The sequence below is a fragment of the Thermobia domestica genome, chromosome 9, assembly GCF_964235325.1.
Source record: "Thermobia domestica chromosome 9, izTheDome1.hap1.1, whole genome shotgun sequence".
Lineage (NCBI taxonomy): Eukaryota > Metazoa > Arthropoda > Insecta > Zygentoma > Lepismatidae > Thermobia > Thermobia domestica.
Window position 1 is genome coordinate 235,557,656 of NC_137462.1, and position 72,089 is coordinate 235,629,744.

At 36.8% G+C, this 72,089-nt stretch overlaps 1 protein-coding gene across 2 annotated transcripts; it reads right to left on the bottom strand.

Annotated features, from left to right (window-relative positions):
• Positions 1-16,062: 16,062 nt before the first annotated feature.
• Positions 16,063-50,295, bottom strand: Glo1 (Glyoxalase 1). Of its 2 annotated transcripts, none has more exons than XM_081725900.1 (6): positions 50,142-50,295; positions 43,034-43,110; positions 37,968-38,191; positions 29,360-29,427; positions 26,744-26,833; positions 16,063-16,664 (listed from the first exon to the last, which is right to left on the bottom strand). In XM_081725900.1, the coding sequence occupies exons 2-6, from the start codon at positions 43,103-43,105 to the stop codon at positions 16,576-16,578; spliced, it is 543 nt and encodes a 180-aa protein (XP_081582026.1). In that variant the 5' UTR covers positions 43,106-43,110; positions 50,142-50,295; the 3' UTR covers positions 16,063-16,575. The 2 variants fall into 2 exon arrangements, with proteins under 2 accessions (XP_081582026.1, XP_081582025.1); XM_081725899.1 differs by lacking the exon at positions 50,142-50,295 and adding an exon at positions 49,805-49,961.
• Between the last annotated feature and the right edge of the window lie 21,794 nt (positions 50,296-72,089).

Below are 72,089 nucleotides of genomic sequence, written 5' to 3' on the forward strand. Positions count from 1 at the left end.
CTACCAGCCCATTTAATATATAATAAAAAATAAAAAAGAACGAAGAATTGATTTATAATGGTGTTATATTTTATTGCCGGATTATATTAAGATTGTTGATGCACGACCACTTAGCACACGTTGGTTCATGGATCACTTCACCACTTTTTACATTGATTATAAGGGATTTTGGGAGGGACTTAGTTTGATTTCGTGGAATACAAATCCTTTTGATTTTGTCTTCTTATTCCAACGATGAATTTAAGGCTCCATCCCGATTACATCGACTTGCACCCTCCTGTCTTAGAATCCTTGATAAAGTTACTTGAAATACGAGAAAAACAGGATAACGAATGAATTTGCCTTTCACATAGCTTTTGCTATTTTTCCATGTATATTGGCGTAATTAACAACAAAGATTCATTTTGTTAATTGACCAGGCAAGCGTGCAATACTTTTCACGATGTGTGATCACTTGGTTTTTAACTAAGTCGTGCCATTACCACATCATATCACTAGTTTCACTAGAATATTTTGTCGTAAAACTACATTAACTGTAGAGAGTTTTTGTGTAATTAACTATATAAAACAGTGGGTGATTGCCTATTTAATCATAGATATCTGTAATCTGCAATTACGTGTTTTGTCCTGGTCAGTGTGATGGCGTCGCAATGCAATCTTTCGCGCTTCCGAAACACAGTGTCTGTCTTCCTACGCCTATTAATGGTAGTGAGTAATATTAAAATATTATTAGAAAACGTTCTTTTGTAGATAATATATATACTATTAAATTTTATGCCTATCTGGCATGTGAATAAAGCAATCAAAACACCAAAAACAATAGAAATAAACGTCGATGGCATCGAGTTTTACTGAACTACGTTTTTGAAAACATCATAACCACTTCACATCTCTCTGTTTCTTGAGCACGTAATGCAAGTCACCAAGGCAAAGCGTTGCCAACACGTTTAAAACAGACAGCACCATAATATAAGGTTTGCGTCAACGTATAGTGTATAGAGCCTTATTCCACTTCAGATGAGACTGACTGGGGGATTTAAACAAATGGAATGGGAGTGAGGGAGGACACACGCTCACAATATATGTGAGAACTATGCTTCGTCTTTCTATCATTCGAAATGTTCTTTTACTTACGTAAATGTTGTTTTCCGTATATAAATCGAAAGACAAAAACGAGTACGTGAACACATAGTTTCGAAATATTGTATGTATCATTAAGCATTTCAATCAATGTTGCTGGTTTTTTTTTTTTTTTTTTTTTTTTTTTTTTTTTTTTTTTTACATTTAATACCATTCCAACATGTATTATTATATTTAAAAGAAGAAAAATACATCTGCACATTTTTTCCCGATTGCTGCAGTTGGCTTGGAGGTTCGAACCAGCATCCTTGATTTACTATTTTCCGAAGATACCCGAAGGCAAACTTAGAGAATTTCTGCCTCAGAACATCAATAAAGAATATGCTCATCCTATATGGAACAGTGTGTACACGTTTAGTCTATCTGAAGAACTTGTGAATATGCTTTTTCTAAGTGTCTATGACTGCTTTACTTTACTTTTCACCTTCTGAATTGTGCGATTGTTTTACTGCCTATATTTGACTCACTCCAATGACGTAAATTGAAGTATTTATACAAGAAAAAGTGCCTATACTGCAGCTTGGAGTTTCAAAAATACGGGTTGAAATCATACAGATGTGTATAAGATTTTGTTTTTCAAGTGAAATCTTTGTTAACCAGTACTTCTTTAAGATTGAGCAACACGTCACGCGCTGTCTGATGAAACGTGTGTTAACATCAAAACATCTAATTACGAAACGCTTACATTAACGGAAATAATTTCGGACAAAACTTATAACATTAGCTACATTTACAGACTTGCTTTATGAAGCATTACTACAGCCCGGATTTATATGCAAAATGCATGTTTATAGTAACATGCAGGAACGTATGGAAAATGTTTTCTTCTTTCTAACGGACTTGCAAGGATTCGTTTGAGACGCATGTGATGGAGCATACAAGTGCATATTTTGAGTGAATTTCGATGTGCATGCATATTTCGTCAACTTTGCAGGATACTGCATATTCTCGAATTTTATTGATGCATACTAGCATATTTGAGACTATATCACAAGAAAGTAGGTTATATTTAAAGTGAACTGAGTCATTGTGTAAACTCAGATGTAGAATAAAATGCAGTACAGAATAATAGAAGAAAGTGTTGTTTCATATCCTAAATTAGTCCTCTTGACTGTCTTGCACACGGTCTTCATTGCGTAGCAAAAAGCTCCATCGCGCGTACGTATTTTTCGCGAAGTTGCGAAAAATGTTCCAGTATCTTCTCAACCAGTGGAGCTCGTGGCTAAAAGCTGTGCTATTATTATGCACATAACTTAAAATCACGTGAAGACAGCTGCAGACTCAATAAATCCCGATGATGCAGCTGCTAATTATGTCTCAAAAATGTTTCTCCGCAAGTGGCATTGAGAACAAAATCAAGTACATATACAACCACTTCTCGAAAATACCTGAAATTATCAGACAGTTAGAATCCTGTAAGAAGTCTTTGCATCATTCACTCTCCTTGTTGGGCGAATTATCGCAGACTTTGTCCAATGAAACGAAACACGGTCTTGCAAAAATTGCGTCAGATAAACTTTGCAAAGTATTAGGCAAAAGTCACGGATACAAAACTGTCTATGTCATTGCAAATGTACTTAATGGTGACTACATGGAATTGGAGAAGGACGTAACACAGGAAGACGTTGGTGTTTTTCACATGTTCCAGTGACTTTTGCTGATGTGGAAAGAAACTTTTCGATCTACAAAACGTTTCTTACTTATAGACGCAGAGGGTTGACAAAAGAAAACTTAAGGAAGATGTTAATAGTTCATTGCAACAGAGATATTAAGATAGTTTATTTTTGTAAGAAACTGACATTTTATTTTCTTAGTGCATCTTTCAGTGCATATGTTAAATTTTTAAAATGCATATTTTAGTACGTATTTTTATATACATATTTTTTTTATATTTTTCGTGCATGATTGCATGCACAGTTTTGGGTTTGTTAGTGCATGGAAAAATCCGGGCTCTACTGATCACCAACATAAATAAACTTTGACGATCTTTAAGATTTGACAATTAACATGCAGAATACTTTTAATATTACAGCAGTTATTTTTAATAAAAATAAGATTAAATTATTAAAACTTCTTAATAATATGATTTCTATGCTTGAAATATTTTGATATGAGAAATTATTTCATTAGTTTGAACATTATTTCTCTCGGAATATTGTTTACAATATTATTGAAAAATAGTGTCATATTCTGACATTATTGAATGTGTACATAATTTTGTACTTGACGTTAGTATAGTCTTCCTCGGAACTGTTCTCGTCCGTAACTATTATTATTTCTCGTCTATTTTGCAATATTTGCATCAAAACCGTAGCAATCTCCTCAAACAAACTCTTACAGTCTGCTGTTAGATATGTCTTTGTTCTCCAGTATATAGTCTTCTTATATACGTAATAAGATGATGTGCCGTTTGAAAATTTAAAAAAAGATCACACTGAGTTGGCAGCAATACTTATTTATAGCTTTGATTACAATGCTTTTGGACAGTTTCGGTGATACTATAATGTTACTAAATTTTCTTAGTTTTCTTAATCATATTTTAAGCTATTTGATTTTACCTTAAAACTTTTATCATTCTCCGGGTCTACTTTCCTCAATGTTTATTATGCCATAACTTCATTATTTATTCCTACAGGCTTCTAAAATTAGAGATATGCACGGGCCGGAATTTTTAGCCCGGGCCCGGCCCGTAAATTTATAATGTGAGGTCCGACCCGAGTCCCAAAATATGTTTTGGCATTTAGGCCCGAGCTCGTAAGATAATCAAATTAGCCCAAAATAAGCCCGAATTAAAGAAACTTTACAACTAACGCAAAATTGTATTTTTTTTTTTTACAACAAATAGAGGTTTAATTTTGCAGTTGTGCTTTAAAAGTTCTCCAGAAAGAACGGTGCAATATATATCGTTGTACAGTATATTTACAAAGTTAGGCCCGAAAAGGCCAGAGAAATATGGTTGTATATTTAAAAATTTACAGCCCGAGCCTAGCCCGGCCCCGAAGTGATATATGTTTTGTAAGCCCGAGTCTGGCCCGCGGGCTCGGCCCGAGCTCGTGCAGACTTCTATCTGGAATATGTTACGCCTAGCAAGGTTTTCTCTTCTTTAACTAAAGAAATCCATTTTACAGCTGGGAAAAGTTACTTTTGATTTGAAAATTACATCTTAACACATGTTCAATAGAAGATTGTTAGTTGTATATCCGATGATTTTCGATTCGGTGTTGCCAGCTCGCGTATCATGCTAGAACTATGGGTTTGCTAGATGAAGCACTGTTGTCTCTAACCTTGTAAGTGTCTCAGTGTTGATAGTGAGTGTTATCAAATGGCGCTGAAATTCAACTGGTATTGGGAGGGTTACGTAATAAGGTGAAGCGTTTTGCATTTTTGTTGGAAATTCGATGACGGCTAGTGCGGAAAAGGTGCCATTAGTGGCACCGACCTTACTGATTTTTTTTTTTTATTATTTCTTGAACAACCCCATACCCTGCCCCAACGGACTTTAAGTGTTTAGTTAGGCAACACGCACAACACCAATGACAGAAAAGTTACTTGTGATCATTTTTAGAGTTACCTGATGGCTATAATACAATTATTTAATTAAAAGAAACTTGTAGCAATGCCAGTAAATAATTTTAAAATGTTTATGAGTCAAAGTACAGCCATATTTGCTCAGTTGTTGGAATATATGTCCAGATTTTGTTTGGAATGCTACGTTAATGATGATTATAGGCATAGCTCTTGATATAACACGATTTGTTTTCGCAACTGTTCGCTTGTTGTGTACACCGACAGCAAATGCCATCTAGCGGCAGGCTACACAACTTCGTGGTTGCTTACTTTGGCCACGCTCTTCGAGTGTCGTCCCAACGTCCGGCTCCGTCCAGAAGATTCGCGCACCTCCCGCTCGCCTTGTTGGCTCCAGAACCTACGCTGACGTTTCTAGAATATTCTCGCTCGAAGTTCGGCGGTGGTATAAATATTGCGCACTTCGGACAATCAATCCAAGAGGCCAGTTTATTGCAGCTTAACCTTTAACGGTTTTAGTTCGCTACTGTTTCTGTTAAGACAGAGGGTTTGTGCATTGTACCTGAAGTTATAGTATTGTTAGTGCGATACGATTCAGAGACATTTTGTATACTTTGGTTTCCAAGTTCGGAAGCAATGGAAAGCAAGATGAAGAAAAAGCCTTATAGCAGACCAACGCGGAAAAGTGTGAAACGAGGCTTATTTGGCACTCCAAGTGAAATAAGTGAAGTGCAGTTACCCACGTACGCTGACGTTATACGACATTATCATTGGTTTGGAAGTGGCTTAATTGGTGACGAAAGTGTAACTAAATTATCAGTGACAGACATTTGTAAACTACTTGGACAAAGAGCGTAAAGCAAGCATTCCTGTGGTTTCAGAAAAGTGAGTTTTTGACATGCTGAAAACATTTTATAATAAGTGTCGCACCAAGGAAAAACGTTTCAGTCGACAAGGACAAGAAGCAACACTTCGTGCAGGTTTTGTTGCACACGCGGAAAAGTCTCTTTTTGATATTGCGTCTTGCAAATGTAAAACCGCCGAAGACTGCAACTGTGAGAGGACACGCAAGATTCCACAACGAGAATTCAAGTTTCTTTTGGACCAGAGAACGTCACGGAAAATGAGCATTGGTAACATTGACGTCCGAACAAGCAAATCTCTGTCAAAGATGTTTTCCCGTTAAGAGAGCAGATTTAAGGGTCAGACAACCAAGAAATGTGCTGGAAGTGTTGAAGCAAGTCCATCAACTAGTGGGATTAGGCATAAGCACAGGTCAAAGATACTGGCGTCGTCAGGGGAATCCAGTGAAGCTTTTGAATCGGGAAGACGTCGGGATCTGACTTCGAGACGCGACCAAGAAAGAAACAGCCTAAAGCGCATCTGTCTTCAACATACAGCGGACGCAGCGTTTAGAACTGGAGCTTCAGACAGACAGGATGCTTTGATCGCTTCTGCAGTACTTCAGGACGCGAGGCTCATAACGCCAGAGGACAAAAATCTTGTTGTTAACAGATCTAAGATACGAAGAGGAAAAGATAAACTGGGTGAGAAAATCCAGAAAGAAAAGGCTCACCTAGGCCAGGCGATTACAAGTATTTACTTCGACGGAAAAAATTATGCAACTCTTGTGCAAGAAAAAATTAACGACAAACTACGAAGACGAGAGATTACAGAAAAGCATATCACAGTTCTATCAGAGCCCGGTTCAGAATACTTGGGTCATACCACACCTAAGTCAGGCACTGGCAGGATTTTGCCGATTCCATATTGGAGCTTTTAGAGAAGAACCAGTACGACGTGTCAAGTCTTGAGGCAGTCGGCAGCGATGGTGAAGCCACGAACACAGGATGGGATAACGGCGTGATAAGTCCGATACAAAGATCCCTAGGAAAGGAACTGCAGCAAATAATTTGCCTTCTTCATACCAACAAGTTGCCATTTCCACTTGGTTACCGAGTTGGATAGTGGGACGACCGGACTCAACGCTTTTCCCGGCCCCATCGGAAAGAAAGGATTGTGAACGTTCACCAATCGTCTCCTTTACACCCATTCCCGTTGAATGGGTGTCTGAAACGGAAAAACCAGATAGTTTAAGCAGCGACCAGAATTATCTCTTTGAAATTTGTAAGGCTGTTGCTACAGGAATGTGTACTACCGACCTAGCAAACAGAAAACCAGGACCATTATCACATTCACGATGACTTACATTGGCCTGTAGGATGCTTCGCCACTACATCAGTACTGATAAACCTAGTTCAAGTTTGTGTCTACTTTGCCAGTACATGGTTAAAGTATACGCTCCCGTCTTATTTTCAATATTGCGAAATCTTTCGTGCGAAATGGGCGCCATGCATCTGTTTTGCATGGTTAAGCTATCACGTTTTCTGACAGAAAATCTACAACACATAGTTAATTCTGTTCTACAAACAAACGGATACTACGCTCATCATGAAAACCTGCTGATAGCGATGACAGCAGATGAAATTCCGCATATTCGAACGTTAGGCTGGAGAAGGATTTAAAAAAAGTGCCGCAACCAGAAGACTACGAGATCAAGCCGCCCACGTGACTTCATTGTTCCGAAATTAAACTTTACAGCTGAAAATTACTACATGATTAATTGGCCTAAATGTCTAATAGAGCCGTCAATCACATGAAACCTAATGGATCAGCAGCTTGAAGAAAACATCCAAACTTCAGCTACTCTAACAACCACATTCCGTTGCCATAGTCAAGCTGTAGAACGCACAGTGAAGCTGGTGTCCGAGGCAGCGTCGAAAAATTGCGGCCAGAATGCAAGAGATATCTAAGTCAGAATCAAACTGAAGTCTAAAACAAGAATGCCCCGCTTCGAGACCAAGAAGAACTACGTGACCTAAGGTCAAATGTCAACGAATGCCTACTTCGGAACTCAATATGCAACCATCTCCCCGTGGTAAGTTCTGGGTTATTTTGCGTACAGAGCAAAATAAGCGAAGAGTTGCACAAAGAAAATCGTGTTATATCAAGGGCTATGCCTATAATCATCGTTAACGTGGCATTCCAAACAAAATCTGGACATTAATTCCAACAACTGAGCTAATATGGCTGTACTTTGACTCATAAACATTTTAAAATTATTTACTGGCATTGCTACAAGTTTCTTTTAATAAAATAATTGTATTATAGCCATCAGGTAACTCTAAAAACGACCACAAGTAGCTTTTCTGTCATTGGTGTTGTGCGTGTTGCCTAACTAAACACTTAAAGTCCGTTGGGGCAGGGTATGGGGTTGTCCAAGAAATAAAAAAAAAAATCAGTAAGGTCGGTGCCACTAATGGCACCTTTTCCGCACTAGCCGTCATCGAATTTCCAACAAAAGTGCAAAACGTTCCACCCTATTACGTAATGGCTCTTTTCCATATTGTTTTCGTTTATGAAACAATGTCGGAAGAATGGGTAAACACTCGTTGTGACGACTGCGAAAGCTATTGTGGCCCGTTACACACAACAGACATCCCTTACAGAACATTTACTCATGAAAACCACCAGGAGAAGATCTGCAAGCAAAGTGACACCCGTAGTGCTAAGGGAGATCCGTCGATTGCCGTGCCAAGAAAATTCCCCGACTCACTGTGATATGGGCCACAGATTCCACCTCGCACCGTCAACTGTGAACAAAATAATTCGTATGCGCCTCAGATTGAAGTGTGGAACGCCTGTGTACACCACCTGCTACCGCGTCCGGTTGCCGAACGTAAGACGAACTGCAGGAAACTATAAAAAGTACCGGGCAGATTCCAAATGGAAGAAAATTGTCACAATGGACGAATCATATGTCCATCTCACTGCTCGTGGTCACATTCAGGTGATCGCGTAAAGTGACATTGACGGCAAGTGGCGCAGCAACTTTATCAGTGAAAGCAAAGTTTCTCTCGTGGCTTTAGGGGTGTTGCGGGATTCGGATATGAGGATAAGTTGATGACACGCAAGGTGAACATAAAACGTCAAGGTGAATGCAGGATGTCAGAGAAACATCCCACAATTGTATGGAATGGACTGGAACCAGGTGATGATCCATATGGATCAGTGGCGGCTAATGTTAGTGTTGCAGCGTTACGCAATGACCGAAGTATTTCAAGAAAAAATATTATTATCAATAGTAGTAAAGAACAGAAAAAAATACTTTTTAATATTCGCATATATACACTTTAAATAACATATTTTTTTACTTCTGTAACTGTCCGTTCCGTTAATCCGTTTTAAAAAGCGAAAAATAATCCGTCACAGAGTCTAATTTATATTGTGTTGCAGCGACCATACAACGACCAGATTCCTTCAACGCAGCAACTGAAGCAAATGTTAAGTCTCCTTTTCTGCTTCTGCAACACAGCACGATTTCCAGTGAACGAGAAGATTTTTCACGCTAAATAAGATATCTGAATTTTCTTTCACTAGCAATTAACAAATGGAATTTGTTTTTATGCATTCATATTTTAAATTACGGGACCATACTGAAGCAAATTAATATAATGAAAATTTAAAAAAGTGATTGCAGAATTTCAAAATAAGAAAGAAAATATCTAGTAGAGGAGAAAACAAATGAAAGTAGACCCGCATTTACAATTTAATTCTTAGCTTATATTGCTAATGAAGGCTTCTTCTACAGTAATTTGTAAGTCAAATATTAATAGTCAGTATGTAGAATCGCCCCCCCCCCCTCTGTGGATAGTATTTTAGTATAAACATATTTATTTTGTAAAATAAGTATATTTTATACTCTTGATAATTTCCACATAAAACTGTATGATGGGGAACGCCACATTGAATTTGGGACTAGTTAGCAATGGTCAGGGGCGTAGCCACGAGGGGAGGCCACCGGGTTCGGACCTCCCAAAAATTTCGGAACTTGGTTAACATTTGTAGACTTTCTTAACGAACTATACTTGTTTAACAGAGAAACGATTGATGTAGGCTAAATATTTTATTTTACGCCTCATCATGTACTCTTCTTTTCTTATAAAAATAATCGTTCTATCATTTTTTTTCTAAAAAAAAAAAAAAAAATAGGTGACAGTAAGAATTACTTATCGTCTTTTCGGGTGCAGTATAAGAAAGGTTCCGTATTATGTAGACGTATTGGACCTCCCTCAAATACTTTGAACCCCTCCCAGTTAACATTTCTGGGTGTAGAACTGGCAGTGCTGTTTGTTTTGATGTTCTTTGATTTTCGGCTTCTGTTACATGCTGATCCTTCATCTGGTGGGTTTCGAGGTTTCCTTTCCAGAACATATCACATTGGTAAGCATTGTTTCGCCTCATGTGGAAGTATATTGTGTTCATCGTGCATTGCGTAACAACCAAGAGGGCTGATTTGAATTTTTTTTTTTTTTTTTTTTACGCACATGTGTGTGTGTTGATGTATGAATTCGGAATATGTGACATTCGGAATTCATATACCAGTACCTATTTTGCATCAGCTGTTTTTGTTTTTAATTATTAGGTTTAATTTTATTGTGTGCGCTTTAATTCTGTAAATAACCTACAAATTCTGAATGAATTGTATACCGTGACTTCTGTAAATAACTTACAAAAAAAAAAAAAATTGACCAGCTTTCAACTGAGAAAAAAATTTGCAATTAAGGCTTAGACAAAACAAGCAAAGGGCAATTCAGGAGAGTGTTCGAAAAAAAATCCAATTTAAACTTACTGGATATCTTGTGGCAGTAGTGTTGTTTGCACCAGATACATTTCAATTTATTTTAAATTTTCCTGGATAAACTGTGAATAAAGTGTGTTCAATGTACATTTTTTTAATAACTTATGTCTGTTACGAACTCTCTTCAGTCAACGCTGAAGAGGAATTCGGATCACTGTCAGGGACTGCGTTTGCTAGAATGAATCGTTCGCAATAATCTAGAAAAGATATTTAGTGAATCTACAAAGCTTCTGAAATTAATATTAACTGTACCTATGGCGTCAGCAAAAGACGATTTTATATATATATATATATATATACATGAGAAAGAGTAGACACTTTCAAGGAATTGAATGTCCCAAGAAAGGTTATCACCATTGGTTATGCTTTCCATCGAAAAAGACCTGACAATAAAATAACAGAGTTCAACCAGCATGTATTAGACAGATTTGCTCCAATCAAAGAGAGGAGAATGAACTTACTAATTAATTAAAGTGATTAATTGGGTAAAATGGTCTGCATGTTTTATTTTTTTAAAACCAGAATTTTATTTAATTTAACATGTCACATAGCATTTACATCTAAAGTTATGCTGATTAGTCAATGAGTCAACTTTATATCTTCTGTCTCTTATCGTTCGTACTGCAACACCCGAAACCACAATCCACCGGCCGCCACTGATATGGATAAGTCTTCGAGTCATACTGCCAGAATATCAATACTTTTTTTTATCAGGAAATAACAGAGGAAGTAGGAATTCGTCATTCCATTCGAAGATATTCCTGTGAAAAACCCAGATGCCAATTCAGTGGACTTCTGCGCATTTGGACTGTTGAAACGACGACTTCAATATCGCCGCCCGCGCACTCTGGATGATCTGTGTAAAGCTTAAAGGGAGGAATGGGACATAACTCCCATGCCTGTCTTGCGCCGCGGCTCGCTCCAATGGAACCTGCGATGTCGACGGAGATCGCTGCAATGGAATGTGACAATCCACAGCGCTGGGACTCCAAAAAAACATAATCGGTAGTAGGGGCGCGGAATCTCCTTAGGTGAGTACCCGTCATAAATGGTCAGATATAAAGCGAACAGCCTTCTGTATATCTACAAGAAATATACAGTATGGTTCATTCACCAGCAAATTATTTTATTTTTATAGAAGGGAGGGAGAAATAAATATACCTGAGACGAAATTGCATACTTTGCAATATGCCTTATATTATACGTCCATATATATATATATATATATATATATATATATATATATATATATATATATATATATATATATATATACCGACTGAGGCATTTAAAAGTTGTAACAAAAGTTGTTCATCTCAAACAGGGACATTCAATGATACCACACTCAACCCCTTCCCCATCCCTCGGGGTTGGGAGGGTGTCAACTTTGAAGTCTTAAATAGGAACCCCATTTCTTATTGCATATTCTGATTCTCCGTGAAAAAATACGTAACTTTTGTATTCAACATTTTTTCGTTGCGCGATAGATGGCGCTTTAATCGACAAAATTCAAAATGGATTACAAACACTTGAAAAATGAGGCATTTAAAACTGTTTTTGGGAATATATGGAAAACTATAAATCGGATTTTGAAAAAGTTGTAACAAAAACTCTTCGTCTCAAAGGGGGACATCCAAAGATACCAGACTCGACCTCCTGCTCCCACCCCTCGGGGGAAGGGGGTCAACTTTGAAATCTTAAAGAGGAACCCTCTTTTTTATTGCGTATTCTGATTCTCCATGAAAAACTACGTAACTTTTTATTGAACATTTTTTTTCGTTATGTGATAGGATAATCGCTGTAATCGACAAAATTCAAAATGGCTTCCAAACGGTTGAAAAATGAGACATTTAAAACTGTTTTTGGAAATATCTTGAAAATTACATATTGAATTTTTAAAAACTTGTAACAAAAGTCGTTCTTCTCGAAGGGAGACATACAGTGATACTATACTCGACCCCTGCCCTAGTCTCCGTGGGCAGGACGGGGATTAAGTTTGAAATCTTAAATAGGAACCACATGTTTTATTCTAGATTCGGATTCTCCATGAAAAAAATCGTAAATTTTGTACTGAACATTCTTTCCGTTGCGTGATAGATGGCGCAGTAATCGACAAAGATCAAAATGGGTAAACACTTTAGGGATGGGTACGAATCGAGCTATGAGTTCTGAGCCGAAACACTGTTTTTAAAGTCGATTTTCGAGTCCAGTGGAGTTTGATAAATGGTTCGCTCGTTTTGAAATCATGGACAGATTAGACTGCGAAGCGAAAGTCATGAGAAATGTAAGTAGTAATGTGGAATACTTTTTGTGTTGCTTACGAGAAGGGACACTGGTAATCGAGACAAAGAGTAGGTGCGACAAGACAACAAGGAATTTTTATAACGACCTTAGTTCAGCTCGGCTCAAGTGAGCCGATACCTCGAGCCGGCTCGGTTGGGATGTGCCATTTCCCTCGTTCGGTTCAAGTGAGCCAAAAGCTCGAGCAGGCTTGGCTGGGTGAGCTGTTAGCTCGGCTCATTTTTCGGTTCAGCTCGTTAGTAAATGAGCTGCGAGCTAAGCTGCTCGAGCCGTTGATAAACCTAAACCTGGGCCGAGCAGTTTTGAACATATTTGGCCGGTATTCTATAACTTTTAACATTTTTTGGCTCGTGCCGGAATACTTCCTTCTCTGAAACTCAAACCCAGAACCTTCTGAACGATGTCCTTCCCTCCTAGGCTTCACGACTACCGAGATAGGCAGACAACTAGTTTCTAGTATTGAGATATAAACTGCCAATCTTTTATATTTATACACGGTGCTTTTATAATAATAATAATAAGAAGAAGAAGAAGTAGTAGTAGTGGTATCATTAGTAATAATTCTATTGACTATGTAGGATTCTTGAAGAGAGTGCTTGAAACTACAAACTTGGCTCGATTCGAACCTCGATCCGAATTTGATTCGAGTTGGAGGGAATTTTTTAAGCCGAGTTCTCGAGTCGAGCTCAGAAATGTGTTTCGAGTCTAGTCGAGTTTCAAACGGTAGTTTGATTCATTTTCTCTCTCACGAATTGTAGTAGACACTATTGTAATTTCCATTCTTGGTTCATTCATACAGTAGAATATTCACAGTGTGCAGTATTATGAACAAAGCAAGAACAATTTAAATAAGAACTAATTCTTACTTAGATTTTTCGCTCGGCTGATTTAATTCGATTTACTGAATTTAATAACTGTCTGTACAAGACAACTGTAATCTAATATCTGTAATGAATTGCAAGTTTTCTACATTAGATAATTTACATTTTTTCTCCATTCAATTCTCTTTCGCGATATTGTTCGGTACACCGCCTTCGTTCTTCCTTCTTTAACATACAACAATGAGAAAGAAGGAGCGTGAAGGAAAGTATGAGCATCCTCGCTTTAGTATGAGCATAGAATTGGAAGCAAAGCAGGATTTCTTAATTCCAGTTTTTTTTTTTTTTTTTTTTTTTTTTTTTTTTTTTTTTTTTTTTTTAATAATAACGAAAATCGAAGTCTAAAGCTGTATCGCAATCGCATGTCTTACATTTATCCAAATGAATAAGATTTAAGGCATGAGTATCCTCAAATTTACATATTTGTACTATATGTACAGAGGTTGGTTCATTTATATTGAGGCGAAGTCAATGTGCAACTGTATCGCACATGCACAACCCATCGCCGTGAGATTGCCACGAGGCAAGCAACAGTATATCGTTAGTTACGCAGTAGAGCAGTGTAGTTAAGTGTAGTCTGATGCCACTGAAACTGAACAGATTCTGGGAGAGATTCATTGTAGACCTTCCCGACGCTAAGTTTACGGCGTCGCGCATCGTACAAATGGGACAAGTGTGTAATTTTTGTGTAGGTTGTGCCATTGTGATCCGTATTATACGGAAATATGCGGCACAGAGTCCTGCGCTCACCACACCAACGCAAGCAGCTGGAAGCCAGCCTTCCATGAAGAGGACCCCGCCGCTATTGCGTGTGGTTCGGCGTATGGCAACCTCCCAAAATCATCCTACAATAGCATGCAATAGCCAGCAAATGCCGCACATCATATGTGACAATCAAGCGCGCCATTCACAGGTATTTACGCCTCACGGTCGTTTGCAAAAGCAGTGAGCACGCGCTTAAATCGTGTCATGTAGCTAAGCGAAAAAGGAACCGTAGAAGGTTGTATTTACGTCATCTAGTGGATGATCGGTGAATTTGTTATTACACTTTATGAAGTGTGGATTTACCTCACAGACTGTGGTAAAGTTCGCGTCGTTACATACAGACCTGTTGAACTCAAGAGCCGAAGCTTGTTCTTCTGCCAGTGAGTAGTTTTCCAAAAGGGTTCATGATTGTAGCCAGTTTGTCGTATAGGGTCAAATTGCGCTCCGGAGGAAGAGTGAAAAGTCAAAATCACTGCTGTGTTCTAGTAGACTCGTGTTCCCACTAAAATATACTACCATGAAATTCGAGCATTGAAAGGACAAGACATGAACAAAGTTAAACTGCACCAGAACAACGCATCCAGCCATGTGGCGGAAACATCCCTGGAATTCTATCGCCGTATAGAACAGGAAAATGGAGTTTCAGCAATTTCTTCTCTGACATTCCCGTCAAGAGTCCAGATACCAGTCCTATGAACTATTATGTTTTTGGACTCCTCAAGTGGCACCTGTCCCATTGCCTAGTCCTACAGTCTCCGGCCTCTGGAAAGAGGAGTAGGATGGAATACCCATGTTCCAGATGCAGCGCAGTCTCCTGCAATGGATATTTTTATGTCTGCCGATAGTCAGTAGAGGTGGCCTGCAGTTCGAACACAACCGGTGGTGGAAATACGGCATTTCCTAGGGAAGTGGTACATTCAAATTCGGCTCAATATAAATAAAACAACCGCTGTAACAAGTATTTCAATTCATTTTCTTATATTACTCAACGTAATATAAATATAGATGAGACACTCATTTTCTTCTGACTCCTTCGTGGCTAAGCGGTTAGCGTACTCGCCTGTCGTGGGAGACCCAGGTCCGATCCCGGCGGTAACTCATGTAGTTCGGATTCCACGTTAATCAGTAGGTCACGTCTCATACAGCCACGCTGCTGAAAAGGACGTTAAACTCAAAATCAACTCAACTCATTTTCTTCTGAACTATCCCACTCTCATTTTCTTAACACTGTGAATTTCAGATTCCTTTTCCCTTGTGAGGTGAGAGTGAGCCATCTGATATCTTAATAACAGTTTTAGAATACATGATATGATTTTGAGTTTAGCGTTCGTTTGAGCAGCGAGGCCATATGAGACGCGGACCTACAACTTAACGTGGGATCCGACCACATGAGCTCCCACCGGGAATCTAACCTGGCTCTCTTACGCCAAAGGCACGTACGCTAACCGTTTAGCCACGAGGAAGCTCACCGTTTTCGAATAATATATATACAGCCGCGGATCCAGGATATGATAAAGGGAGGGGCTAACCCATAGTTTGTCGCTTTATCCGGTATAAGGTAAGTAGGATTGAGGCCCATTTTATCCAGTGTATACCTGAGCGCCAAGGGGGTGGGGGCTTATACCCATATAGCCCTCCCCTTGGATCTGCGCCTATATATATAAAAACCGTACCACACAAATTTTCCATTATTTTAATACAATTAGATTGAAGGTCTTGTAACTATATATTTAAAAACAAGATAAAGAAAACTAGACCATGAATAACATTTTATTTTCAAGGAAATAAAGTATACACTAGAAAGAAAGGGAAAATAGTTCACTTTATATTACATGGTGAAAGACAAATAATAAACTAACATGCAGTAACTAGACTATAGTCTTAAAATAAAGATTAATATATACAAAGCAAAATACAAAACTGTATTTCCTTTATTCTCTTTAATGATTTGTCTTAATTCATCGTTTTCTATGTATCACTTCGTTCTATAGAATTTCATCATATTTTTCAGCTACTCTGTACACTCAAGTTCATACACTTATTATTACCACAACAATTCATGTCTAACTCTACTCCTCTCAATAATTCCCATTATGACTATCCAGGTAACTTTGTCCGGTTCTATAACTTTTTTTTTATTATTTGAATACACTTTAAGTTGTCCAGCTTGTTATAAATGGCACAGTTACTGAATATATTTTATAAACCATACATATGTAGTATCAAAAATAAATTTCTGGATTCAAACAGTAACGAAATGGTTCATTAAACAAAATTACTCATATTTTTGTTATTGAGGATTTCTATCCAGTAACCATCAGGGTCTTTTATGAAAGCGATTCCCTTCATTTTACCTGAAAGTAAATATACATTATTAATTTCTTATCCTTTCTATCTACAAATGTAACAATATGTAACACTACAAATGTAACAATATGTAATAAGTATTAGATTGGTGTGAATGAAATATCCGCTTCAAGTGCATCATTTTTATTAAAGAGAAGTGGGGAGGGAGGAGGATGGAAACAACGACTGAAAATACACTCTTTCGCCATCACTCATTTACCAATACATTCCGTCGCGAAAGAAGTCGAAAGTCTGATGTGACGAAGTTCTCAACCGCACTATGCATCGCTCGACCACCAGAGAAAGTCCTTCCTCCGAAGAAGTGCTCGAGATGTCGGAAAAGATACTAGTCGATGGGAGAAACGTCAGAAGAATACAACAGATGAGGAAGGGTTTCATCCTTCAACTGACGAAGAGTTTCCCATGTCCTTTGAGTGACATGTATCATGGGGACACCATGTCTTTTTTTTTAACATTTCTAGATGCTCGCTTGCAAAGTTGTGGTGCATTTCATGGAGTTCATCGCTATAATGATCCACAGCGAAGGTTTCGACTCGATGAAGAAAGACCTGATGTATCAATCACAGTATAGATCTCGAGGTTTCGGAAACTGTCCTAGACTTGAATCAAGTTTCAACCTCAACCCTAACCGTTTACAATTATCATAGCTGATTCAATATTCATTAAAAGTGGCAATCCAATGCATGAAACTTTTCCGGTTATCCCTTACACTCGTAGAAAACCACACACCGCCAGATGGTGATCCTTGCTGGCCGCTGTCAACACATCTGACAGTTATAAGTCCAACATTTCCACCTTAGCGACAGCACGAAGTTGCCCAACGACAATGGTATCGTATATGTGTGATTCGACTGCAATCGTACAAATACAATTCCGAGGGTCCGTTTCCACGGTGTTTCTGAGCAACTCATTCGAACATAATACTAACTGGTGTCCACGAGGTTCATTTAGCAATGCTGTGTCACCTGAACGCAGTATATCAAACTAATGGCGATTGATGTGTTCATTCTTCATTCCTTGCCTAAATGCAGTGTTAGTGCTTTCTGAAGCTTGTTCTACAGAATGTTCCAGTTGAAAGAAAAATCACTCGTACTTGTGTGTTCTCCATGGTGCACTTTCACACGATCCTGTTCCAACAACGCCCTGCCTCTTGACTGTTTACTCTTAACTCGTTTCGTGAACATCTACAAAGATTATTATCCTAGATGCGTGACCTTAGTCCATTTGTGTGCTCTGTTGCTCACGTGAGTTTCCCACCAGGCGTCAAAGCGGATATTTCATTTGCACCAAGTACATATTACGTTGTTTCAAAAGTCCTTTCAATGAATTTGAAATTATAATACTCAATGAAATTTTGACCTGACTTAGAACCAATGGCAATATAAATAATTTTAGTACCAAATTGTGGACTACAACAACAAATGCAAAGCCCACCATCCAAACGTTTGCAGAAAAACCGTCATTTTGAATTTAGACAGAAAATTTCTGTCGTATAAGCTTTTTTTGCAAATTTTGCAAGAATTTGTTTGCAGCTCCTAATTGTCGTATCATAATGTGTCAAATGAAAGCTCAAAGACCATTTTATAACACACCCATTTAATATGTCAAATGCAGGAGAAAAGAACGACGAAAACTTTTTTTTTTTTCTTTAATTAGCTCTGGTAACAGTTTTATTACAGCTACAACAATTTCAAACTGACTAAAGATAATTTGCCCTATACTTTTCCCAAAGATAAGGAGAATTAATTTGCATTGTATGTGCATTGTGAATTTTGATAGTATTCGTCCGTAATTTTTCAACTACCAGCAGCATTATTGGATTTAGTACCAAATTACACAGAATAATGTGTAAAGTAATGTATCAAAAATCCGTTTTCAAACGAGATGTAACATATTATGATATGACAATTAGAAAATGGAAACAAACTTTTAAAAAACATTCCACGGGTGATAGCAGCGTTCCGCCTAAAATTTAAGATGGAAGGTTTTTCCAATTTCAATGGTAGGTTCCGGATATGTTACTCTCTACAATGTACTGCATAATTTGGAACTAAAATAACATAGGCTCCAATTAGTTCCTGATCAAGTCATATATTTACTCTACTATTATATAGTTTTCATCATAACGTGAAGGTGTTCCACCTATTGACATCGATCGTCGAATGGTGCAAGTGTATGGTGCAGCATGTGTTGAAGTGAGTATAATGAGGCATTGGGACTGAAAGATTAAAAACGCAGATCCAGGCACCCATTATTGAACGATGAACCCCATACAGGAGGACCAGTGAGTGTGACAGATGATAATCACAAACAACGTGCTGATGAATTGATTCGTCAGAATCAAAGGATCACACAGCAGGAGCTGTCCAATACCCTTGGCATCTCACGTGAAAGGTTGGCACACAGTATTCAATGTTTAGGGTACCGCCAAGTGTGTGCCCGTTGGATGCTTTGTCTGTTAACAGAAAAGATTACACATTTATCAACAACTTCTTCAGCGGTACGGCACTTCTGCAGAGAATTCTCACAGGTGATGAGTCAAGCTTTTAAACTATGCTATATCACTAGCTGAAAGGAACATTTCTGGGGTATTTTTCATTAGGAAAAAAATCCCAAACTCATCTCCGAAAAAGGAAATTTAGAAAGAAACTGGAGCAACATTATTACTAATATCATAAAGAAATATTTGTTAATTCTTGGAAGAATATCCTTTGCTTTCTTAACTCCAAGGATTCTTTTGAGTATAGATCGTATTGTGAATATATGTAACACGTGATGATTACAATATTAACAATTTATATTATATTATGAATTCAATATCTTTATTACTCCGAATCTTTATTACACGAGGTTTTGATCATTCACGAAGAAATTACAAAAGCACTAATACGCACAAGATTACATTTTTTTACAACGTTACATAAAAACAATTTTGTAGGGAACGTATAGAAGTGTGATGCTTCCAATATATTTGTTAATTTTTTTTTCAAAAATGTTACTTCGTATTATTGATACATCAAATTATATAAACTGGTGTAATGATCACAAAGGATCATTACGAGAAAACATGGGAGAATAAAAAAACTTCCATTTCAAAAAATTCATTAAATACGACTTCATTCTCCTGAAAGCAAACCAAATACCGTTTGGAAAGTATCTTTAACTACAGAGAAGACATGGAAGAGAACCAAAAGTAAACTCTCAACGTTTAATTTAGTTATAGAAAGCGGCCCGTGACCTAGAAATTGAGAACAGAAAACAGTATTTAAAACTTCGGATTTCGAGGTCACGGGAAGAATTTCTGAAAGCGGGAGAAGATTCTATTCGTTCACTGGCAGCTATCTTGTTAACGAAATCTGATGATTGACTCTCCTTGGGACAGAACGTCATCCTGCTGGACTTAACTTCTGACGACTCCTAAGTGATAAGGGTCTGACTTTTAACTCGAGAGGGCCAGCGTTAGTCCTTCACCTAGGGCGGAGCACTCGAGCATTGAAAATCAACAAGAACGACATTGGTTACTAATACACAGAAAAATGAGACTTCAGTGATGCGTAGTAACCACAACGTGGATAGACAAGTTCATCAGAGGTCCTGGGTTCGAGACGACAGACATCCACTAGAGATAACAGTCACGGCCACCCTCCTAAGAAATCCTGCGATGCAGTTTAGTCACCGCAAAGGTGCACGCTTTAATGCAGTCACTTACTCACACAAAGAGGTTTGTTGTGGGCAAAGACCAAACCTCAACGCAATTCAACAGCGTAGTCATTACTTCGAAGAGGAACGAGTAGTATTGTGAGTAATATCAATGAGTTTTATTAAGTGCGCGTTTGATATATTTTTCGTGTGCTAGTAAAATGGAAGAGAAGCTTATCTCAGCAGAGGCCGAGAATATGTAAGTAGCCCAGGAATGTAAATTAATGTTCTAAAGAGCACAGATTCACACATAGGGCAGTTCTGCCGAAGGCTTATCGTATGCCCGGCGTAAACATACGTAAACCTACATAAACACATTAAACTTAAAAGAGAATCTTTGATAAATAATTCAATTAACCTGATCAATAATTCTGTAGAATTAACCTTTATTACATACATTCAGAGTTTATCTAGATTCGTTGATATTAACCTTCAATTAGTATTTTAAGTGTTTAGACCTTGGTCTAGCATATTTACTGTACAAGAGATATAATTTAAATTGATCTGTAGATTCCTTGCAAATAAACCATCGTCGTCAGTTTTATAATTATTGTTTATCATTTCCTAATAGTAATGCCCAATAAGTTTATGAAAGGTTAAAGAACGAGTAGTATCGTATTTAACGAAAGTTCACACAGTAATAGTAAAATAATTTCCTTACTTGTAGTGGAATTGCAGAGGTCAAGCATCCGGCCTTTTTAAGAAGAAACAGATTGAATTGTATAGTTACATCCTTTAAGGGCAATCGAACTCATTGGACGGATACTACCACTGAACTACAACATTCAATATTCAACATATTTTAGTAAAACTCCCCTCTCAAACAACAATTCAATTAAAGAATGTTTTACTGGAAAATTTCCACTAATGTCGAAACACAAAGCATGTGAGGATCTAACTGTACGATATGATTTAAGCCCCTGTGATCTCTGAAAATGGACATCCGCTAAAAATATCCGAAATATCGAAAATTACTGTACTCTACTAGAAATACAAATGGTTAGTACTATTTTTATCTAGGATTGCTTTGTTTTCATAGCTCAACATTTGTTCAAACTTAAAAGATGTCTGTTTATTAACACGTGACCCATCTTCAAATATTCTTAGCCAGTTACTTTTCTCTATCCCTTTTCGTTTTATCAAAAGGAACTCAAGCACGAGAAATGAAGTACTGATTCATTCTTTAACTCTCTATCTAGTTCGAAAGCATTAAAAAAAAAAAGTCGAGTTTTTATAATATTACTTATTCTTTTATGTGAAATTGACGAATTCTTTGAACTGTGAAAAACAGTAAGGGACAAATTTTTTGAAACAAACAGTAGTTGCAGTTAGCATTGCTATACCAATTGGAGTAAATCTATCACTTACTTAAACGATGGTTTTAACATAAATAACGAAATTAAAGCTAATGAATAATTATGCCTGGTGTGTTGGTCTAATATTTGAAACTTACTAGGGATGACTACAAAGTTGAACTCGAATCTGGGGATATCCTATGTATTTCCTGAAAGGGTTTGTCGAGCAAGTTCCAAAACAGGTTTCAATTCCTTGCCCGGAAGTGACCTCACCCCTTCAGGCTTGGAAATATATACAACAACTTGACCTATATGTCAAAGTACTCCACATGACTAGTAGATTAAGAATATAATACGTGCTACCAATATGCAATTGGATTATTAAGAGCGATCGGTGAAAGATTTATAGAAAAAGGGAAAGAGGTGTATGTTATATTTATTGATCTAGAAAATGCTTTTGACCGCGTGAATTGGGAATTGTTGTTGGGAGTTCTAACAAAGATAGGGTTGGAATGGAAAGATAGAAGACTCATAAGAAACGTATACATGAACCAACAAGTAAGTGTTAGGATAGGGGAAGAACTGACGGAAGAGAGTGCAATTGGAAGGGGAGTTCGGCAAGGATGCTGCCTCTCGCCAACACTATTTAATGTCTATCTAGAAGAGAGCGAAAAAGAGCCTATATGATGATGGCATTTCGGTAGGAGGTAGAATGATTAGATGCATAAGATTTGCAGACGATATGGCGCTTGTTGCAGAATCTGAAAAGAAAATCAATAAAATGTTAGAAAAAATGAGGATGGGCTTTGAAGAATATGGGATGAAAATAAATGTTAGAAAGACAAAAGCCATGGTGATTGGAACGAAGGGGTCTGTGTCAAATGTAAAAGTAAGAGGGGAGAAAATAGAACAAGTGAATAGTTTTCGATATCTGGGTAGTATTCTTAGTAATAACATGAAGTGCGAACGTGAAATAAAAGCAAGGATAGGAATGGCGAAAGAAGCCTTTAGGAGGAAGAAAAGTCTGTTTTGTGGGACCTTGAATAAAGAGTTGAGAAAAAGACTCATAAAATGATTCGTGTGGAGTGTTGTACTGTATGGGGCGGAAATGTGGACATTACGTAAAGGTGATGAAAATCGACTGGAAGCCTTCGAAATGTGGGTGTGGAGAAGAATGGAAAGAATTAGAAAACGAATGAGAGAGTGTTAGAATTGGTGGGTGAGAAAAGAACACTTTTAGATATTATTAGGAAAAGGAAGAGAAACTGGTTGGGACATTGCCTAAGAAGAGATTGTTTCATGAGGGACGTCCTAGAGGGTATGGTGGCGGGAAAGAGAGGGAGGGGGCGAAGGAGACTACAATTAATGGATGATATAAAAACAAAGACCATACGCGAAGACGAAGAAGTTAGCGGAGGACCGTGGAGCATGGAAGCTTCTCAGCTGCGGCAAGTGACTTGCCAATAAAGACAGAATACCTATGATGATGATGATGATGATGACCCAATTATTCCTATAACAAGGTAATAAACCCAATAAATGATTATTCTACTATAAATATCCTATATTAGTGAACCTCACTACCACGCCGTAGAGTGATGGTGAGACAGTGTGAGTTACGAGGCCCTCACACCTTAGAAACAAAGGCCAAGTCCTGACAGTACCATCTTGCCAGGACCGTGACGTGTGAGTTACATGAGTCTCGCATATAGCCAAATACTACAGCCAAGCTCCGGCAAACAACATCCAGCCGAAACCTCCTTCCCTCTTATTACCCGGGCCTTGTCGTGGCTAAAGAGTTTAGACCCTGAAGGGTAAGCAATCGGATTTATACAGAAAATATAGAAATTGAAATAGGTACACCGAATGTGTCACATCTAGCCATAACAATGAGTCACATTACTTGTGATACCAAGTGACTAACCGTTGACTAGATACTGTGGATATGCTTTTCTCAACTTTATAGGTCCACTAATATAGGATATTTATAGTCACTTCCAGGCAATGAATTTAAAGTTGTTTAGGAACTTACTCGACAAACCTTTCAGGAAATATATAAGTTATTCCCAGATTGAGGGTTCATTTTGGAGTCATCCCTGGTTAGTAACAACGAAAGAATCAGAAATTTCGAATCCTTTGTTATTTTGACTTTTTTAAAAATATTAAAACATTTTGAATTGTTTATAACGATCCGAACAAGGTACTCCTTATTTTTGTCCACATATCTAAATGGAGAAAAGGACGAAAAAAACGTCAAAAACACAGACTTTGATGTTACACACATTGGAAGAAATCCATAGTACACGGCAGAGAACTCAACACACTACAAAAGTACAGTTATCTTTTTTATAGTACTGCTTATCACTGCGAAAATATCTTTCTTTTTTATCGATAATGACGTCATAAAACTAAGACTCGTAAACAGCAATTTCAATAAAATACTACCTGGAAATGTTTTATTCTTAATACTTTTAAAAATATAAAATAAACAGTTGTTGGGTAAGAAATTATACGAACTGACGCTTGCCATTAGTGAAAAAGTTATTGTTATTTTACTGACTGCAGATACTGTTAATGTTCATATTAATCTAACAATTTTATTATTATTATTTATTTTAATGGTATGATACTTAATGAAGTTTAGAACCGATGTTAGAAGTAGAGGGACTCGACGTGGAGATAACTGTTACGATATCCGAAAGTAGGTCTTTCTAGGAAACAGAAGTTGGAAAAAAATCTGTGAGTGAGTTCGGGCGTACTGTGTTTTCAACAGACGGTTCTGTACTTTTTTTTTCTTGTAAGTTATGTGAAATTGTGGTCTCCGCTGAAAAGAGTTATTTTGTAACACACCATATAAGCACTGCAAAACAATTCTGCAAGGACACGCAAATCAGCTGGTGAAAAGGTTCAAAATCATCTTGGAAGAGTCACGAATCCCGCTTCGTGTAATAACAGCTTTGCAAATGATCTGTGTGAAGCTCTAATTAACGCGGACATTCCTTTATGGAAGTTAGAAAATGTTTCCTTTAGAAACTTTCTCGAGAAATACACAAAACAAAAAGTTCCAAATGAATCATCTTTGAGAAAGATTTACGTTGATAGCACGTACAGAAGAACTATTGACGTTATCCGTAAAAGTCTTGCTGACAAAAATATATGGATTTCAATTAATGAAACTTGCGATATTCTAGGATGTTCCATTGCCAACGTTGTAATTGGAACTTTGGGAGGGGAAGAACGCACACAAACATTTTTGATTGCATCAGAAGTTCTGGAAAAAGTAAATTGCACGATAATTGCACAGGTTTTTACAAAATCGCTGAATATTCTGTGGCCACAATGTGTAAAATACGATAAGTTCACTCTTTTTGTCACAGACGGAGCTGCATACATGAAGAATACAGCAAAAGCCCTTAAGGTTCTATTCCCACGTATGCTGCATGTCACCTGTCTGGCACACGCGCTACATAGAATTGCAGAGGAAGTTCGTTCTCATTTACCTGACGTTGACCTTCTTGTGTCAAATATGAAAAAGGTATTTCTGAGAGCTCCCTCGCGAACAAGTGCGTTTCGCGAATTAGCCCCTGAACTTTCGCTTCCACTACAGCCTGTCTTAACGAGATGGGGTACATGGATTACAGCTGTTCTCTATTATGCTAACAACTTTGAACCCATCAAAAGAATCATTGACACTTTTGATGAGGATGATGCGCCTTCAATTAAGGTTGCTCAAAGTCTGCTTAAGAAGAATTTCTTGAAAAAGGACTTAATCTTCATTGCAACACATTTTGCAAAGTTACCAGATGCTATTGCCAAGACTCTCGCTAGTTCTCTGAAAATCTTCAATGATACTCTCAACGATCTGAGTGTTGTACCTGGTGACAAGGGTGAGTACATTCGGCGTAAGTGTGATCGTGTTGTAAGTGCTAATCCAGATTTGGGAAAATTGAAGGACATCGCTAGTGTTATGGAAGGTGATGCTGATACAACTGTTGACAGTGACATGGATGCTTCCCAAATTACATGTTTCAAGTATGCTCCAGTGACATCTGTAGATGTGGGAAGATCAAATAATAATAATAATAATTTTCACATCTAAAGCGAATCCTTTCTGACAGGAGACAAAGTCTTTCCTTTGAAAATCTTAAAAAAGATGGTAATAATTTTAGAGAACAAAAATATGAAAAACCTTTCGTAAGTGAAAATAAACTGCTAGTGTAGTGTAAAGTGACTTCACTTTAGTATTTCTTGTGCTTTGAATGTTTGTGCTAATGTAACCGCGTGTGAATAAAATGTGTGTGTGTTTTTAAGTTATTGTTTCATTGTTACTTCTGAAGAATGGCGAATGAATTGTTAGATGGCGTCCCTTCTCGGGTTGCGCAAGTTTCCAGAATTTTAGGTGGTAAGTGCAAAGTGCAAACTGAAACATTTTATTTCGATTAGTAAACGAATTATAGCCTATTATAGCTTTTACATATTTTAGTATCTATTTTTTTGCTCTAAGTTCGTGATTGCTTGTTTATTTTATTTTGCCATTTTTGGATGTTTATTTTGCAATTTTCCCAGCCATTTTCGGGCTTCTATTTTGCCATTAATTCCGGGCTTTAGTTATGAGATTAAAAGCAGCATATTAAGAATCTTGTCTATTATGATTTGTGAAAACTAGTACGGTTGTTGCACCCACAAGTAACTCTACCATCATACATGATGTTATAGTTACTTGGAGTGTAACGGTTTCGTGAATGGCAACGGAAGTTGTGCATTTTTACTTTAGAATTTTGAAAAGTGGTTGATTAATTAATATGTCCTCTTAATTTTAATATATATAATATATAAAATGCTCCGTTATATTACTTTCTTTATTTGATTAAACTGGTCTACACACATTCGAATGAAAAATTATTAGTGAATGAACTTTTATATATAACACAAAGAAAACGTGCTCACCTCAAGTTGTGTAACTTAGGTCATTCAGTGCTAAATAAATATACTCTGCTGTTAGTTTATATAGTTATCACATTCAAACTGAAAACATATTATCAATTATTTTGGTAAAGTTACTACATGCTTACCATCATTTGGCTTCTTTACAAATTCAACTCCTAACTTTTCGAATCTCTCACAAGCTTTGTCAACATCAGGCACCATAATTCCTATATGGCCTGAAAAATAACACAGACAATCAATCAGCTCAGCAATACCATACGCACACAAATAAACATCTTCCATTTAATATGCATCACAAAAGGTCAACGATAAAATAAGCAATTACAACATTTAATGGTATGCGTCCTGCATGTCACAGAATATACCAAATACAGATCAGTATGTTTCGGGTAAAAGCTTCTCTTTTCCCAGAGTCACTGGTTCCTGAAAGATGGGAACTGGTAAGACCATAAAGGTAACATGTTCCCAGACCTGAATCGCAGTCAGAAATTCTTCCATCGCACGTTTAATAACATAGTTTGTAAATAATCTAATTGCTGAAAAACAGTTACTTCATAAACGGGAGAAATTCATAACTGTAATTTAATTACTACATAAAGAATCGGTTAATTTTTGTCCCTTCTTTTCCTTCACATATCCAGATGTGTGGGATACAGAAAAAGAACCCAGGCATCAATTCCGATAATTTTCATTGAACTTCATAACACTATGGTAGACTTCTGGTCATTCGAACATAGACAATGAAAAAAAAAAAAAAAAAAAAAAAAACTAAGTTCGAGAAAATATACCCTAGATTCTTACGTCCCTCATATCTGTGCTTAGAGGTAAATCTATTTTCCCTCCATTTTGCTACAGAGTAATATGACAAGTTGGACCTATATATGAAGGGTAAAGGGGAAAAAACAAGGAACGTCACAAAACTAAATTTTCGAGAAAACGGCTTATTAATATTGATAACCGTGTACAAAATGAATAGGGTTGAATTAAAAGAACGATCGCTTAATAAAGTTAAAAGTTATTGTTCATACGTTATTGTACGCAGTGAAATAGTACCAAAAGTCACCAACAGACAGGCCAAAGCACTCGTTAAAGCACACACATGGACATTCCTTGTTTTTCCCCTTACCCTTCATATACATTATCTGGACGTTGCAATCAAGTACATATCTAATTCCCATGTACGAAAAGGTCATAAAATATGACAACAAAAGAAATGAAATCAAAATCTGGCTTACTGGGTAATACAGAATTCACGCTTTTACGGGATGTAGATTTCAACAACCCGTATATTCGTACAATTGTGGACGACTGAAGCTTATTCGTGTTTTATTCATTAATTGATATACTGTGTTTGGTACTAACATTATGAATGAGCATCAACTTTCATTATAGCCCAGTTTGTTTCCGACAGAAAGCGTATGAACAATAGAAGTTAATAAATGTTTCCTCAAATTATGGATGCTTTATAATATCAAACAATACTTTCGATAAAATGGACACTTCAAATACTTAGGATCAACAATAACAGACAAAAACCATATTCACGAAGAAATTAAATGTCGACTGAAAGCAAGGAATTCATGTTATTCAGTTCTAAATCTTTTGTCATCGCGAATTCTGTCGAACAATTTGAAGCTTAAAATATATAAAACGATAGTCATGCCTGTTGTGTTGTATGCTTGCGAAACATGGTCGCTTACTCTGAGGAAAGAACATAGACTGAAAGTGTTTGAGAACAAGATCCTAAGACGAATATTCGGATCCAAGAGAAACAGGAATGGTGAATAGCGGAAACTTCATAACGAGGAACTACATAATTTATATCGTTTACCAAACATTATTAGGGTCATCAAATCTATAAGGCTTAGATGGGCAGGTCATGTAGCCAGAATGGAAAAAAGAAGGAACGCTTTCAAAGTTTTAACTGGAAATCCAATCGAAAAACTACCATTAAGAAGACCTAGGCGCTGATGGGAGGACAATGTTAAGATGGATCTCGCAGAAATAGGAATACAAAGTAGAAACTGAATCCATTTCGCTAAGGATAGAAGTCAACGGAGTGCTTTTGTAAATGCGGCATTGAACCTTCGGGTTTCATAAGCCTTAGAGTTAATTAGTTCTTTCAGTTCCTCAAATTATGCCTATCTTCTTTATCAAATTGTCATTACTGGAAACTTAATACAAGCTAGCAACGCCGCTGATTGTCAATTTCATTTAAAAGTTTGATTAATAGTTTCAAGAATGATGCACACCCTGTGTTTTATACATGGTTTACATTGAGTTTGCACCGACAAGATATTAACATAATACGATTAAGTAACGTAAACTTGAACATTTTACAGTTTTAAAATAATACGAGTAAATACTGAAACTATAAGGCATTCTTAAGTCTGTGTACATAATCTGTAAACTATTAGTGTCAATCAAAATTCTGTTTTTAACATTTTACATTATTAGAAATGAAGAAATGCCTTGTAGACAGTGGCGTATTTAAGGGGGGGGCATATGAGGCTCGACCCTCCTTCCCCCCGAAATAATTTCATTATTAGTTTCTCGTATTATATGTACAACACAACTGCTTATTACTGGTTCTCAAATCCCCTCCGAAACAAGATTCTAAATACGCCACTGCTTATAGGTAAACTATACATAAAATACAACAGAATAAAAAAAAGTTTGGAATAATTGTGAATGCAAAATAGTGACCTAATATTAATGATAATGTTAATAAACAAACTCACCAAATCCTCTAGGATCTGAATTTCCATTATGGTATTTTTGATCAGGGTCGTCTTCAGTTCCCCAGTTACTACAAAACATATTTAAATTATGGTAAGTATACAATATTAATAAGCATAAAACCAATGATACGTTCATTTACATAAAATCAAGAAATGGTGTAAGTTACTGAACTATAACATTATGTTAAAAAAAACATTGTAATAGGTAATGTCAACGTCATAATTCGAAATACACTAATCAAATATTTGTATCTATGTTAATATTTCAGAAGTCTTAGGATTATTGAGGAGATTTAGAGCATTTCGTGAAAACAGAACAATTTTATGTGCCAAGAAAAACTCTGTTTACTGAATATTTATTGATTGAAGATACAGAGTACATATTCATAAACCCTGTGATAGAAAGGTTTTGTGTCCCATAAAAGCTCTCTAGTTATCAAAACATTTTCAGTGTTTCAGATAGTTTAAAGTTGCATGCGCACGAAACTCTGTGATCCTTCGTACTAGATTTAACTCCGCAAGAAGGTTTTGACCATCTTGACATCAACTGGTTGTTTCCGTTCTAGGAAGATATAAACAACATATGAAACACGGACTCCGTAATGACCACAGAAAAGAAGAGTGTGGCTGAACATTCTAACACATCTCGTACAGTTTTCTGCGTGTGGTTAAAATAATATGAAGCCTCTTGCTACAAGGTTGGAATATGAAATGCATTCCGTAAATGAACTCTTTCTATCATGGACCGACGGTCAACCAGCAATGCAACTACTCCTACAATCCCTACAGAACTGCCCAGATGTATTCAACTGGTTCTTTAGAAATCATATTGTCAACTACCTTGATATGGACATTAGACTTGAGAACGGTTGTCTCTGGGCTGACGTACATATCAAACATATTTACTAAATACCTGTACTTCAAAATTACCTATCCTATTCATCCGAAATACTTCCTACATGATGTCCTAACAACTGGGAAACATGTATGTCCCCAATATCGTACCTTAAGGGCCTTTCACTCTCCTACCAAAGATAACCTCCCAACCATATTCGCAACAAAAATAATGCCAAGACGAAAGGAAGGAAGGAAGGAAGGAAAAAGAAGAACAAGGCCCACTGTCAGAGTCTAAAAGCCTGTTGCGTATAGTTATTCATTCTATATTATATTTTTCTTTCTTTCTGTTCTCTGTACATTCTACTTTTGAAAACAAACATCTGTTATTAATGGATGGTTTACAGAAATATTCATGATATATGAAGAAAAGTACAGAGGACGCAATCTATTGACGAGTTATTGACAAACAGTGGGGGTGTCATTACATAAAGCAGTTATTTCTGTTTCGGCAATTTTCCAGAATTTGGGAAGTTCTCCATTAAGGAAGATGCAGACATTTTCACACACTTGCTCGAAACGCAAGGAAGGCAGAAAACCAATCTTGCATCCCTTTACCCAGTTCTTCCAATTCATTAATTCCTATTTCATCTGAGTAGCAATCTCATCCTAGACATCGTAAGAAAATAGCAGAATACATCGTAGGGATGTATACTCTCGAGTTTACATTAACAGCTTCAGCAGATCTGTTGAAATACAGGAATAAAGTTTTTGTAACATCCAAGTTCAAGATACATAGATCACCTTACAGAGTGATGTGAAATATACAGAGTGTGAAAATTTGCAAGTTTTACAAAAATAAGGACAAGTAAGATAGACGACCAAATTAATAGGTTTCACTGCACTACGATATAATTTTTAGGAAATCTTTATATTACAAATGTGATAGAAATAACCTATTATAACTGATGGACGATACTAAAGAAAGTATTTCTTATGTTAAAAAAGAAGTTTTGAGAGACCCAAAGTGCATTGAAGCTTATCCATTTGCAACACGAGACTTGTCGGCGGAATACTTATGATATAGGAGATTTAAAAAACTATTTAATACCAAGTAACTATAAGAAACTGAAAACTAAAATCGAAATCTTCTGTCGCTCTATGGTTGAAACCATTGTGCATCCAAAAGTGGATCTACCTTTGTACTTCAATTTCACCTACTTAATGAATTATATCGATTTTCTCCGTGATCTTGATCGTTAGCAGTTCTGACTGTGTGGTAATAAACCATTTACTCCCTCACCTGTTTCGTAACCCAATGTATTATAAAGTACGTTGCGACAACAGATTATTCAAAAAACACCAGGTAACATCAGTAATTTGTACTCTACAACTGTCACCTTGTCACTTGTTTCTTTACTATCAGTCCACTAACAGTTTAAAATTACGTGGCGGTCCTTTAGTAACGAGTTTCCAAGTTCATTAATAAGAATGTATGAAACTGTTATTATGACTCAAGCTATTTAAAGTTAATTGTTCACTATAAATTTCCTCCTTTATAAGATGAAAATATTAATTATACTCGTAACAAACTGTTTATATGTTATTTACAAATTCTTCTTTTCAAAACAACTCAAAGATGCTACTTTCTTTACTATTTCCATCCAGCTATAAGCTACGATTAAATAAATGACTAATCAGCTTAAGTGTAAAAGAATTATGAGCAGATCCAAGTTGAAATTATTTAATGAAAAATCACACTAGAAAAATTTCTCTAATTATATTCCTTTGATGGTTCATTTCTAATTAAGAGCTTATTCAAAATTAACCACTAAAGGACGAAATTTACAGTGAAAAATTAACTTTAAATAAGTTGAATCATAACAACAATTCCAAAGATTCTTATTGTGAACTTTCACAACCTATTACTAAAGGACCACAGGTTATTTTAAACTTGGTAGTGAACTGATATTAAAAACCCAGGTGACAGTAATGAAGTGTAAATTAGTGACGAAATCAATGTTTCTTCAGAAAGCTCTTGGGTCTCACTTTTATTTTACATAACAATAAACTTAGTTACGTAACAGGTAGGGGAGCAAAAAGGTTTTCGATGACACAGAATAGCTGGCGATCAAGATCTTCCAGAGAATCTAAACTATTCAATAGACAAATCAAATCCTGAGGTACGAAGGTAGATCCACTTTTTATATCTAGGATATATCCTATAGGCTCAATCAGTATGTAGTAGAAATCTATTTTATGTACTATAGAAATTCGCAATGCTAGTGTTGTTAATAGTATAGTATGCGACAACCTAATCATTTCTTTCCTCGAAGGTCAAGATCTAACGGTTTACTTGTCTCTACCATAAATCCTTCTTTGTAATTCGATTCGGGCGTTGCTGCTCCAATTCGGGTAGAACTGTATTCATCTCTCAGTATGGCTAACCCCATTACTGTTCTCATAGTAGCATCGTACAGCGATTGTCCCGGCTGGCATCCGCAGCTTTTACACTAACATAGGCTAGTATCAGAGTGATTGAAGAACGTACATTTCGGCTGCCAGGTTTTGCAACCAGCTCACGTCATGTAACAATATATGAAAACTATTTTATTTTACAGTGGAGTCTCGTTAATTCGAACTTGGATAATTCGAAATATTGGATAATTCGAACAAAAGTCCATTCCCCTTGAAAACTGTATTGAAAACAATAGTAAAAAATCGTGGATAAATCGAACTTTTGAACCTATGTTTTGGATAATTCGAAGTAAATACAGTTGAAAATTTTTAATGTTGGACAGATGTAAACAGAGAAATACAGTTTTACCGTGTTTTCAGTTATCCAGATGCAGCCATAGGGAAGAGTAATAAAAAAGATAAATAGAAAATCTATGTAATGATAAACATGAAGGAGAGTTGGGGAAGAAGTAAAGATAGAGAACGTGTGCCAATCTCATCTTGTTTCAGAATTGGTTGAAAATGTAAGATAAATTATTGATAAAGTCAACCAAATGTTATTAATACCTATTCCACGCAATACATGAAATCCAAGATTTATTGACCGTACAGAAACAATCAAATTTAAGCAAATGAGGTTTACGACTTCTTAAAAGTGAGAACAGAATATTCAAATTGTTACTGGTGTTTAATTATTTGGGCTATTCAATGTATGTTGTAGTGTTGTACGTAAATATATTTTCCATTGTGCACGTAGTTTGAATTATGTAGAGTCAATATCGTTTGTTAGTTTGCGGTATTCGATCACGCAAATAATAAGCTGCTTTAAAGGTAAAGTCTAAACCATATGAATGTTTTTGATGCACAGTACTTTGGTTTGTTTGTTGTTATAAATGTGAAAATTAATGTTGTTGGATAATTCGAATTTTGGATAATTCGAAGTTTTTTCGTGTCCCCTTGGACTTCGAATTAAGAAGAGTCCACTGTATTTTGTTCAGCTTAAAACACAAATTACTTGGATGTAAATTATGTCGGGAAGTATGTAAATGTTATCGAAAAGAGAAAAACTTCCCTACTCCCAATCCAAGCCTTTGTATTATATTTTCTCCGTAAGTAGTAACGAAAAGGCAATGCTCTAAGTAGAAGAGACGAAGTATGCGGGGTATACTTCCTTGGATTTTCCACTTCGAGCACTACGTAAAGGAACAGCAACACAGTTTAAAAACCGAGATCCTCCTATCTCGAATATTTTCAGTGCGTAGCTGATGATTGTTGTATTGCGCCATTGGTCAAGCACAGCCCGTCTTGGACCGTAGCTCCAAAGAGTCAGTTTAGTACTTCTCTATATTTCCTGAAAGGATCAGCGAATTTAAGAAAGGCTATCAACCACGTGCTTATATATTAAAGAAATCTGACGGAACAGTTCTCACTGATACGGATAGCCTCTTAAATAGATGGAAAGATTTCTTTGACGATTTGCTGAACACGCAGCCAAAAACTAATGTGCGTGGAGAAAAGGAGATACACACCGCAGAACCGTATATTCCAGAACCCAATCGAATAGAAGTGGAAGCCGCTATAAAGAAATTAAAGAAACACAAATCTCCGGGTGTAGATAAAATTCCGGCTGAGTTAATTTTAGCTGGAGGCGAAAAATTGTGGAACAAGATACACAAACTCATTCTCCTTATCTGGAACAAGGAAGAATTGCCACAAGAGTGGAAAGAGTCAATCATTGTTCCAATTCACAAGAAAGGCGACAAAACTGACTGTAATAATTATCGAGGCATTTCTCTTCTGTCAACATCCTATAAAATCCTTTCAAATATTCTGTTAGCAAGATTGACCCCATACGCAGATCAAATTATTGGAGATTATCAGTGCGGATTTAGACGAAATCGATCAACTATCGACCAAATATTTACCATTCGCCAAATACTCGAAAAGAAGTGGGAATACAATACCCCGGTACATCAACTATTTATTGATTTTAGAAAGGCTTACGACTCGGTTAGGAGAGAAACATTATACAACGTTCTTACAGAGCTTGGAATACCGAGAAAGCTAATTAGATTAATTAAGATATGTTTAAGTGAATCCCAAAGTAAAGTCCGGGTAGGAAAATTTTTGTCCACGAGCTTCCACGTCGAAAATGGCCTGAAACAAGGAGATGCGTTGTCGCCATTATTATTTAACTTTGTGCTGGAATACGCCATAAGGAAAATCAAAGATAGCAACCAGGGCCTAGAGTTGAACGGCATTCACCAGGTTATGGCATATGCTGATGATGTAAATTTAATAGGGGATGATAGGAGAACAGTAGAAATAAATGCAGAGATATTATTAAACGCTTGCAGGGACATGGGTTTAGAAGTAAATGCAGAGAAAACTAAATACATGGAAGTGCGTCGGGACCGTAATACGGCAAATTGTGGAGGCGTTAAAATATTAAATAATACTTTTGATAAAGTGGATACTTTCAAATATTTAGGATCAATATTAACAGACGAAAATTATATTCACGAAGAAATTAAATGTCGACTAAAAGCAGGGAATTCGTGTTACTATTCGGTTCAAAATCTCTTGTCGTCGCGAATTCTGTCGAGGAATTTGAAGCTTAAAATATATAAAACGATAATCATGCCTGTTGTTCTGTATGGTTGCGAAACATGGTCGCTTACTCTGAGGGAAGAACATAGACTGAAAGTATTTGAGAACAGGATCCTGAGAAGAATATTCAGACCCAAGAGGAACGAGAATGGGGAATGGCGGAAGCTTCATAACGAGGAACTACATAGTTTATACGGTTTACCCAACATTGTTAGGGTCGTCAAGTCTAGGAGGCTTAGGTGGGCAGGTCATGTAGCTAGAATGGAAGAAAGTAGAAACGCTGTCAAAGTCTTGACTGGTAGACCCATAGGAAAACGACCATTAGGAAGACCTAGGCGCAGATGGGAGGATAATATTAAGATGGATCTCGCAGAGATTGGAATACAAGGTGGAAACTGGATGCAGTTAGCTAAGGATAGAGGTCAGTGGAGAGCTTTTGTGAACGCGGCACTGAACCTCCGGGTTCCATAGGCCATAGAGTTAGTTAGTTAGTTAGTTCTATATTTCCTGAATAATTTCCTCACTATTCCAATATGCATTTATTATTTTAATACCAACACCCTAAGCACACTGGAATATCACTCCCCGTAAGATCTGCGAAGTTAAGCAGTGCCGCGTCTGGTCAGAGGAAAGAAAGGTGTGATCATTCGCACTCATCAGACGGTGTTGGCGTTGCGGCGTCCACTCAGCGTCGTGAGGACAATTGGGAAGTTACTTGAAAGAAAAAGTAAGGAACTGCAAGCTAGGAAGTCAGCATTAATGGCAAGACTAGCAGATCTGCTGACAACACATAATCTGACAGGAATGAGTGCCGCAAGTCCAGGCCTTCTGAGCTCTGCTGCGCCAGAAATTGTTATTATTATTATTATTGATAATAATAATAATAATAATAATAATAATAATAATAATAATAATAATAATAATAGCGGCAGCAGGTTTGATAAAGATTCTGCCTGTTTGTCTGCTCTGCTCGTAAATACATTATTCCTCACTTTATGATATAGTTAGGCAGGTCAATAATTGGTCAGTTTCTTTCTAATGTGATTCATCACTTGTATAAAATTTGGACAAACTGCAAATTAGGATATTACACACAGGAAATTAATAATGATAGCTTTATTACTCGGATATTAACCTGCATACATTAATAAATATGAGGATCTTTGTAGTTAGAGTGTTTTTAACTATTTCTTTTTTTAAAAAAAAAAAGTTTTAAATTGTCATTATAGACAAAAGGCTGTCGAATAATAATAATGCTATTCATAAAAGAGTAACATTGGTGCATCACACTAACTCCTAATAGTAAATCATGTTCATGCTCATTGCAATAATATAATGCAATAATTTAGATTTGAGTATTTTAATTTGTGTAACCGCAAGTTCGTAGAAAAAAAAAAAGTGAACGCAAACAATTACAGCTCTTAATTATGATTTTAACTTACAATTAGTACTTGAACTTTTCGGATAAATAGGTACCTGCTCGATACCCGTTGCATTTGGTTTACTTGACCTTAGACCTTATAAACCCGTTTTGCCGGTTCGGACCGTTTGACCCGATAGACTCATTACGAGTTCGTACATGATAATCTTAACAATTTAAGTTACCCAATAAAGTGAAATAACACACCATTTACAATAATGACAGACTACGCTTGTTTTCATAAAAACTGGGTTATCAGGTCAACCCGATTCATACGGGTAAAATTGAATATCGGTCCAGGATCGATTCTATTTTCCGAACATTACCGGAAGTGCACAGTAGCGCGAAACGGCTCGGACGTAAAAAAAACTACCATATTACTATTATTATATTGATAGGAGAGAAAATTGAATGTGTTTTATTTATCTGCTTATTAGTTTGCAACACTGAATACAGAGAATAGTTCGTCTTTATTGTTTACCCTGGCGACAGGGAGAGCGGTTGAGTTTTTATAATACCAGCAACATCCAAGTGAATGACAAACCGCATGTGGCCGCTAATAACCTTTTGACAGTTTTACTGCTGATAAGAAAACTTGGTTTAGCTTTGGAAACAACTATAACGGAACAGACAGATGTACATGGGTTTTATAGGGATTATTTCCAAAATTGATTTCCTTTATATATATATTACAAAAACTGCAGAACAGAGATTCCGATTAAAACAATTCTGGCTCGGGGAATAATACAGATTTCTCGGGAGATCCCGTTTATTGGGCCAGTTACTGAAACTGACATAGAGAAGGGAGCGATAGAAAAACAAAAATATGTTTTGTATCCAAACCGATCTCTCATTCCTTAGATGGTTTCCTCAACACTCACACTTGTTCAACATCATTTGTAGCTTGTAATGATCTCAAGCTAAAAATGTTTGGAAACGATAATGATGAAGCAGTTTCAAAACACAAGCCGATATTAAAATGTATTTCGGATTTGTAACCACAACCTATATGCTGAGACGTATTTCAGTTCTCTCTCCGAAGCACGCCCAATTAAAACATTCCTAGTAATTTCAGTTCCGTTACCATTAACGACGACCTAACAGAAAGACATCACCAACCTCACATTACAAAATTTTCATAGAAAAATAAATGCATTTTTGCTTCGTTTAAATAAAATACATGCACAGCGAAAATAATAGTTATTACTATCTATAGAGTGGAAATTTTAACTTAAGCTATATGCAAGTAAATCGAGGTAATTACTAGGACAATCTTTGTCAACTTACTGCGTTAATTCTAAAGTTGCTTTTCTAGAAAATGTCCACTGCGTTCTATCCTTTAGATCTGTTGGTATATCAGTCTTTTTTTCGTATCCCATAAAGTACAAAGAGAATTTCATTTCCGGAAAATCCAGTTTCTGCAATAGATTCATTCCTAGAACTCTCGTGTAGAAATCAAGGGACTTTTTGGGATCTTTTATTCGAAACATTGTCTGCTGAAAGATATAATCCTGAAAGGGACAATCAACAGAACATTAAAATTGTAACATACCATCCAAACATGTTTATTTATTGTTTACGATTGAAGTGTGTTTTCACAGAACAAAGATTACATTTCTTATTTAAAAGCACGATATATTTTCATTATATAAGCACAATAAAGTTTATTAGTTAGATACATTCTGGGCACTGAGTTATAACATAGCTATGTATAGCAAATGGCAAAATGTCCAAAAATATAGTACAATTGCGATGTCATAAGAACTAAGTTTCATGAATACGCACTCAACTACATGTAATTTCCCTATTTCCCTTATTCTCTGTCAAGAATTTGGCTTTCTGATACAATAAAAAGTCATAGCACGTTAACATCGGAATATCAATTGAAGTGTACAAATGGCTGGCTGAGTAATGAAGCCATAACTACTCAGTCCTTGTGAATGTGGTACACCTAATTCTAATTCTAAATTCATTTCTCAACAATTGTCAGTTTTTCATGTACTTTTTTGAACTACAAAGAAAAAAAACCTAGCTACCCTTCCTGTGTCGACTTAATATTATTATTTTTCTAGTTATATATCTAAGGTAGTTTATAAAAACGAAGTATTTAGAACATATCAACTACTAATCTGAAATCAACTAGCAACATTTATCAAAATACGTTACACAGAGAATCGATAACTATAAACAATATATGGTCATTAACTTTGGAAGTATTCTCTACCAACCAACTTTTGTAGAAGAAATCTAATTAAATATGATATTAAATAGAACATACATATGATACATATGATATGATACATAAATATGATATTAAATAGAACATAATTATTCGCTACACATAGATAACTAAAGACCAATAACAAATGTTTCCATGCAGGAAGTGCCTAAAGGTAAGGAAAAAGGAAAGAAAAGAACTGCACAAATACATATCTGAAAACTAAAATTTATATTTCTACAATTTATTATTATCTGCTAAGCATAGGCGCCGACTTTGGGGGGGCAGGGCACTTTTGCCCCCCCAATATTTATAGGTGGGGTCCTCGCCCCTCCAATATAATCCTATCGAGGAAGAATTAGCAAAGACCAGCAAAAATTTCTATCGTAAACTTCGTCGTGGCTTTAATTCAATATTAGGAACAGCCTTCTTATTCGATAGAAAATGCCGTTTTCAAAGCATTGAGGCTTCAACGAACACTCGGGCAGCACTGATATGAAAAATCAAGATCAATGTGGTGCGCAAAGATGCAGTGAAGCTCTCAAATTTTGAACTTTAATTTGTTTTAATGAACGAATTTGACTTGGGTTGTGAATTTCGCAGCGGAGTAGTGGACCGAGATATGGGAGAGGAAAGTGGGTTTTCATCAAGCAGTTGATAGAAAACAGCTGAAAATGATGATCGGTTGCCCTCCCAATATTTTCTTCAAGTCGGCGCCTATGCTGCTAAGTAATATTTTAACTATTTAACAAATGTAAAGAACCATTTAACGAATAAGGGACATCTTTGCACGTATTAAAGAGAAACACCAAAAAAAAAAAAAAAAGTGTTTCCAAACCTATATAAAGTAATATTTTTCAAATGATACTACGTCGGATAATTACATACTTTAAATCAAAATGTCAAACGAAAACTAAACAAAAAAAAAAAAAAATACAAAGTTAATTATTCAGTGTTGCAAACTACGGATGTTATAGTATCACAAACACCCAAAGTTTGAACACCTCTAACACATATACAACACAATGCAGATGGATAGGATAATACACATCCAAAGTACATCAGAGATATATCATGGTCGTTGTATAACTTGTTTCGAATGAATAGGAACCAAGTTACCAGTGTTTGAAAATTTGAATTTTTCTTATATGTTTATTTCGATAAAATGCTTAGATAGGCATCATATCTAGTTACTTGTGTGGTTTGCAATCGACGTACAAATTATTCTGCCGTTTACTGTACTTCAATATCTCAAACCGTTCCGGAGATACGGTAAACATTGGTGCAAAGTTCGCAACACTACTGAAAATTGCGTATTTCTGGAAATATTTAAAATTATTGTTTCTCTTCTCTTTTATAGCATTACAGCAATAGCTTTAAGTAGCTGTTATTACGACAAGATGTCGCAATTACATGATTTAAGCAGTGTTACAAAATAAACATGGTATTTTATGTTTTCACTTGACATGTTGATTTAAAATATGTAATAATCTGACGTAGTGCCATTTGAAAAATATAACTTTATATTGGGTTGGCAACACTATTCGATGGGTGTTTCTGTTTAACAGGCTGACTGCCATGTGCATCACCGATGATTTACAGCGACTTTACTTCCCTGAGCCATGTGCATCATATACGATTCATAGTCTTTGCATCTTTGAATTTGAAGCCTTGTGACTCACCGGTGAGGCACAAGCACATAGGTTTAAATGGTGAAATATATTTTACGGTCTCAGGAAGATGTTCGTGATCCTTGGTTTCCGGCTTCAGGAAACTTTTTCCCCATAAATTATTTGATTATTCTGATGCATATTTTCTTCCAATAACAAATGGCCCGACGGTGTACTTTAACCGATTTCGCTGTGGCAGTTAGCGTATTAATACATGCAAAGATGTCTCCCTCCCAATAGTTTCTTGGTGTAGAATTTCGCTTCTCTGCCTTTTTACGATTTCTGAAATATCTACCATTATATATATATAGTAGTATATATATAGGGCATTTGGGGACAAACTTCGGGTGATTCAACAAGTGAAAAACAAGACAAAACATCCCTATCAATCCGTATCAGGCAATGGGTAATTCAGGAGTTACAGGCCTCCAAAATTATGGGATAATTATCGTTAGAGCTGGTGACCACCACTGCCACCACATCAAAGAAATCTCTGCATTAAAGAAACCAACTTTTCGTCTAATTGTTAGGCACAACCATTGACGGTTAAAGAAGAAAATAACATGAAACAATGCGCTATTTCCAAGTCAAAAGAAGAAGGAACTAAAAGATAATTATCCCAAGTGATAATTTTTTTCAGTATGATTGTTTCCGCAGTACAGGAAACAAATACTAGAGTATCCAACAGAGTCACTTTACAGCAATCCAACGAAAGTAGTGTGTGATGAAGCCTAAGTGTTAGTTGGCGAAATTGTAACACGTATGTAGTTTTTTTTTTTTTATTATTATTTATTTATGTGAATATATTGTTTTTCTCAGCAAATAGTTTGTTTGTGTCAACGAAAGTAGTTTATCCTGGTAATGTTTTACAGCCAATTATTAATTCTTGATTAATAATTACTACAAGTTTGTGTGAAAGATGAAGTATTATGTTATTTATACTGGTATAACAATCCTAAAAACCCAAATTATTCATCAAGTCAGATTACAAAATGATTAAACTTCTAGTACGTTTAGAATTAAAATACATTTTGTTTTATAGAATTGTGTGTTAATATTTACCGGATAACATTTGGTAATCCGTTAATAAAATGTGGAAGGAAACGAGAAAACTAACGGACAATATGTTGTCCACAACAAACTCATCTGGCCGGGGATCGAACTAAAAATCCTACGTTTTAGAGGTAAGCAATTGACCACAGAGCTATCGTGCTTCCCGAAATTTGATTCAAAAGCTGTCAGTGTTAATGATTTGATTGAGTTGGTGTTAATGTTTGCAAATTGTAGAATCCTGATTTGTGCAAGATTACCGTTTGTTTTACTCAAATGTTTACGAAGATAATACCGTATTTACTCGCGTAATTTTCGCACTTTTTTAGAGGAAAAAATATGTTTTGAAACAAGGATGCGTAAATTATGCGGGGGGGAAAAATTAGCCACATCAGTGAACATCATCTAATTTTTTTCCTCAGTCAAAATAACACGAAAATACCGGTACACATTTTCTTTGTAGCAAGAATTGACAACAAAGAACTAATTCTAAATTTGTAGAAAAATAACATTAAAAAACTGATTAAGAAGTCGTGTGCTTTCTTACCTTACAAATCACTGTCAAATCCTCGCGTGCGCAAATTACGCGAGGAAAATAAAATATATAGAAAATGCTCTTCAAAATTGGGATGCGAAAATTATATGAGGGCGAAAATTACGCGCATATTTACGGTATATTGCTGTCTGTAGTTTCTTTGGCATTCCAAGTTTCAGTGCTTTTCCAGAACGGAGAGAATCATGAACCAACAACAATGTGTTGAAATTTGTAAACTAACGCTACAGGTATAATAATAATAATAATAATAAAAGGAAGAGGATATGACACATTAACAACACTCGCACGAAGGTGTAAGTACAATTTTAATGCAGCGAAAGGGTGCTATGATAAGATACGGAGAAATACACAGCCACCATCTTCATCTCCAATACTTGTGACTTGTCCCGTTCCTAATATTACGCACGACAAATTCAAAAAGATTTACATTTATTAAAGGTATATCTTTATTAAGGACATACGAAGTACGTAATCTTCACATTAATGAAAATATGTAAATGTTAATTCTGACACTGTTACAATTTTTGCGAATAAACAGATAGGTCAATAAAATGACTAAATAATAATAATTGGACAAATGGCAGACAGTAACTGTTCTTGTAACAAGAACGTTAAGTTAAGGAGATGTAACACACACAAGAAAAAATGAAATAAGAATAAACAGTTCAATTATACACAAGCACACAATAAAGTAGGCCGGATAAGCTAAGAGAGTTATTTAGGGGGTAGGTATGAGAGCAACTAAATCATTCAACAAAATTTTTAAGATAGTTTATTATTATCTAATTTCTACTGGAATACAAGATTTATATAATGGTTACGAGAGATTTTATACATGAATAACGAAATTATCACTTACGCCCGTTTCAGGATCCACTTCTGCACAATGCTTTTCTGCCTCAATATCAGTTAATCCAGCCGTGTCACCCATTGTGCCTACAGAAAAGTAAAAGATGTCAATAATTTAAAATATTAGTAAGATGCTCCATAGTGGAAAAAAGTCGTTCTTTATTGATTTTCAGCAAACTTTTATTATAAATACACAATGCATTTACTTAACAATTAACAGTATACATTGTACTTACTAACATTTAACAGATTCTTTAAGTTAAAAACATGACATGTGAGGCATTATTGTGTGCAGTTTTGGTTCCCAACTTATTGCACATAAAACCTGATATTTGAACTCAATCAAAAATAAGTTTCAATCGCAATTTTGATGCACAGTAACTAAGGAATCAGAAGACCTTCACATCATAATGTTTCATATATGCCCCAAAAAGGCGTAAAAAAAAATGGCCAAGTTTTCAGCACATAAGGTTTGCTAATGACACAGCACTGATAGCGGAGAACGAAAAGAACTTGCAGGAAGCACTTTCAAACTTGAACGATAGACTAAAAAAACAGGCAAAATGAAGATAAATAAGAAGAAAATCAAAGTGATAAAATGCAGAAGAGCAGGACAGGAAGAGGCAAACGTATGGCTAGAGGGAGAGAAAATCGAAGACGTTCCCCTATTTAGGAAGTCTAATATTCTTAGATGGAAGAAGTGAAAAAGACGTAAGATCAAGAATAGCGCAGGCTAAACAAGCATTCAATAAGAAAAGAAGACTACTAACATCAAGAAATATGTCGTTGGAGTTCAAAAACTATTTATTAAGACTCCGGTAAGCAGCGTGGCACTTCACGGATCAGAGAGGTGGATATTGAGAAAAACTGAAATATGCAAGCTGGAAGCATTTAAAATGTGGTGTTGGTGCAGAATGCTGCGCATATCATGGTACGAAAGGGAAAGAAATGAAGACATACTAAAGTAAGCTAATAAAGAACAACAGCTCATTAAGATAATAGGAAAAAGAAGAAACAGCATGCTTGGCTATCTTATTCGCCACTCTGATTGGATCACTGTGTTGATAGAGGGAAAGGCAGAAGGAAAACCAAGAAGGGGAACACCAAGGATAGAATATCTAGATGGAGTTACGAAGAAGAGACCTTATCAAAGTATAAAATAGCTCTTCCAAGGGAGAGAAAAGTTTTAAAATTTCCATGTTGCTCACAACCTATGGTTGAGGTAAGAAAGATGATGTACAATAACTTTGTCAAAATCTACCACCACATCAAATTTGGTGAAGATCAGATAAGTTTCATCTTTCGCGTTTAAATTTATCCCCGAGAACAGGGAGTAAATAAAAACCGAAAGTTTGATGGCCAATAACAGGGGAACAAAGAACTTCACCTAATCACATCTCAAATGGCAGTAGATCTTGATGAGTCAGTATGTAGATAAAATATTATGTTTTCCAGTTTTTTTGGCCATTAAGTTTGGAGTTTGGGCTTAGTGGAAAAATTAACTTTAAATCCCAATTTCCATTACCCACATCTCAGGGATCAAAGGTATGTACATCATAATGTTTACAATGCCATAAAGAAAAATATAGATTCACCACAATCTGCTGAGGGTGGTAAGCCGAAAAAAACGAGGAGAAAAATAACGAAATAAAAATAAAGGCAGAGGCACGATGCGACTGCCATAAGAAATCAACTAAGATTGAGAGATGTAGAGACTATTAAAAACAAAAAAGAAAACAACATAATGTTTACTAAGATCGTTAAAGTCTACCATAATTTCAAATATTCTCAAAATTGAATATGTTTCATCGCCCGAGTAAGATACATGAGGCGTTCAGAAGCCAAACCTATTAATTAAATTTTTTTGTTGTTTTTTGTATCTACACATTTTTGACTTGGAAAAGATACATTCTTTTCAGAGGCAAACTCGATTAACTAAATAGTTTCACAATTTGCCACTAGAATGCGTAAACGATCTGATCACTCTCTTTTAAATCCATTGTATCTATGTTACTAAAATGATGACTACTGAAAAATCTCGTTTGATGGAGTTAATCGGTTTGGCATCTGAACGGCTCATATATACCCTTGTGAAGTAAGTGATATTTTTTTAAAAAAAGAAAATCAAATGAAGAATGTAAACATAGAACAGCAAGTAAGGCAGAAAATGGACAGAACATAACGAAATAAAAACAAGAAATAGGTCATATATTATATATATGGAAACGGAAATAAGTTAAAAATTGAATTTCAGATTTATATCTGTCCCTAACATAACCTATTCTAATAGTTTGATTTACTCATGATGCAAAAGTTCGTTTCTTATTAGTCTAAAAAGTCTTATTATTACACGGTATTTTGACTTCAGTATTTTTCAGTACGTATTTTTATCTTCGAAACCTAAGAACGCTCACACAACAGATCATTGTTATATGTATGCTACGATTTCACGCAACTCATTTTGCCAATATTGGCTAAACGTATAACATCCGTTTTTAACACCGATGCCATACAAGACGGGACCTACTGTTTAACGTGGGATTCCAATCACGACTCGGGTTTGTATGCAAGACAAGTAACCCCACCGTGAACCACACGTATTAGCCACTCATTGTGGTAGTGGTAATCATCATACTGCAAGATCATAATAAAGAATATCAACGTACGTGAAATACATCACATCCCTTCAAAACCAGCACATACGTGGAAAACTCTCCTTCACTCACAACAAGCTAGTTGGGAAATAAGAAAATGGGATAATGACATATATGATTAAATAATAAAATTGTTATTCACTTCGAATTTGTAGATTCACTTTTATGCAGCGAATTTAGTCTTCCCACCAGGGATAAAAATTATGGGACGGAATTCCCTTATATCTGTACGCTTTCCAGAACATTTCTTGAAATTTTCCCTACTGTCCAAGTAGTCACAAAGACTTTCCCATGTTGATGGAACCATGACTACAATGATACATATTTTTCCCTAATCAACTAGTACAATGAAATGAAATCTTTTAGTTTTACGTCCCACAATTATGCCGGCTAGGATAAAGGAGATCGTGATGATGAGAAATAAATGAAATGGTGAAATGAAGAGTGTGAGGAAACGGGAGAACCTCGAGAAAACCCACGCACACGGTGTTTGTCCATCACAAAGCTCATTTGGCGCAAGCTGGGATCGAACCAACTACCCCATGCTCCACAGATGACGGCTTCAACTAGTACAATGAATAATATAGAAAGAAATACAACTTCTTTTTTCATGAAACGACTTCTTCTGATTAATTAACATTCACCTGGCAAGCTGCACAAAGCAAGAAATTAAACATTTTCCCTGAAATGTTTCTCTTGTTGCATGAAGGTTTTGTCATATATGAAAGGAAAAAGTCACAATGAGACACTCACTGAAAAAGAATGGAGGTACGTAAAAGAAAATTGCAGTATATTAACGACATATTTTCTAAACAAGTGAGATTCATTTCACAGTGTGAATCTACGATTGACTTCCAAACTATGGGAATTCAATACTCAAACCTGTTTGAAGTAGTACATCTATAATTACTGGTCGCAACAGACTAATAAGATCAAAGAACCTGTTCCTCAGCGGTAAATCTGTATCAAAAAGCAATTACTCAATACGGATTTTTCTATGGCGTCAAAAGACAAAACCGGAAATCATTAATTTGAACCAATTCCGGATCGAATGGACGGTTAAGGGAGGAGATAGAACCTATTCCTGGAAAGCTCAATCGATTGCAAGAAACTGCATCTTCATACCTCTTACTATTTTTGCTCTACGGAAAGCAGTGTTGAAACTGAAAATAGCAGTAAATTTCAATCATTTCCGGATTTGATAGCGTGTTGCTGTTTGTGATGGTATGTACTATTGACACCTGAATCGATTGCAGGGAACTGCTTGTCGCTATCTATTACCACTATTGTTCTATGGCGATAAATGTTGAAACCTAAAACGGTTAATTGGAACCACTTCCGGATTAAATACAAAGGTAAGGCAAGAGACATAATCTATTCTTTGAAAGCTGAATCGATTGCAAAAAAAAACTACATCTCGATTATCTCTTACCGTTCTTGTTCTACGGAAACTGGAAATAATAGTATATTTCAACTACTTCCGGTTTTGGTAATGTTGAAGATTGTGATAGTATGTTTGCTGACACCCTGAATCGATTGCAAAAAAAAAAAAAAAATTGTCACTGTATATTACCATTTTTATTCTATAGCAACAAATATTGAAACCGGAAATGAATAATTTGAACCACTTTCGGTCTGAACAGTGTATTAACGGAGGAAATGAAATCTACTATTGGAACGCTGAATCAATTACAAAAAACCGTGTCTCGATATCTCTTAGCATTCTTGCTGACACCTATCGACCGATGGACGGACGAACAAAGTCGTTCTATGAGAATTCCAACACTTATGCGTAGCATAGTTGGGAAGTTTTCAAAAAATTAACAGTATAATGTAACTCTGGCAAGTTTTTACTTTGACTCAAACAGTGACTGCAACCGATCTATCTGACCCGGTTCCCGGAGCAGCTTAGGAATCATTTCCCAAGAACGATTAAATTCATCAGAGCAGTCTAGGAATCAGTTCCTCGAAACAGACATGTTACGAAGAACTCACTTCCAGACTACTCATGAGAATAGAAATATCTTTGGCAACTGCTTCCCAAACTGCTCCGGAAACCAGTTCAAATAAATCAGTTAAAAAAAAAAAAATCGCAAGTTCTCCAAAATGTGCAATAAAAAAAAAAAAAAAAAAAAAAAAAAAACACGGATAAACCTAATATACTTTAAATGCAGTGAAAACTAGTTTCTGATCTAACAAATCCAAACTATCCATAATCACCAACTAGGATATTTAATTCTCAGCTAAAAATTCCTACAAGAAAAAATGTAAAATGTAGACAATTCACATTCGAAAGTATATGGAGCCCCCCAAAAATCCCTGAAAATAGCTGGATGAAATAAACCCTATCAAGACATTTCGTAATTAAAAAAAAAAACGCACAAATGCAAAAGAAATAAAGAATAAAAATAATATCAATTTAACAAAAACACTCAGCGCTACAAGTTTTCTCTAACTCAATTAAAGCACACAATGCTGCAAAGCGATAACAATGTCCGGAATGTATAGTAATATTAAGTTATTTAAAAAAGAGAAATTCAAATTCAGTAAACGCAGTCGCATTTCCTAACTCTACACGCGCCATGAAACGAAAATTGAAGCACACGCTTCCACGGATTTGACCAGCGAATAAACCTGACACATACCGACTACAAATAGATAGGAGGAGATGACATCACAGTAGCAAATTACCATATGGCTGTACAAAATAGACAGATACCTAGTGGAAAAAATATGAACCACCACCAACCCATCTTATAACAGACATTGCACCAAAGGCACAAACAGTCCTAGCAAGTGACTGAACGTATAAGAACCGGTTGCAGTCATTGTTCTAGTCAAAGTAAAATCTTGCCTGTAATCCATTTCACGCTTTATTTCCACGTCAATATTGCGCACATCATGCATTATATTAGTCACCTTAGCTTGAAGCTTGTTCTGAATGAAGGTATTTTCCAAATTCATTCTGCATTCAAAATACTGAAAGAAAAAAATACAACTGCAAGGAACATTAATTACATAAGTAATAAATATTTTATGTTTACAAGTGTCAAAACATTCAAAGTGCTATACTAAATTTAAAATGACTGAGTGTATATGAAAGATGTCTTAACTTCCAGCAGAACAATGCAGAGAAGTGTATTTTATGATTACAAGTATAGTTATTACTGTGAAACCATTACAAGAGCTCTAATCTGTACAAGTGCGTCGTTTTATTTGATATAGTGATTATAAACTGTCCGCGTTTACGTGCACACCTTCCGTCGCTGACGCGCATGCTCCGTGCGGACGCAACACACGCGAGAAACAGTTTAAGGTTTCTGCCCTGACTCGGTTAGATAGCAGCCTTGCTTTTAATGGGCACCTAATACAAGTTGCTTACGCACTATCCTTTTTTATGCACACGTTCTCCGTCACTCACATGCCTGCTACTTACGGACGCACCCCCTGCTCGGCTCCTTTGATGGCCTCCTACTTTGACTTGGTTAGTTTTCTTGCTTTCAATGGCCACGTAGCAATAAGTCAGTTAGTTCGTTTTCCGCTACCTTCGTTTATGCATATATCCCCCGTTGCCACCGCGCGGGTTCCCCAGCTGCTCACCTGTCCTTATCGTTTAGATAGCATTCTCCCTTTTAGTAGCAATCAAACTTTTTTTTTTTTTTTAGGCTTTTTCAGGCATACGCCAAGATGCACAAATATACGGGAAGCTGCCGTAAAATAAATCTGCACGTAAGAAATAATTTTAAGACCATACGAGTGACTCTCCTGAGGAAATAGCTGCACATGGTAGAACACAAAATGGGATAGCACGTAACAATTTCTATAAATAGGTTCCAGAACACTGATCCACATTCATTGAGTTGTAACAAAGTACGAGCCGCGGTGCAATAGTAGAACGTTCACTCTTTTTATGGGATACCTAATTTGATCCCAGCTCGCGCCAAGTAAATTTTCTGACGGGCAAAAACCGTGTGCGTAGGATTTTTCGGGGTTCTCCCACTATCTTCATTTCACCATTTCCTTCGTTTCTTATCATCACTGTATCCTTGAGCCCACATGGCATTATCGTGGGACGTGCACAAATTACATTTCATTTTTGTAATGAAATAATCACCCTGGCTACTTACCTGCCATCACTCGCTGTTGCTCGCTCGGCATTACTATGTGAATCGAGTATCGAGCTTTGATAAAGTAACCAAACCAGATATTAATCCACCTTCATCTAGATGTACGGACCAGCACTCTAGAACCTTCTCATTTCGATGCAATCAGTTGGCACGCATTTTATCTCTACGCGATTACTTGGGCATGAACCAAAATAACATTCATGTCTTTGATAATGACTTAGAATACAAAATAATCTACATATTTTACCGGTGGAATTGAGAAATGCAAACAATATGTCACTATAATACGAAAAAGTTTGATACTGTGTAAAAACAAGCGGTATTATAAAATACTTACTTTATTTGTGTAAGTTCACGAAAGTGCCTACAGATTAACCGCAAAATCAGTAAACCATAAACCATTCACAAAGAATTCTTTTTCTTCTTCTTCCAACCCACTAAAGAAAAAAAGATGCCTCGGTCACAATGCTGGTAAGCTACAAAAAAAGCCTTATGTGAACCTTACAAGAGGATTTTTGAAATCAAAAAAGAATTGTTCAAAACGTAAATGTCACAATCAGGAAAGAGTAAAACTCAAAGAGATCAGAAAATAAAAGAAGGGCAAGGTAGATGTATAGATTTAAAAGGAAATAAAATAAAATCTTTCAACGCAAATGTCGGTTAGGCTACAGGTGACCGTGGTGATGAGAAATTAATTAAACGGTGGAATGAAGAAAGTGGGAGGAAACGGGAAAATCCCGAGAAAAAACATGCACACTGTGTTTGTCTCAGACGGGACTGAAGTAGGAATGTGATTCACGATTTAAAACTCATCATCTTAACTGACGATCCTGCTGTGAGAAGCGACTTGTCCTTACTCCTGATTAAAATTTTCTGCAGTCCTTATTTGTATCTTGACTTGGAAGAACTAGAAGAAGTGCCTATTTTCTCCTGAACTTGCATACAACTACCAATCAGAAAAGACTAGCGCTTGACGACATTTAACTTTATTTCTTGTCATTTCAAAATAATGCTACCTGGACAAGAGAAGCATTCATGGTATACCAAAAATAGGCTATGATTTGTTGTATAACGTGAAGCACGATTTATATTATTTAAGAAAAAAAACTGCAATAGAGGCCTCAGTGAAGCAGGGGCGGATTCAGGGTGGCGATCGGGGTCATCGCCAGCCCAGAAGAGGAAAGTTTCTTATTTTATATATAAATAAATCTCATCGCAGAGGTTGGAGCTCTCAAAAGTAGCTCTAAGTAGCAGTATTACAACCCACCGTCTCCTCAGAAGTCCGTCCTGGTCCGCCCCTGTAAAGAAGGTATGCAGTGAGGACTAACTCAGGAGAGTAATGCTCCCGGAAGTAGGAACGAAAAACACAGTTCTGATTGGTTGGCGTTATCCATTTCATGCCACATTGCATTCAAATAGCAGAAATCAAATGATTGCTGCTATCGGTCTTCGTGGCCGAGTGGACTAGCGCTATATGCTAGTAACGAATATCGCTTTTGTCTTGAGTTTAAACCCGGCTCAAGGAACTTTTTAAACATTTTTATAACACTTTTTAAATTAAAATAAGAAGAAAATAATACTCAAAAAAGCGATTTACTTACTTTTGTGCAGATAAGTAGTAGTAGTAGTAGGAACGGGTTAGAAGCCCCGCAGTGATCGTTTCGTTCCCCTTGTACTCCATTATATAAATTTTGTGACTAACTTAAAACAGCTGGCTAGGATAGCGCGTGAAACAGCTGGCTAGAGTAGTGCGCGAAGAAACGTAGTTCCGGGAGCATTACTCTCCCGAGCGGGTAATATGCAGTGAAGTAAGCAGTGTCCGTCCGAACGCTACAGGTGTGACCAAATGTAATCCCAGGCTAGCATATACAGACCACAAACTCAGCGAAAAACTGGAAAATTGGCAACATTAGCGCCTCTAACACACGACGAGGGAACTAACAAGTCGATTTGACGTCACCTACCTGGAAATTTCGAAAGTAACCACAGACTAGAATATTTTTCTTATTATTTTTATTTCCATTTTGTTATACAATCGTAATAATGGATAGTAGTATTTTGATTATTTTATCGATAAACGGTTTAATTTCACTGGTATGTCTGATAACTGGAGGCAATAATCCAGGGGCGTCATTTAGGGAGGGCAGGAGGCAATTCCCCCCCCCCCCTTCAGCGTTTGAGGAATACATACAGTATACTTTAATCGATTGTATACTAATATACTAGTAGAAAACGTGGAAGTCTTACGTCGGTGGTACTCTTGCCCCCTCCAAGCGAAGTCTGAAATGACGCCCCTGGAATAATCGATTGTATATGTCACATTAACTATACGTGATACAGGATGAAATCAGTTATTTCCTCCATTTAGCATATATAAACGAATCAGTGGTGTTCTATAGTGTAAACACTGCTTTCCTACGTACTACACAACTTGCGGTACAGTCGGTGCCGTCAGATTATTTGAGCACCGACTTCAAGACTGATAGAATGTATTGGCAACATTCATAAGTCCTAAACGGCATAAGATCTAAAAAATATATATAGGCACTGGTCCTAAATTCTAGTGCCGGGAAATGATTTTTAGGTCTTCTGCCGTTTGGCTCTTGTGTTTTTTTCATTCATCTGTTTAGTTCTGAAATTCGCCACCACGACACGCAATTGCGACGATGCAGTAACTAATTGGCAATAATGCTATGAAACTAAAATTATTATTATCATTATCTGTTCTGCAGTTATACATGAATTACATTATATAACATATTTCATTCTAAAAATTAATTATATAATTGATTAAGAAATTCGTTTCTTTCAAATGGAGATACGAGAATTGATTGACAAATCTCTAAAAAAGAATTTAATAAAAATGTTTAAACAGCCTTTTTTACCAAGCTTTCTGAAACCAAGCAAGCATTCACAATTATTAAGAATAGGACAAAAGCCCACTTTAACTTTCCAAAGGTAGGACAAAAGCCCACTAAAGTTTGCTTAATTAGGACAAAAGCCCACTAGATATTTCACAAGTGAATACTAAATACCGATTTTATATATTAAGAACGCAGACAGTTACTATATTTCACAGTGTGTTTTGATAGAGTTGATATTTATAAGCAAGAAAAATCAACAAATAACGCTAAATTACTAATATAATACGCAACACAATACGTTTGAAGAAACCAATACATAGTCATTTAGGGATGTAGCCTTAAAATAGCGATGCGCACGAGTCGAGATTTAAGTCTGTCTCAAGAAAATGTTGCATCGACTCGAAAATATGTTTCTGTCTCGACTCGACTCGAATTCGAGATGAGACGTCTCGAAATTCAAGTCGAGACAAAATATACGAGTTAAAATATACGCACACATCAGCCAAAACATTATGACTACCTACCTAATTGTCATTATGTCCACGTTTGGCACGGATAACAACGCCGACGTGTCTTGGCATATTTTAATTTATTGTATTGTATTTTGCGTTTAATTAAATTGGAATCCAATTCATGACCTTGTTTAAAGTATCACTAAAGTAGAATTTCTGTTTTTATGGAGAATATAAGCATAGCAATTATAAAAGGAGAGTAAGGTGCATATTGTAGTATACCAAAATTTAAAAACCCTGAAATTATTGTAAATATTTGAACTTTTGTAAAAATCTATGTAAATAATTTAAGGCTGGCTTGAATACAAAATATTAACTGTCTGAATTGAAAGAATTAAGTTAGGGTTGTTTTCAGGATCTAGTCCTCTTTATTGAAATAAGCCAAAAACTTAATTTATTATATCAGACATACACGTGGAACTTGCAGACAAGGAACTATGAAATGCATGCGGATTGCATTCCGCAGTTTTATATAAAAGGATCACGAACGTTCACTTGACACAACACTTCAATCCTATACTTCAGTTTCAGACTTGTCATTCGCGTGGAAGTTACATATGCTACAGAGGCGGCGGAGCCTTCGAGGTTTACTTCAGCTATCACAAGAATCACAATGTAAGTGCCTTTTCATATTATCTTATCTGATAATTTCCTTGCTTTCCAGCTTTGGTAAAAATTGAAAAGACTAAAGCAAAAGTAAAACGACGAGAGCAGCGAGAATCGCGCAACTTGCAATCATGGAAGTCTATAATCCCAAAGTTAAGGAATAAACAAAACACTGAATCTTCAGATTCCGGCTCGGTTGATGACACACATGAAAAAAAACACGCGTCAGCAAGTAAAGTATACGTAATCAAAAAAATACAAAAATCAATCAACACTAAACACTTGTCAGCAAATTTCAGACACTAGTAACACAAACAAGTTTGAACAACTACAACAAATAGACAAATTAACGTTGCAAATTGCTAAGGTTAACGAAACACAGCAATCGGGAAATAAAGATTACAATAACAAACACAAGCTACACAGAAGAGCATTTCAGAGTGTCATAGCATTTTAGAAACTCAAAAGACAATGGTCAATATTATCGTAACAAGCATTATTATAATAATCAAAAGAGTAAATGAAGTGACCACAGTCCTAAAAGCTTTCATCACAAGAATTCAACCTCCAGAAATTCTAACTATCATCCACACACATCCTTCCCTCAGAATCAACAAGTATCAAACACTTCAGTAAATCAGCCTCAACAATACCAATCATATCCATCTCAGGAAACAACTCCTGTAGTCACTTTTTCCATTCTGAAGATAATTGTTTGTTAAAGAAACGTCATTTAAACATTTAAACATGTAGGGGGTACGTTCACAGACACCAAAAATATTCCAAAAGGAATAATAGTAAAATCCTTGTAATTTGTTAGAGCAATGTTTAGGCCCAATGTTTGTATTAACTCAAAGTATTTCCATTCTCGCTAGAATTAAGACTTACGTGGAAGTTAAACTAATCAATTCCAGAACTGGAAATGAATATTTACTATAACCTAATAGGCAATTGGAAGACAAATCAGGAATTTTGATTCCTCGAGCAATTTTATCGAAAGAACAACTTTTCATTCCTATTATTAACCCGTTTGTATATAAGCTCACACTAGACAAAAACGAAGTTGCAGGTTTTGCAGATGTCATATCTGAAAAGGAACTTAGTTGCTTTCTTTCCACATCAGTGGAGGTTGAGTCGGAAATTTTGAAAAAAGAACAAAAAGTTATTTGACAGATCAAAAATCGATATAGGGAAAACTGCAACACCGCACTTTTAGACTTCATTTTTTGTTATGCAAATGTCTTCGTTTGGACAGAGAATTCTTTGGGAAAGTAAAAAACTATGAGCACCACATAGAACTAAAAACTCACACACACACTCCGTTTAACAAAAACCAGTATCCAGGCCCGGCGACCTTAAGACCAAAAATAAGAGATCAGATAAATATTTTGTTGGATCAAGGCGTGATCGAAACCGCAGAAAGCCTATATAATTCTCCGGTGTTATTTGTTAAGAAAAGGAACGGGTATCTGGGAATCTGTTTGGATTCTTGAATAAGCATGCAGTGCTACAAAGCATTTCTTTACTTCCCATCTATGACATTTTGTCTACAATTGTAGGAAGAATCTACTACTCTATTGCAGAGGATGCGTTTCACACTATTCCTATTGCAGAGGATTCTAGGGATATGACAGCATTTAATATTCCACAGATCGGGAGCTTTCGTTATTATTCTCTTCCCCAAGGCTATTTAAATATTCCGGCAGTGTACAATAGAATTATGGCAATGAAACTTGCAAATGATTTTCCTATGCATGATATGCATTACATGGATTACATCCTATGTAGCACAAATTCGTAAGAACAAATGCTACAAATTTTAGAGAAAATATTTTATAGATTAACAAAAACCGGACTCAAGCTATCTGTCGAAAAATGCAAATTTCTCTATGAAGAAATTATTGCATTAGGACATAATTTATCTCGATTTGGGTATAAAAAATTGTCAACTCTATAAAGACTTATCAGCGACCCACTAGTTAAAAAATTAAAGAGCTTTTTAGGGTAATGAATGATATAAGGAAATTTATCAAGAACTATGCAGAAATAGCAGAGCGTTTACAGAGGTTGATGTGCAAGAATGTCAAATTCGAGTGGAAAGAAGAACAGGAAGTCAGTTTTCAACAACTCAATGCAGAATTCATGAAAACCCCGATTCTAAAACCTTACGACCCTAAAAAAAAATCCCTAGCCTTGTTCACCGATGCCTCAAGAAAATCGATTTCTGCGATATTGGTGCAGTGTGAGGAGGATAATCAATGGTATCCAGTTAATTATTGCTGAAGGAATTTATTAGATTCGGAGAAAAATTTCGACATCTTTGGAACTGTTAGCTATTCTTAGATCTTTCAAAGCGCTCAAAGTCTTTTAGATTGGCGGAGAGTTTTTTCTTTTCACTGATAATAAAGCGATCTCATATTTAAAGAATAAACCCAATTTACCATCAAAACTATCACGTTGGCAATTACAGATGGCGGAATTTTCGTATATATGAGTTCATGTAAAAAGTAACAAAAATATAGCGGATTGTTTGCCAAGGGAAACCAATAATTATCCTAATTCAAAGGATCTCAAAATTGACGAACTAGATACATTCATTACGTTTACAGGTAAGATAGATGTGGCAACATTGTAAAGAGAAGACAAATTTTCTATATTTACCACCTTGGAGGGACAGCCAGCAGAAGACCCAAAACTGGAACGTCAGTCATTTTGCTTCGAAATTAGAAATGGTAAATTATTTCGAAAGCAAAAATATGCAGGAGGATACAGATACCTTTTGTGCATACCACTCTTTGAGAAATTATGTCTTTGACCAGCTACATAATACTAAATTAGGAGGTGCACACTTTTCATGCTCAAAATGTTACTCAGCCGCAGTTAACAAGATTTATATGCCTAATGTGGAATGCGTGTAGCGGTAGTGGGTTTCTTCGTTCTTGGTAGTTGGTTCACCAACACCATCTCAATATAAAATTATAATACACATAAATCAGATACGTACATTGAGGAGAAGCCATGCACCTTGACTTCCCTCTGGAGCCACCACTACCACAATAACACAACGATATGGCAAAACAGCCATATGCTTATCTCAGGGTTACAACTGAGTGGTATAGAATACTATTACCTCTAGTTAGACTAAAGAATTATCTAGTAAAGGAGGGAGAGGTATGTGTACGAATTCGAAAAAAAAATCACAACCTCTGTAGTATACCCGGCTATGGTGCAACTATTCAAATACTAATGGCAATTTAATACAGCCTCCCTTACCACTCACAACTAGAGGAATTAGTTTGGTTCTTTTGGGCATTACTTTCCCTAGCCCCAACTGGGAAAGTGTCAGCTATTCAGTATTCCTACAGGGAAACCTCACCTCTCCTTCCTGAAAGAAAATGCATGAAAATTTCAGTTTTTTTCTACTCACCGTTCTGGAAGATGAAAGATCCAATGTTTCTACTGAATAAACATTTATTTTCCATGGATAGGATACTGCCAAACCTTGAAATTTTACACTTGATTTGGTGCACCACTTGATCGTTAGTTTCCCATAATGGAGTATCCTTATTGATAATAACACATTCGTTTATATATGCTCACTTGCAGAAATAAAATATGAAAGAAAAACACAAACATTTAAAAAAATGAATTTCGATATGAGGTAACATTTAAACATAGTTCCTAGTTTATAGTTATGTTCGTCGTTAGTTGAAACAACACTGTTAATATTCTCTGACAAACTACGGTACAAAGAGTTTCACTGTCACAGTTCCTTGTGTTAGGAAGAAAACTAAGGTGAACAGTTCGGTGTAAACTTGGTGGAAAGTTCCGCTGAAAGATAATCCTATGTCAATCATGAGCACTGAAAGTTCATGATACCCTCAAACTGTCTCTTAAAGATATCCACTTGGTCACTGGCTCATAATAGACATTGCACAGTCCCACTAGTCTCGTCTCGTCTCGGTTTAATTAGTTAATCATGTAGCACAGTTACATACAGAACACTTAAAATTGCTTGTTTAACCAATACATTGTAGAAAGAAAAGGAAATTTGGACTGAACTACCACTTTCTTTTCTTCTCGTCACTTTCGAGATGAGAAACTCGTTGGCCTGTGTCAGAAAAAAAACTGACCACTGTAGTTGACTCTGTCCTTTACTCTTATGGAATTGTTAGTTTAAAATGACGTATTCACACAACCTAATTACCATTAAATCATTCTTCCATCGAAACCACTGCACTCAAATATAGTTATCTTGGTCGATAATGGTACTTGCGAGCAGATTTCCACGACTGATATTGTGCTGAACGCAGTCGTTTTAAACGTGACTAACTGTAAATGCACCGAAATAATTAAGAAAAGCAATCTCTAACGAGAGTTCAGAAGTGTGCATTCATTTCAATAAATGTCACTTAAAACCTGCCAAGAGAACTGTTGGATAATTTGTCCTTCAACTCACAACACTTCACTCCCCAAAAGGAACTATCTACCACCCATCAGAACCCCCGATTTTTTTTGTCCTCTCTCTTTGCCACTCTTCCCCAGTCCATCTCTTCTCACCCCGATGTTCCGTTGCTTTCAAAAATAGCAAACAGCCCTAGGCTATCACCGGCTTGGGTGGTTGCAATGCACTTTCCAACAAAAAAAATAAAATTAAAATAAACATACAGAAACGCATTCAAATCTATCCTCGCTTTACAAAGTAATCTTGTAATCTTCGATATGATTAGTCTTTTCCATATATATATATATATATATATATATATATATATATATATATATATAATCTCTAGTCTGTAGCAGAATCATCTCACACAGTCACACCAAGAAAACCTCAAGAATCCTCCAAACAAAAACACCACCCACAATCATCCTACTCCGTCCCCTCTTTTTCTCTTTTTCCCCCTTTCTCTTTTGTGTCAGCCCGCTAGTCGGTGCTGCCCTCAAGTCAGGGGTGGTGGTTAGAGGAGCTCTTCCCCTGTACACTGCCAGCCGAAACAGGTCGTTCACCCCACAAGACAGCAACATAATATATACATAAAAATTAATATGAAGCAAGCAATGAATAATAAAGTCTTAATATCATACACAGAATTATAAACCAAACCATGACAACTCTTTTCTTTTAGGCTATTCCTTCATTTTCCAGTCATTGGTGATGCATCGTCTGCAAAATCTCCACCTGCACATCTTCCAAAAGAGGGAGGGTGAGGTAGTCTGCAAACGCAGTTATAGTTTTGAAATTATAGAGAAATATTAATCTCTACCGGAGTGGACCACGAAAGGAAATAAAGATATGAATTACTTTCGCAAGTTCCAAGAACATGGTAATGGAATACGACAGTATTGGTAATTTTATGTGAATTTAGTTAAACATAAACAACACAATTTGAGCTACCATAGCATTCAGGGAAAAAGGAAGCTGGAGTCCGCTGCCTGGCAAAAGCGACGGTTAGTCAGGTGACGCTGGAGTTATTGAGGTCACTAAATTCTCTAGAGAGAGATGAAAACCTGCTCTATTCAACTTCAAAATTCAGCTTTTTACAGATATATTTACAAGAGTGTACACAAAGGCGGACGGCCATGTCGAGAGAAGTGCTTCCAACCATTTTTCCTTTTTCATCCATGGGTTACTCTATGTCACTCACTTATCTTTTCCTTAAATCTTGTACCAGGCTATGCATCCTCCATATTTTTTTTGTTTAAACAACAGCGGATAGCAGATATCAAGCCTGACTGCTGTCTAAAATAACACACACACTTTCTGTCTAAGCTTCGCTGTTCGTGGAAGTTCAGTGGAACTTCCTGTTTCAAAATAATAGGTTTTTCCCGTAAGTTGCTGATTATTCACATATCAAGGCTGTAATTAATCTGCATCGTTACTGTACTTTACTGTATCGATGCTTTAATGCAATGCAATCTACAATTACCTATATTTTACTAAACATACTAGATTAAATTAAATTTATACACTTCACAGATTATTTTACCAATACTGTCATATTTCACTGTGGAGTATCGAAATAGGCATAAGAATATTTTAATAAACAAAACAATTAATTTACTCATCCAATGATAATGAAACAAAATTTACATATTGGTAGGGAAATGTGCACTTATCCGTCTTACGATATGCATATGTGGAAGAGAGGAGAATCTGCTCTCCACAACTTTCCCCCCTTGACTCTGTGTTCTGTGATTACTAGCACAGGACAAAGGTCAAACGAAGTGCACATTACATCACAGTCACGCACTGAGATATCTGTAAATAATATACTGATGAAACAGTGGAATTGTACTTGTAAATTACACCACTATTTTTATACGGACTATATATATCTATATTTTACACATATATATTAATTACAGCAAACAAGACGTAAAATCATTTTAAACATTACAATAGTGAATAGTGCTTTCTTAATACCTACATACTAAGCTAAATTCAGGCTTTCCTAACCTTAATCTACCTTTAAACTTGTGTTTTATCGCACATTGTAAATACTTCAAGACTACATACATACATATATATATATAGAACACCCACATTTTACAAAAGTACAATTTTCCTTCATGGTTTGTCGTTTTCGGTTGTTGCCACCTCAGGGCCGACTGCTGTCTTCTCCCTTTCAACAAATCTCTTTAGAAGATGCGCATTTCTCTTCATTTTTATCTCATTTGAAACTGGGTCAGCCAGCGTGTACATGTTTGTCCCTGGCGATGCGACCACTCGCCAAGGTCCCGAAAATAATAATAACAATTTCTTGGAAACACCTGCTAAAGCATCAGACCTAGGAAAAATCCTAGCCAGAACGAGGTCACTGACCTGGTACAAAACAGTACGGTGTGTTTTGTCGAAATTTCTTTTCCGTGCAGCAGCCTTCTTTGCGAGGTTCCTACCTGCAATTTCAATGTAATACTGCACGTCATGGCGTCGTTCAACCTCCGGAATTTCAAAGATTCGAGCGATGTCTCTGGACATAGAAAGTCCGAAATGACATTCGTAGGCTGACACGCCAGTGGTCAGGTGTTTCGCAGAGTTCAGGCATCTCTCAACTTTGTCCAGGTATTTCGGCCACATCTTCTGATTATCATGGCAGTATTTGCGCAATAAACGCACAGTTGCCTTCACTGCCACCTCAGCCATTTCTACCTGAAGATAATATGGTGTGGACATGATGTGTTTAATGCCCAAACTGGATAACTCACGCTTCCACTGCTCCGATTGAAATTGAGAGCCTCTGTCCGTGAGGACTAGTTCCACACCGGGACTCAGTTTCAAGAACTCCTTCAGTTTTCGAACAGCAGTAGTCGTGTTCTCTTTCTTGCAAGCATATAATGCTACGAGCTTAGAAAAAGCGTCGTAGAAAACTAAAATGTACTGGACGCCGCCAATACCGCGTGTCATCGGACCACACCAGTCTATGCAGACCAAATAATTGGGCCGGCTTACAACTACTAGATTTAGGGGTCCTGACAGGTAGCACTGAGGTGGGTTGGCCTTTTGACAGATAAGACACGATGCGCAGAACTTCCTCACGCGCGCACGCATCTTAGGCCACACAAAATATTCTGTCAGAAGTGGTAGTAGCTTACTGGCCAACATGTGCCCCCGATCTGAATGATAATAATCGAGCAGAGGAGCTACTAGCACTTCTGGGATGCAAATACGGACTCCATCTCGGTCCCTCTTACATAGTCGTCCATTTAACACCTCAAAGCGGTGACGGTCTCCTCTTACATATGGTGAGTCCGTATTCTCCTCTAGATCTTTCTTGATCTTTCCGTAGGTGGGATCTGAGGATTGCATCTCTGGTAATATCGTGATCAGCTTCCGTAATTCGCATGGGACCTCTGTTAGAATACTCATAAGGGTTTCATGCAACACTGGTTTTCTACATGCACTCAGGTCTTCCTGTAAGTGGGGAGGATGTCGGGAGTGATAGTCACTAATATTTTCATTTGACTTCACAAATTCGAATTCGAACACAAGGTTTGAAAAGGTAATTACCCGTTGGGTAATTCTTTGATTGGTAAGTCTGCATAGCAAGATAAACTTCAATGATTGATGATCAGACCTAATTTTGAACTTGTTACCAATCAAGTAGTGTTTAAACTTTACGACACCATCTATCCCGCAAATTCCTTCTCAGTTATTGAGTAGTTACGTTGTGCTGCATTGAATACGCGTGATGAGAATCCAATAATTCTTATATCTCCTTCATCATCTCTCTGATATAGAAGAGATGAGCAAGCAAAATCGCACGCATCGCATTCTAAGATTAGTTGCTTTTCAGCTAAGGGTCTATTTAATACTACCTCCTCTTGAAAAATCTCTTTGATACGTTCCATAGCTGCTTGGTGACACGGTTCCCACTTGAATTTCACATTTTTCTTCAGTAGACTGAACAACGGGAAAAGAACTTCCGCGTACTTCCGACTGAAGCAACGATAATACTGACAATATCCAATGAAGGATCGCAACTCTTTAACATTCCTGGGTGTCCGAAAATCCATCACCCTCTTAACTTTCTCCGGGTCTTTCCCAATTCCGTGCTGAGAAAGTTGGTAACCAAGTATGTTAATTTGCTTTCGAGCGAACTCACATTTTCTCAGTCTGAGAGTTAGACCACCTGCAGTTAGAAGTCCAAGAACTTTGTCAAGATGATGCATGTGCTCATCAAACGAAGTATCTCCCAAAATTAGGTCATCAACGTACTGACCACAATATTCTCTAACCTCTGATCCGAGTATTGAATCAAGAGCACGTACACATGAGGACAAGCTCTGCTTTGTGCCAAAAGGTAACTTTTGGAATACATATGAAATTCCCTCATGGAGGAAACCAAGGTATTTCTGGTCGCTTTCTCTAACTTTGATCTGCAAGAACATTTCGACAGCGTCGACAGACGAGAACCGTGCCTTATCACACATATCTTGTAGAATAGACAGAGGTGGTATTGGTCTATCGGTTTCAGTATGTGATATTCTTCCCAAAGCCCTACCGTCGATACATACTCGAATTCTACTATCACTTTTCGCCGTGACCACCAACGTATTCACAAAAGCTGTCGCCTGTTTGCGAATAACACCCCAAGCCAGCCACCTATTAATTTCATTGCTTACTTGGTTCCTATACTTGAGAGGATACGGGTACATTTTTGCTTTTAGCGAACGTTCGTCTGTTACCACGATCTCGTGCTCATAGTTGGCTACGCAACCTGGCTTAACATCAAATAAAGCCTGATGCTTCAATAAAAAAGATTTCAATTTTCCTCTCTGTGTATCTGAGAGATCTGTGTACGTGTCTACAAAAGCTTCAATCTCACCTACGGATGCCCGCGTCTTTACCTTTGCCCACTCTGATGCAGGGAATACATATTTTGCCATTTCCTGGGTGCTTGGGTATCTGCCATCATCCAAGCTAAGTGCTGGGGCTGCCTCCTCTCTTGAGGTCTTACCTTCCTCCATAGCAGCTACAACCACAGGTACGGCCTTCCGTCTTTCCAACGACGGGAAATAATCATCACAAAAATTACCTTCAAATTCTCCTAATACGTTATATGTTCCGCGGCAATCCATATCCCATTCAAGACAACGTACAACGAGGTCTCCAGTGTCACAGTCTATTGATCTAAAACATATCTCAACATCATGGGGATTCGTAAGATGTAGAGTTCCCTTATCATAGTCCAATATGGCACGAGATTCAGTAAAGAAATTTGATCCTAAAATTAATGGCCTGTTTAAACCCGATACAATAATTCCCAAAGTGTGGAAGACTTTCCCTTGGATGATTAGTTCTAGCATAGTCTGGCCGACTAAGACCGCAGACTTCCTGCCAAATGCAGACGTAACACGTATATTATTAGCACTTAAGAAAGCTGGTGCTGGGTGACAATCACGGACGGTGTCCCAAAGTTCTTTGGACAGTGCACACACACTCGCGCCCGAATCCAGGAGGGCGTCTACTGCCTGTGTGAACACAATAATATTTATCTCCGGTAGTGATATTATGTTATTACAAGGTACTGGTTCGTGACTAGTATCAAGTAAGTCCTTGAAAATTGCATTTGCTTCTTCAAAAATTGTTTTCTCAATTCCAATAATACGACCATTCCTACATAACAATGAAATTTTATTTTCAGCATTATCCTCATTAAAATGTGTACGATTTATTATTGTTCTGCATTCTTCACAATTTCTCTCAGTTTCATCAATAACTAACATATTCTTACCTGCAGTTTCTAGCTCAGTTGTATCTATTTCTGTTTCTCCCACTAACTCTCTATTATGCACATACTTGGGATTTGAATTTGAAGACTCAGCCGGAGCATTTTCCATTATGTTCAGCCTACCGTCCCCCGAAGTACATGCAGACACACATCATTGTCTAGTGGGCGGGGGAGCTCGACTAGACATGTCTGGCACGTTGTTTGCTTCCTGGTTCGTCGGGGACCTCCTTCCCACGTATGCTTCCAATACCTGTAGGGATTCCTCCCCCTATAGGCATTTCTTTGCGATACAAAGTTTCTCGCACCTCCTCTCTGTCCTCTTGCTGGACGAGACGTGTTGCTTCGGTAGTTGGTGTCGCTACCACGTGATTGAGCCCCACCTCCACGTGTGTTACCATGATTACGAGGTGGACTACTCGGTGTGCTGCGGTTATCATGTCGTCTCTGGTAGGGAGTTCCATTGTCTCGAGTTCGCCTGAACTGCCTTCGAGAGGGGTTCCTACCACTTTGGCCATAGGAGTTTTGTTCCCTGGGTTCGACATTTACTTCCAACAGGTTCACTCCTTTCCTATTGTTTTGTGAGTGGAACTGCTCACGATTGTTCATTGAGGACTGCAACTCTTGAACTAAGGTAAGCAGTTCTGAGATTGATTTCGGGCGAGACGATACTATGGATCTGAATAACCAATTTTGAAAATGACGTGGGAGAACCTTCAGCAGCATAGCCTCTGTCATACTAGGCTCCAGAATGCTGTTCTTATGTAATAAGTCTAGAAGATACTCGGATGGAGATCTGTGGATACGTGAGTCATAGTGGGAGGTTAAGATAGTAGCGCGCAGGTTAGCGAGGCGCTCTTCGCTTAGATAATTCTCGCGGAAAAGAGCAACGAACTCCTGGTATGTTCTTATCTTTGACCCAATTACTTGAAACCACACGTGGGCCGTATTGCGTAAGCACTTCGCCACTAGGCTTAGTCTCGTCTCGTGTGGTACACCCGTGATCTCGAAATAATGGTCGAGATCCACCAGAAAATTATATGTCTCGGTTTCGCTCTCGTTACCCTGGTAAGTGGGAAGAGTCAGGTCTCGATGAAGAAAACCTAATGCGGTTGCCATGTTTACTCGAGTTTCGTGATTGCACGTTTGCGACGTCGAGGGTAGCGGTACTTCTTCTGTCTCACGTGTGTCTACAACGTTCCCAGATTGAGAACCCGGCAGGTTGCATCTCGAAGAGACGTGTGGTGATGAGGATGGCGAGACAGCTCTCGGTGAACGAGCTGACATATTGGCCAGTCTACCATCCACCATCTCAGCTGTTTCCCGCTGTACATTCTCCCTCCACCGTGCCATCTTTCCTTCTAATTTGTCGCAGACATCTTGAACAGTATTCTGCATACGTTGTATGCTTTCATTACATTCCGACCTTATCTCCTCAAGAGGTGTCTCCTGCTGGAGCTCCCTCCTTATCCCCGTAATCTGAGAAGTGACATTCACTTCCACGCGCCTCACTTGTTCGTTAACATTCACGATTGTCTCTTCCACCCGGAAAGTGACCTGCTGTAAATCCTCGTTCAACTCAGTATAATTTTCCTCCATTGATCTGGCAACCCTGTCCGAATTTTCCTGCATTTGCTCTAATTTCTGCCCCGTTTCGCAGATATGAGTATTCAACTCATCTCTGGTAGCCTCTAATTGTGCTCGCAACTCGCTTGTTGTGCTCTGTAATCGCTGAGCGAGTTGTCGTTCACTGTTTTCGAGCTGTTCAGTGACCAGTTCTAACCTACGCTCAATTCTTACATTATTCATCTCAATTTTCTCCTCGAGACGTTGATTATTTTCCCTCGACTCCCTGCGCACTTGATCGAGACCTTGTTCTAACTTACTACTACTACTATCCAGCTTCTGTTCTAGCTTCTCGTTGCTCTCCCTGGATTCTTTCCTAACCTGCTCTAGTTTTTGGTTGTTCTCACGAGATTCGTTACGAACACTCTCCATCTTCTGCTCAAGTTTCTTCTGTCCTATCAGTATTTCTTCTAAGATTGCTGCTAAGTTTCTATCCCCTGTCTCCATTCCTATCATGACTGAACCACTAGGTTGTGCATTTGTAACCACTGGGTTTGTTTCCGTAACCTTCAGTGGCGTCTCACTAATGCTACGAGAGGCATTATGTTCTCTGCGCACAGCCCGTTCAATTTCGTCATCAGAGAGCTCGCCTACTCTCTGCTCAAAATCCTCATTCACTATCGCATCCTCCATTTTCTTATTCTGTGCTCGAGCCTGTGCTCGGGTGACTACCATTAACACAAATTAAGTAAGACAATAATTCTTCCCCCCGAACACTATGCCTGAATTCTCTAAGTTCCTGAAACACTCATAGCAAACACATAAATATTAACATTACTAAATATCACACTTAATGTTCTTGGAACTACTTTTGTCTATTACTAACATAAAACCGAAAATTTAATAACAAAAGAAACAGAACGCTGACCTTTCACGTAAGACGACGGAGTTTCTGTACTGTCTTATCGTGAATTTGCCCTTAACGTTGTGGCGCCATATTTTTGTGGAATGCGTGTAGCGGTAGTGGGTTTCTTCGTTCTTGGTAGTTTGTTCACCAACACCATCTCAATATAAAATTATAATACACATAAATCAGATACGTACATTGAGGAGAAGCCATGCACCTTGACTTCCCTCTGGAGCCACCACTACCACAATAACACAACGATATGGCAAAACAGCCATATGCTTATCTCAGGGTTACAACTGAGTGGTATAGAATAATATTACCTCTAGTTAGACTAAAGAATTATCTAGTAAAGGAGGGAGAGGTATGTGTACGAATTCGAAAAAAAAATCACAACCTCTGTAGTATACCCGGCTATGGTGCAACTATTCAAATACTAATGGCAATTTAATACTGCCTCCCTTACCACTCACAACTAGAGGAATTAGTTTGGTTCTTTTGGGCATTACTTTCCCTAGCCCCAACTGGGAAAGTGTCAGCTATTCAGTATTCCTACAGGGAAACCTCACCTCTCCTTCCTGAAAGAAAATGCATGAAAATTTCAGTTTTTTTTTTCTACTCACCGTTCTGGAAGATGAAAGATCCAATGTTTCTACTGAATAAACATTTATTTTCCATGGATAGGATACTGCCAAACCTTGAAATTTTACACTTGATTTGGTGCACCACTTGATCGTTAGTTTCCCATAATGGAGTATCCTTATTGATAATAACACATTCGTTTATATATGCTCACTTGCAGAAATAAAATATGAAAGAAAAACACAAACATTAAAAAAAATGAATTTCGATATGAGGTAACATTTAAACATAGTTCCTAGTTTATAGTTATGTTCCTCGTTAGTTGAAACAACACTGTTAATATTCTCTGACAAACTACGGTACAAAGAGTTTCACTGTCACAGTTCCTTGTGTTAGGAAGAAAACTAAGGTGAACAGTTCGGTGTAAACTTGGTGGAAAGTTCCGCTGAAAGATAATCCTATGTCAATCATGAGCACTGAAAGTTCATGATACCCTCAAACTGTCTCTTAAAGATATCCACTTGGTCACTGGCTCATAATAGACATTGCACAGTCCCACTAGTCTCGTCTCGTCTCGGTTTAATTAGTTAATCATGTAGCACAGTTACATACAGAACACTTAAAATTGCTTGTTTAACCAATACATTGTAGAAAGAAAAGGAAATTTGGACTGAACTACCACTTTCTTTTCTTCTCGTCACTTTCGAGATGAGAAACTCGTTGGCCTATGTCAGAAAAAAAAACTGACCACTGTAGTTGACTCTGTCCTTTACTCTTATGGAATTGTTAGTTTAAAATGACGTATTCACACAACCTAATTACCATTAAATCATTCTTCCATCGAAACCACTGCACTCAAATATAGTTATCTTGGTCGATAATGGTACTTGGGAGCAGATTTCCACGACTGATATTGTGCTGAACGCAGTCGTTTTAAACGTGACTAACTGTAAATGCACCGAAATAATTAAGAAAAGCAATCTCTAACGAGAGTTCAGAAGTGTGCATTCATTTCAATAAATGTCACTTAAAACCTGCCAAGAGAACTGTTGGATAATTTGTCCTTCAACTCACAACACTTCACTCCCCAAAAGGAACTATCTACCACCCATCAGAACCCCCGATTTTTTTTGTCCTCTCTCTTTGCCACTCTTCCCCAGTCCATCTCTTCTCACCCCGATGTTCCGTTGCTTTCAAAAATAGCAAACAGCCCTAGGCTATCACCGGCTTGGGTGGTTGCAATGCACTTTCCGACAAAAAAAATAAAATTAAAATAAACATACAGAAACGCATTCAAATCTATCCTCGCTTTACAAAGTAATCTTCGATATGATTAGTCTTTTCCATATATATATATATATATAATCTCTAGTCTGTAGCAGAATCATCTCACACAGTCACACCAAGAAAACCTCAAGAATCCTCCAAACAAAAACACCACCCACAATCATCCTACTCCGTCCCCTCTTTTTCTCTTTTTCCCCCTTTCTCTTTTGTGTCAGCCCGCTAGTCGGTGCTGCCCTCAAGTCAGGGGTGGTGGTTAGAGGAGCTCTTCCCCTGTACACTGCCAGCCGAAACAGGTCGTTCACCCCACAAGACAGCAACATAATATATACATAAAAATTAATATGAAGCAAGCAATGAATAATAAAGTCTTAATATCATACACAGAATTATAAACCAAACCATGACAACTCTTTTTTTTTAGGCTATTCCTTCATTTTCCAGTCATTGGTGATGCATCGTCTGCAAAATCTCCACCTGCACATCTTCCAAAAGAGGGAGGGTGAGGTAGTCTGCAAACGCAGTTATAGTTTTGAAATTATAGAGAAATATTAATCTCTACCGGAGTGGACCACGAAAGGAAATAAAGATATGAATTACTTTCGCAAGTTCCAAGAACATGGTAATGGAATACGACAGTATTGGTAATTTTATGTGAATTTAGTTAAACATAAACAACACAATTTGAGCTACCATAGCATTCAGGGAAAAAGGAAGCTGGAGTCCGCTGCCTGGCAAAAGCGACGGTTAGTCAGGTGACGCTGGAGTTATTGAGGTCACTAAATTCTCTAGAGAGAGATGAAAACCTGCTCTATTCAACTTCAAAATTCAGCTTTTTACAGATATATTTACAAGAGTGTATACAAAGGCGGACGGCCATGTCGAGAGAAGTGCTTCCAACCATTTTTCCTTTTTCATCCATGGGTTACTCTATGTCACTCACTTATCTTTTCCTTAAATCTTGTACCAGGCTATGCATCCTCCATCTTTTTTTTGTTTAAACAACAGCGGATAGCAGATATCAAGCCTGACTGCTGTCTAAAATAACACACACACTTTCTGTCTAAGCTTCGCTGTTCGTGGAAGTTCAGTGGAACTTCCTGTTTCAAAATAATAGGTTTTTCCCGTAAGTTGCTGATTATTCACATATCAAGGCTGTAATTAATCTGCATCGTTACAGTACTTTACTGTATCGATGCTTTAATGCAATGCAATCTACAATTACCTATATTTTACTAAACATACTAGATTAAATTAAATTTATACACTTCACAGATTATTTTACCAATACTGTCATATTTCACTGTGGAGTATCGAAATAGGCATAAGAATATTTTAATAAACAAAACAATTAATTTACTCATCCAATGATAATGAAACAAAATTTACATATTGGTAGGGAAATGTGCACTTATCCGTCTTACGATATGCATATGTGGAAGAGAGGAGAATCTGCTCTCCACACTAACCTTAAGCAATTCATTCAACAGAAGTGTCAACAGTGTATTTCCTGTCAAGAAAACAAAAGACGTACAGGCAGACTCCCATTGCACGCGCAAACATTTTCATCATATAATCCAATGGAAACAATGTTTATGGATGAGTTTTTCCCTATGTCTTTATCAAGTAGATACTAAGACAAACATGTGTTAACAGCCGTCGATGCCTGCACAAGAAATGTCATAGTACGCAGGATTCCAGATGTATCAACTCAGTCAATAGTGCAAGTGTTGTATGAAATCATACAGTTATTTGGAGTATCACGAGAGATTGTTTCAGACAGATTAGTCGCACACAAATCTAAAATTATGCAAGAGTTTGCGAATAGATTTGGCATTCACTTAAATCATGAGAATACAGCCAGTCATTACACTGTGGGGGCCGCAGAACGAACTAATGGAATTATACAGAATTGTTCCCATTATATTGATCGCAAAATGACATCGTGGGACACAGAACTACAAAATGTAGTATTTTCAATAAAATCTCATATCCACGAAGGAACAAGATATTCACCACACTATTTATTTTTTGGTTGGAATGCTAGAACACCGCTCGATCATGAATTAGCCGTACCATGTCAATACGTAGACAATGAAACTAGTGTCAGAAGTGTTCAGAATGAGTGACAATTACCATATCGCAATTTACAGAAGAGATTTAGAACACAAAAAGCCTATATTGAATGAAAGTTTGCAAACCCTCAATACAAAGTTGGACAGAAAGTTTTAATACAAGAAGTGAATCCGAAACCAGGAACTCCAGCTTGCTTTGGACATAAATTCAATATTCAAGGAGAAATTTTGTCCAAGCTTAATGAACATTCATATGAAATTAAATACAAAACCCCTCGAAATGGCTGGAAAGTTGATTCATTTGACATAAGTAGAATCAAGCCATTTAATGAAAATACAGAAAGTGAGGAAAAAAATTAGTACATTAGAATAGCCCATTTTACAATTAAAACATGAGATGACTAACAAGGTTATTTAACTATATATTGTTTCCTGTGTTAATATTAATCAGTGAATTTGTGCGCTGATACTCTACCAAACACATTTACAGACAATCATGGAAATATGATTTGTCATTTCCTTTCAATAACAACATAGGATCCAATGCCTTCTGTATTGTTTGCCTTTCTCCATCCTACAGATATAATAGGAATCGTGTTCTTTTTTTTTTGTGAAATTAGGGAAATTCCCAAAATTAAAGTATAATTACACTTTTATTCATTTATATTAAATAAATTTATTCTTAGCACTGTAGTAGAGCATGTGCTGAAAGGTTTTATTTTTTTCCCTTATCATATGTTTTGACTTTTAATCACTCTTCTATTCCATGTCAAATACATCTTTTCGGATTGGATTATTGAGACAATAAACAATCTACTTTAGCAAAATTGGAAATTGCTATTTCAGAATCAGGATATTTAGTTCACAATACTGTCACAGTCTATACCACCTTAAGAATCCATCTATGCACTCATCACACGAATTTGATTAATAATACCTGTGTTACTGAAGCCAATTTTATTGATGAGATATTTTCGAAAGAACGAGACTTTAACTCACAATTACAAACTATTATTCGTTGTGCATTTCAATACTCCAACAATTCTCTTCATTGTTTACAATAACACCGCTCTACTCGATCAATTGTTTCTTGGCTTTAAGGAATTTCTCCTTTTGGCTTCTAGACCTATAACTTAGAACACGACGATTATCTGAACTCCAAAGTAAATAATATTTATAAGAAAGCTTATTTTATGAGTCTTTTATAGTTCCGCTAACCTATTCTTTAGTTTTCAAATACTTATATCTCATAAATAAAAGAACTATTATAAAATCTCTTACCACTATTCTTTAATACTTCTAAATTACTTATACTTACTAATACTTATAAAATTCTTTAATACTTACATAATTATAACTATGCTAAATTACCATAGACTGTCAATTGCTCATTCAGAGAATTTACGAAGTTCACTTTATCGCAATAGTTTTAAAAAACTACATATAGAATAAGGATAATAGTTTTATATAAGCTAGATAATCAAATATTATTATTATTATTATTATTATTATATTTGAAGTATAATCAAATATCACGACATTAATCATTAGTTTTAATTAACTGAATTGAGCTGAAAATTAAATCTTGATTTCGAAAGATTAACTAGTAAGTTTATGCGTTCTGTACTTTTCTAAAGTTATAAATGCTGGAATTAGT

What these genes read in the sequence shown, in the direction of transcription:
- Glo1 (XM_081725899.1), bottom strand. Translation starts at nt 49,835, where the DNA reads ATGCCGAGCGAGCAACAGCGAGTGATGGCAG. An exon ending in AAGTGGATCCTGAAACGGGC is followed by an intron (nt 38,192 to 43,033) that starts GTAAGTGATAAT and finishes TGTCCCTTTCAG; the next exon opens with GATTATATCTTTCAGCAGAC. An exon ending in TTCAGATCCTAGAGGATTTG is followed by an intron (nt 26,834 to 29,359) that starts GTGAGTTTGTTT and finishes GTTATTTTTCAG; the next exon opens with GCCATATAGGAATTATGGTG.